This window comes from Thunnus maccoyii, chromosome 1 (genome assembly GCF_910596095.1).
Source record: "Thunnus maccoyii chromosome 1, fThuMac1.1, whole genome shotgun sequence".
Classification (NCBI taxonomy): domain Eukaryota; kingdom Metazoa; phylum Chordata; class Actinopteri; order Scombriformes; family Scombridae; genus Thunnus; species Thunnus maccoyii.
In genome coordinates, this window is record NC_056533.1 from 40,356,348 (window position 1) to 40,427,824 (window position 71,477).

Consider the following 71,477-nt stretch of genomic DNA (forward strand, 5'->3'; position numbering starts at 1 on the left):
AATGGCCTCCTTTTAGCATCCGATGGGGGGAGAGCGCAGATTTAATTCTTTTAGATCTAAGTACAGCTTTTGACACAGTAGACACTATTTTATCACTGTTTTAATTAACCATCTTAAGACCTGGGGGGCATCAAGGACTGCACTTGGTCACCATTGGTAACTACACTTCCTCCACAGCCCACATTACCAGCGGTGTACTGCAAGGTTCAATTTTAGGTCCAATTTTATTTTCCATCCACATACTTCCACTTGGCCAAATCATTCAACAACACAACATTTCTTTTCATTGCTATGCAGACGACACACAGATATACCTTCCCCTGAGACTTGATGACCCAAGAAGCCCAGCTGCTGCTGTAGATTGTCTCAGTGATGTCAACTGCTGGATGGAAGAAAACGTCCTTCAACTCAGCAACTCAAAAACAGAAGTCATACTGTTCAGTCCCCCTAATCCGAAAAACCCCATCAGTCTTGGTCCCCCATCAACCAACACAAAGTCCACTGCCAGAAATCTAGTTTTGAGCCACACATCAAAAAACTTTGTCCAGTCCTGCTTCCTGCAAATAAGAACCACTTCCAGAATTAAGCCAGTGCTCTCCCAGTCTGACCACAGTGGTCCAGACTAGACCACTGTAACTCTCCTTTCCAGCATAAAACAAAAGTCCCTCTTTCACCTCCAACTAGTTCAGATCACAACATCTCAGCTTCTTACTGGTTTTAACAGACGACATCACCCCAATCCTGGCTTCTCTCCATTGGCTCTTCCTCAGGTGGGGCCCTAAGGTTAACAGAATCAGTAACTTCTTTTAAATCACTTCTTAAAACTCAGACTTGCTTTTATGTAATGTCGTCTTTTTATTGTCTTTCTATTGTCTTTTAATCTTTTTATCATCTCTCTATTGTTTTTCATTGTCTTCTACTGTCATCATCTTAATGTTGGACTTGTTATTGCTTTCTGTGACGTGTCTTTGCTTTTATATCACTTTATCTGTCAAAGCACTTTGTAAACTCTGTTTTTAAAGTTGCTATATAATTATTATTATTATTATTGTTATTATTATATTAAATTATCTCACTTTATTGTGTTTCACAGCCCCCACTCATCACGGTACAGAAGCTAAAGACTCCAAACCTTCAGACCTTTTATGTTATGCTGTCTGATTTGGTTTCCGCAAAAAAGTTAAATTACCTTGTTAAAAATACTTCTAGTAAGTCTCCTTAGTTCTCTTCTTGTTCCTGCAGTTGGATGTTACAGTGTTACAATTTAATTTAATTAAATTCAGTTCAATTTTATTTATATAGCGCCAAATCATAACAGGAGTTATGTCAGGGCACTTTCCACATAGAGCAGGTCTAGACCGAACTCTTTAATTTACAGAGACCCAACATTCCTCCATGAGCAGCACTTGGTGACAGCAGCAGCACAAACTCCCCTTTAACGGGAAAACCTCAAGCAGAACCGGACTCTAGGTTGGCGGCCATTTAGCAGACACTTTTATCCAAAGTGATGTACATCTGACAGTTAATACAACACAAGCAGGGATCTAGTCAGGAGAAAACAACATGAGTAAGAGCCATAAAGCTAAGTTCAAGTCTGACAGACATAGGTGCCAACAGGCAGTGCAGTTTTCAGTCCATCAGGTGTTAAAATGTTTGCAAAATAGTTGGGTCTTTGGATTTTTCTTAAAGCTTGTGAGGGCTGAGTTTACGTAACGTCGCAGTAGTCGCAGTTTGCATCACAGCCGGATGACGAGCGAAGCAGCACACTGGAAGTGTTGCTGGTTGCTCAGCAGATAAAAGTCTTTCCAGCCTTCCAGAGGACGGACGTTTACATCAGGAACGACTGAAATTCATTTCTGGAGACGATCTTCTCTCCGTTATCAGCGACCGGTTGTTTGTCTGCTGAACGACACTCAGCTGCAGGATTTTCTACTGTTTCATCTTCAGTCTGTGATGAAGTTTTAAAACATGGTTTCTTTCTGTTCCTCAGCTAAAGGAACATAATATATCTGAGCTAAAGCTAAGCTAACGTTTGAAAAACAGACTTCGACTTTGTGAGGAAACTTGGACTCGATCTCACCGTCCTGAAACTTCCTGTTGAGTCTCAGCTGAGCAGCAGCAGCTTCATAGACGCTATATACTGTCTGCAGACATTACTGCAGGTAAACATGCTGCTGCTTTCATTAGGGCCTGTTCTGATTGGCTGGGGGTGAAGGTGGGGGCCGCACCTCCAGCCAATCAGAGCAGGAGCTCATTAATAATGCAGATTTGATGTAAATATCTTCAGAAACAGTCTGCTGGAGGACAGAGAGGAATCTGGCTGTAAGGAAAGATGGATTTAGAGAAATCTAAACAACTTTTGGTGAATAAAATGTTTAAAATAGACTCGGTGTTTATAAAGGATACCAGATCTGAAAAATATATCAAACACGAATTATTATTCAAAGTAGAGTATTTTATATACAGTATAAACATATAAACATGTCTGGTGCGGATCTTTAAACATCGGCTCCTTCGTCTTCATTTAAAGATCCAGAATCTTTGAATATGTAAAGTTTTCCTGCTGGACACCAGATGTTTCCTCCTTCACTGTAAAGTCCATCTCAGTGTTTGTGCTCTGGAGGCTTCAAGTTTCAACGTCACATGTGTCAGTTGCATACTGGAACACGATTGGCTCCAAGCTGGTTGTGATGTCATAAATCCGGCAGGTACATCCGGGTGTGAATCTGAGATTTAAGGTGACCTCAGAGAAACTTTGCTCGCTGTGTCTGATTGAGTCAGATCGTTCAGTAATCCTCAGCAGGTGCGTCTGCTCTAAGAAACCACTCAAGACTACGTTTCCCTCATAATATCCACTGGTTTCCATGGAGACCAGCTGGTGTGGAGCGGCCTGCAGTGACCTGAGCTCTGTGACACACTGACCTCAATCTGCAGCTCCATTGTTCAGTGTGTCCTGCTAAGTAGACCGGAGCAGAGGCCCTGTATACAGAGCAGCTCCCACCGCTTTGTCTTCACGCTCTGCAGGATGTCACATGACCCCAGCACGCCGCTTCCTGTCCGTCCTGTACACCCTGTCTGTGTCCTCACTGTGGAATCTAACACGAAGACAAACTTGTTCTTCATTGTCCACTTTTTTTCTCTCTCAGATCCTTTAAGTCCTGCAGTCAAACCAGTGCTGTCAGAAAACAGACCGGAAAGTTCTAATAAACTCCATGAAAACTTGCAAAAACTTTTTTAATCTTAACAAGTTGTACTGTAACCTTTAAATGATTTTATTCCATTTTATAAGAACGCCTCTCTGATCTGTGGTATTCCTCAAGGCTCAGTCCTCGGCCCCCAGTCTTTAGTTTATCCTTAACCTCTAATCACAACCATGGTGTACATGAATTCACAACCTTTTCTCATTATGTTGAGAGTAAACATGGTTCGGACAGCATTATGTTTCTAGCTAAACATATTTGCTGTGTGTAAAAGTGATTTCTAGGAGACAGGGCTGTTCTCAGAAATATGATTAAAGCAAAGGCTAAATGAAAATAATAAAAAGAAATTATTGTATCTGGTCCTTTAAAGTCCACTCCATCCCTGCAGAACAGTCACAGCTCTCTGTCTGCAAATATCAAACCTGCACTTTTCAACAGTTACAAGACTTGTTCAGTCATGTTTCCTCCAACTCTGGAGCTTCTCAAAACTCAGGTCTTTCCTCTCTTGTGCTTATCTTTAGAAACTCATTCATGCTTTTATACCATCATTTATTGATTACTGTAAAAAGATGAAGAGGCCAAGTGTTGAGTCAGTTTCACGTGCAGTGAGTCCAGGAAACCTGAAGCTGTTCACAGAAAAGAAAATGTTCTTCATGCACAGAGAAGATTTCTATTAAAACCTTTATCTAGTCAGACATGAATCATTTCATCAGGGAGGAAACCTGGTTTCACAGGCAGGACCTCTCAGCTGCCTGAGTATGTGAAGCTGCAGAATCACGACCATCTTTTAAATCTCAAAACTAACACTTTTATTGATGCTATTTCTGTTTTATTTTCCACTTAAACCATGAATTATCTATTTTATTTGTTATTTTCAAACTGGTCTTTGCATGCGTTTAGCCTGATGCTAAGCTAACTGACTCATATTTGACAACTATGAACTGTGAGGACCATGTACTACTCCAGAAAGCAAACAAAAAGATCACTGACCATAAGGAGGATATTCAATGGCTTTCTGATGAATTGCAGAAGAAAGACTCTTGTCCAGCTGCATGGACGTGGCCTCTGCACAGTCCAAACTGATGACCTCTCTCAGTGCAACCATCCAGGATCTGTGGGACCCCTCCACCTGTCCACAGCTCTCCTCCTGCTTAACATCCAATCATCAGTCATCCTGGACTGAAGTGGTGGTCCACAGTCACAAGAGACACTCAGACAGATCTCACCACTCACCTACGACTCTCCAACCACTATGCAACCCTGTCTGACAACACTCCGATCCACCAGCCGATCCTCCTGTGGTTCCAACTCTTCCTGATCTGCTCTCTACAGTCAGGACCCTGCCCTGGTGTCCCAGTGTGACCCTCTACAGTCCGGACCCGGCCCTATCTAAAAAAATCAATCAGACAGCTGCAGCTGATCCAGATGCTGCTGCTCGAGTCCTCACTAAGACCAAGAAAGTGGATCATATCAGTCCAGGTCTCAGATCTTTACACTGGCTTCCTGTCTGTCAAAGAATTGATTTTAAAATACAGCTGTTGGTTCATAAAGCACTGAATGGTTTCTGATCTGCTGCTACGTTATGAATCATCTAGATCTCTCAGGTGGTCTAGATCAGGTCTGCTTTCTGTCCCCAGAGTCCAAACTAAACCTGGAGAAGCAGTGTTCAGTTTTTATGCTCCACATATCTGAACAAACTCCCAGAAAACTGTAACTGCTGCAACTCTCAGTTCTTTTAAATCACAGCTGAAGACTTTTCGGTTTGTTTCCTTTTATTAAACTAAATTTGAGGGTTAATATTTTACACTGTAACTTTTATTCTCCTGTTTTATCTCTTATTTCCTTTTTAGCTTCTGTTTATTTCCAAATTCAACACTTTTTAATTGTATTTAAATGTCTTTTGCTGTCTTGCTTTTATGTTCTGTCTTGATGCCTTTTATGCTCGATGTAAAGCACTTTGAATCCGGATCCTGCCCTGGTGTTCAGTGTGGCCCTCTACACTTAGGACCTGGCTCTGGTGTCCTGATGCGACCCTTTACAGTCCCAGTGTGGCCCTCTACAGTCCAGACCCGGCCCTGGTGTCCTGGTATGGCCCTCTACAGTCCAGACCCGGCCCTGGTGTCCTGGTTTGGCCCTCTATAGCCCAGACCTGGCCCTGGTGTCCCAGTATGACCCTTTACAGTCCCAGTGTGGCCCTCTACAGTCACAATGTGGCCCTCTACAGTCCGGACCCTGCCCTGGTGTTCAGTGTGGCCCTCTACACTTAGGACCTGGCTCTGGTGTCCCGATGTGACCCTCTACAGTCCCGGTGTGGCCCTCTACAGTCACAATGTGGCCCTCTACAGTCCGGACTCAGCGCTGGTGTCCCGGTGTGGCCCTCTACAGTCCGGACCTGGCCCTGGTGTCCTGATGCGACCCTCTACAGTCATAGTGTGGCCCCCTATAGTAAGGACTTGGCCTGGGTGTCTCCTTGTAGCCCTCTACAGTCCCAGTGTGGCCCTCTACAGTCTGGACCCTCTCCTGGTGTCCTGGCGTGGCCCTCTACAGTCCAGACCCTGCCCTGGTGTCCTGATGCGACCCTCCACAGTCATAGTGTGGCCCCCTATAGTAAGGACTTGGCCTGGGTGTCTCCTTGTAGCCCTCTACAGTCTGGACCCTCTCCTGGTGTCCTGGTGTGGCCCTCTACAGTCCTGGTGTGGCACTCTACAGTCCTGGTGTGGCCCTCTACAGTCCAGATCCTGCCCTGGTGTTCAGTGTGGCCCTCTACACTTAGGACCTGGCTCTGGTGTCCCGATGTGACCCTCTACAGTCCCAGTGTGGCCCTCTACAGTCCAGACCCGGCCCTGGTGTCCCGATGTGACCCTCCACAGTCATAGTGTGGCCCCCTATAGTAAGGACTTGGCCTGGGTGTCTCCTTGTAGCCCTCTACAGTCCCAGTGTTGCCCTCTACAGTCTGGACCCTCTCCTGGTGTCCTGGTGTGGCGCTCTACAGTCCAGACCCTGCCCTGGTGTCCTGGTGTGGCCCTCTACAGTCCCAACCCTCTCCTGGTGTCCTGGTGTGGCCCTCTACAGTCCAGACCCAGCTCTGGTGTCCTGATGCAACCCTCTGCAGTCATAGTGTGGCCCCCTATAGTAAGGACTTGGCCCTGGTGTCTCCTTGTAGCCCTCTGCAGTCCCCGTGTGGTCCTCTACAGTCCTGGAGTGGCCCTCTACAGTCCCGGTGTGGCCCTTGCCTGACCCCTGCATGGCCCCAGCTGCCCTCTGTGTGAGCCTCTGAGGTCTGAGAGAAACTGCAACCGCATCATGTGCACAGTCACAGTCTGGATCAGGGCGGTTCTCTGAAATGCGGCTCTCTGGATTCTTGGAGTGCGTCGGACTGAAGACGAGAAACTTTCTGCAGCTGCCAGCCGGCTGCTGGCTCACACAGCCGGAGGCATGTTTGGCACCAAGAGCTGCAATGACAGCGAGCTCGACTGGGCAGCCGAGAAGAGAAATGTTTCTCCGGACGGCTGTGGGACGAGAACAGAGACGCTGAACTTCATTACATAAACAACCCTTTTATAATCTGATGTTGTTCAAACCAGCAGAGCTTTATTCTAAAGAGGCCAAAGAACGCAAATCTGTCAGACTGAGGTTAGGCAGGGCAGGAAATTAATTGTTTTTTACAACGACTTCTTTGCCCTCATGAAACAGGTTTTGGGGGCATTTTGGATCATTTCCAGGGCTATTTTGTTCAAATGATGGGAAATAATTTAGTTCTACGTTGCATGACAGACCAGTATTCAATGACTCTCGTTAAAGAAAAGTGAAGATAGCAGCCGAACTTATAACGAAGAACATTTAATGAGTACTAAAACTGAGTTATAATCCCAGTTACAGATTAGAACTTTATGGGGATTTTTACCTATTTAACGCAGGTTTTATTTTCAAAAGTATGAACAATATTCACAACGTTACATAACAACGTCAGGTCAACATCTCAGCAACATTGCTGGTTGTCTGCATGTTATGTGGCACGCTGTGGTTTAGAATAACACAACAGCTGTGGAAGCTGTTTCAGGCTCAGTGACTCCACATTTCTAATCTTTCATTTCCATCTGATGGTAACTCAGCTGAAGTGAGACAGATTTGAATTAAAAAATGCAAGATTAGAGCTTCACACATGATCTAGTTACTCGACTCTAACTCAGACTGACGGAAGACTAATTATTCCCTTCAGATAATACAGAGTGAACTGTTCTGGTCTCTCGATAAAGCCAGATTCTTCTAGAGACGTCTGACACAGATCAGGCTCGAGCTGTTCTCTCAACGCTTTTCAGGAAAAGAACAAGTTTTCCAGGACTTTTGACTGAGAGTCTGCTGTGTGTTTTGGCAGCAGGATGAAGCTGCAGCAGAGGACAAAACATGGAGCCAAACTAAAGCTGATTTAATCAGATTCAGTTGGGAACAAAAAACACAGGAACACTCGGATGCTGGAAATGTTATCAATGTTCAGATTCCTACAGGGAGACAAACAGTTTTAACTAAAAAATTTAAAAAACTGGTGATATATCTGTTTTATAGATTATACACTCATTTTCTCCAGTAACTGATCATTTGGACTTCAAATGTCATAAAATACTGAAAAGTTAATATATTTATTATAAACAGTCAAAACAAATCCAAAGATTTGAGTTTTCTATCATAGAAGTTTAATAACAGCAGCAAATATTCACATTTCAAAAGTCGGAACCAAAAATGTTTTGGTGTTTGTAGTTAAAAATTGACGTTAAAGGATCCGGCTGGTAGTTTTCTACAAATCTCATGTGCAGAACCAAACCAACAATTAACTTGATCTGCTTACTTAAAGGGTTCATATTCAGCTTTTAGTGGTTTTCTCTTATTTATATCTTGTTCTGATGTCGGATGTTAAACATGGTCAAAGTACAGAAACTTGAGGTGAACGTCTGTAGAAACGATGCCTGCAAGTCAAAACTCAGGGCTTCAACCTGCCCTAAACGCTTCGTTTGAGACGGTTTTTTCTACCCTGCTGACGAGCTGACGTCGGCTCATCGCACATGCTCATAAACAGCCGTCTGTTCTGTAGCCTTGGTTACTAAGGCAGTTGCTAAGGTGGTTGCTAAGGTGTTTCGATGTGTTGTTCAGCTCCAACATGTACGGATGGATTTGAGAAGTTGACATTTGGAGTAAAGAAGGAGAAGAAGAAGTGAAATCCTGCTACTATAGTTTGTTTACGTAGCCTCCGGAGTCAGAGGAAGCTTCCTGAAAGCTGACCAATCAGAACAGAGTGGGCTCATCAGGAGGCGGGGCCTTAAAGAGACAGGAGCTAAAACGGCCTGTTTCAGACAGAGGCTGAACTGAGGGGCTGCATAAAGGACCAGTAGAAGATCAATAAGCAGTTTTTAACTGGAAACAATACAAAGATATTCCAGTAGAGCCCCAGAATACAAGTTTTAAGCCTAAAGTTACATCAGAGCTTTTTGACTGAGACCAAGATAACATTAGTCTCTCCCTCTCAACTCGTCTCTGTTTTATTTCCTCTTCTGAATCTCATCCAGCATTTCTTCCTGTGTCAGACATATTGATAAGACTCTGACCCAGAAACTATACATTTCTCAAAGAACTTACGTACGACATGATGCTGTTATTAGTCTTTGGAGCCGTTTCTAAACAAACTAACGTGACCAAACTCTTGATGATGAAGGAACATGTGACCCAGTGCAGCGGAGTGACTCACTGACGTGTTTTTAATAGTTTCTGGACAACAACGGAGGAATCAGATACATCAGCTTTGATACACACACAATAATCATTGTTGATTTGGATCCAAACATGAAGAAACATATAGAAAATCAGCAGAATGATCCTTTCAGGAAGAATCCAAACACATTATGGTGTATGTTGTCTGTCTGTCTCTCTGCACCAGTGAATAAAAAGAACATGTGATCACCATTTCATTCAGTCTTTAACACAAGGAGAGTCGTGTGTTCCACCTTTCAGGCCATCTGAAAACCTCCTCGCCTCGTCCCTGATGGAGGACATCAGATAAGACCAATAAAACTTATTTTATCATCACCTGAGACAGCTCAGAGAACATCCTGATCCCAAAACTCTGGTCATTCATCAAAATGAATACATTTTCCATCCAGCGTCCCTTTGAACTGAACATCCGGGAGAGAAAAAGACCCCGTTGAGACGCGACTACGGGAGGTTACAGGCCTCCAGGTCTATCGCAGACCAGGACCTCGTATTCCTGATGACAGCATTTCTACGAACACTCTGAAAGCGCACGCCATTAACATCAGCTGTCTGCGGTGATGAAGATGATGATGAATGCATTTTAAAGTAACTTTGCATGTTTAACTGTTTGTAAGCTGCTATATAATGAAAATAAACATATTACAAAGCTGCACAAATAAAGGTTTTATACTTCGAGAAGCAAAGTACGAAGCTTCATGTGCAGCAAACAGTCTGCAGTCTTTATAATTCATGTTACTGGGTGGAATATTCAAGTGTCATGAATATGAGTCAGTCTGTATGTAAGCATGAGACGAACATAAACACACCATAAATAACAAGAAAAGATGAAGATATGATGAGGCAGAGGAGGAGGACGATGACGACACAAACCGGCGGATCAACTGTTGAATTCATTTTGTGGTTTGTTGGTTTAGTTTCACGGCTCATTTAACATCAGTGTTCATGACTGTATAGTAAGTATAGAATCAAAAACGAACAAAAACAATGAAAAGTTGAATAAAACAAGTCGTTTTTTTTTTTTCCTCCTGCAGCTTCTTCAGATGCTCTCGAGTCTTCAGGAGTCTCTCGTTCAGTTACGATGCTTTTGGGAAACAGCTCTTGAGCTTAAGAAGGTTCTTAAGATGGATTTTACGATCATCTCAGCCTTAAGATGCTTTTAGGAACCACGAGTTCAGTCACTGACGAGCGCAGACAACATGTCATCCTGCGGCAGGTTAACAATCAATCACTTTGGTTTCACATGAACAGACGAAGAGTCTTTGAGGATTCTGCTAAATGTTGTTAAAGGAGCTTCGGGGTCTTCAGAGCTTGTTTATCTTCCAGGAACTGTGTGACTGGACTGTAAAGAAGCAGATGCAGCTTCATGAAGGTGACCTGACGGCGTCCTCCGGCCTCTCGCTCAGGGTTCCCGCAGTGTAATCTGCAGGTTGTGGGACTTCCTGCGAGGCCGGGGGTCACTGTGTGATCGGTAAAGCTGATCTGGGACACGTGCGGGACGTGATGCATGTCAAAGCGGCCGGATTAAGGGAACGAGGTTAGAGGTAATCATGTCAGACAGGTGAGGTTGCTGACCTGATCCTGATCTCTGCTCACGTCAAAGTCACAGAGGAGGTCAGGAGTGAAACAACAATAAAAGCAAGATGATCAGCAGCAGAAACGCTGAAACACAACATGACGCTCTAAACTGTTTAAGATCCGTCACTGCTGGTGGAAATAAAGAATTCCTCTTGTGGTCAAAGTTTAAAATATTGTGTCTCATATGAGAACTTTTCTGTGTGAGGTTTGTTTATACGACTGATCCAACAAACTCTTTGTAAATCTCTGGTTTCAGCCTGATAAACGTCACCTGAACGTTCCTGACGTTTCATCATCAGCATCATATGAGGCTCCTGTTCCGCTGCGTTTGTGGTTCCAAATAATAACCTTCAACAGATTCATCGTATTTCTGAAGTCGTCGCTCTCGACTCGACTCAACGTTCAGTTCACGTCTGAGAAAAAAGCCTGAAACCAAGAAAACTGGTGAATGCAGGAGGTGCAGGAGTCAGCAGGAGTCAGTAGGAGTCAGCAGGAGTCAGCAGGAGTCAGCAGGAGGTGAAGGAGTCAGCAGGAGGTGAAGTAGTCAGTAGGAGTCAACAGGAGTCAGCAGGAGGTGAAGTAGTCAGCAGGAGTCAACAGGAGTCAGCAGGAGGTGCAGGAGTCAGCAGGAGGTGCAGGAGGTGAAGGAGTCAGTAGGAGGTGCAGGAGTCAGCAGGAGGTGCAGGAGTCAGCAGGAGGTGCAGGAGGTGAAGTAGTCAGTAGGAGTCAACAGGAGTCAGCAGGAGGTGAAGGAGTCAGCAGGAGTCAGTAGGAGGTGAAGGAGTCAGCAGGAGGTGAAGTAGTCAGTAGGAGTCAACAGGAGTCAGCAGGAGGTGAAGTAGTCAGCAGGAGTCAACAGGAGTCAGCAGGAGGTGCAGGAGTCAGCAGGAGGTGCAGGAGGTGAAGGAGTCAGTAGGAGGTGCAGGAGTCAGCAGGAGGTGCAGGAGTCAGCAGGAGGTGCAGGAGGTGAAGTAGTCAGTAGGAGTCAACAGGAGTCAGCAGGAGGTGAAGGAGTCAGCAGGAGTCAACAGGAGTCAGCAGGAGGTGAAGGAGTCAGCAGGAGGTGAAGGAGTCAGCAGGAGTCAGCAGGAGGTGCAGGAGTCAGCAGGAGTCAGCAGGAGGTGCAGGAGTCAGCAGGAGGTGCAGGAGGTGAAGTAGTCAGTAGGAGGTGCAGGAGTCAGCAGGAGGTGAAGGAGTCAGTAGGAGGTGCAGGAGTCAGCAGGAGGTGCAGGAGTCAGCAGGAGGTGCAGGAGGTGAAGTAGTCAGTAGGAGTCAACAGGAGTCAGCAGGAGGTGAAGGAGTCAGCAGGAGGTGCAGGAGTCAGCAGGAGGTGCAGGAGGTGAAGGAGTCAGTAGGAGGTGCAGGAGTCAGCAGGAGGTGAAGGAGTCAGTAGAAGGTGCAGGAGGTGAAGTAGTCAGTAGGAGTCAAGAGGAGTCAGCAGGAGGTGAAGGAGTCAGCAGGAGGTGCAGGAGTCAGCAGGAGGTGCAGGAGGTGAAGGAGTCAGTAGGAGGTGCAGGAGTCAGCAGGAGGTGAAGGAGTCAGTAGGAGGTGCAGGAGTCAGCAGGAGGTGCAGGAGTCAGCAGGAGGTGCAGGAGGTGAAGTAGTCAGTAGGAGTCAACAGGAGTCAGCAGGAGGTGAAGGAGTCAGCAGGAGTCAACAGGAGTCAGCAGGAGGTGAAGGAGTCAGCAGGAGGTGAAGTAGTCAGTAGGAGTCAACAGGAGTCAGCAGGAGGTGAAGGAGTCAGCAGGAGGTGAAGTAGTCAGTAGGAGTCAACAGGAGTCAGCAGGAGGTGAAGGAGTCAGCAGGAGGTGAAGTAGTCAGTAGGAGTCAACAGGAGTCAGCAGGAGGTGAAGTAGTCAGCAGGAGTCAACAGGAGTCAGCAGGAGGTGCAGGAGTCAGCAGGAGGTGCAGGAGGTGAAGGAGTCAGTAGGAGGTGCAGGAGTCAGCAGGAGGTGCAGGAGTCAGCAGGAGGTGCAGGAGGTGAAGTAGTCAGCAGGAGGTGAAGGAGTCAGCAGGAGGTGAAGGAGTCAGCAGGAGTCAGCAGGAGGTGCAGGAGTCAGCAGGAGTCAGCAGGAGGTGCAGGAGTCAGCAGGAGTCAGCAGGAGGTGAAGTAGTCAGTAGGAGGTGCAGGAGTCAGCAGGAGGTGAAGGAGTCAGTAGGAGGTGCAGGAGTCAGCAGGAGGTGCAGGAGTCAGCAGGAGGTGCAGGAGGTGAAGTAGTCAGTAGGAGTCAACAGGAGTCAGCAGGAGGTGAAGGAGTCAGCAGGAGGTGCAGGAGTCAGCAGGAGGTGCAGGAGGTGAAGGAGTCAGTAGGAGGTGCAGGAGTCAGCAGGAGGTGAAGGAGTCAGTAGAAGGTGCAGGAGGTGAAGTAGTCAGTAGGAGTCAAGAGGAGTCAGCAGGAGGTGAAGGAGTCAGCAGGAGGTGCAGGAGTCAGCAGGAGGTGCAGGAGGTGAAGGAGTCAGTAGGAGGTGCAGGAGTCAGCAGGAGGTGAAGGAGTCAGTAGGAGGTGCAGGAGTCAGCAGGAGGTGCAGGAGGTGAAGTAGTCAGTAGGAGTCAACAGGAGTCAGCAGGAGGTGAAGGAGTCAGCAGGAGGTGAAGGAGTCAGCAGGAGTCAACAGGAGTCAGCAGGAGGTGAAGGAGTCAGTAGGAGGTGAAGTAGTCAGTAGGAGTCAGCAGGAGTCAACAGGAGTCAGCAGGAGGTGCAGGAGTCAGCAGGAGGTGCAGGAGGTGAAGTAGTCAGTAGGAGTCAACAGGAGTCAGCAGGAGGTGAAGGAGTCAGCAGGAGGTGAAGTAGTCAGCAGGAGTCAACAGGAGTCAGCAGGAGGTGAAGGAGTCAGCAGGAGGTGAGGGAGTCAGCAGGAGTCAGCAGGAGTCAGCAGGAGGTGAGGGAGTCAGTAGGAGGTGAAGTAGTCAGTAGGAGTCAGCAGGAGTCAACAGGAGTCAGTAGGAGGTGCAGGAGTCAGCAGGAGGTGAAGTAGTCAGTAGGAGTCAACATGAGTCAGCAGGAGGTGAAGGAGTCAGCAGGAGGTGAAGGAGTCAGCAGGAGGTGAAGTAGTCAGCAGGAGTCAACAGGAGTCAGCAGGAGGTGAAGGAGTCAGCAGGAGGTGCAGGAGTCAGCAGGAGTCAGCAGGAGGTGAAGGAGTCAGCAGGAGGTGAAGGAGGTGAAGGAGTCAGCAGGAGTCAGCAGGAGGTGCAGGAGTCAGCAGGAGGTGAAGGAGTCAGCAGGAGGTGCAGGAGTCAGCAGGAGTCAGCAGGAGGTGCAGGAGTCAGCAGGAGGTGAAGGAGTCAGCAGGAGATGCAGGAGTCAGCAGGAGGTGAAGGAGTCAGCAGGAGTCAGCAGGAGGTGAAGTAGTCAGTAGGAGTCAGCAGGAGTCAACAGGAGTCAGCAGGAGGTGCAGGAGTCAGCAGTAGGTGCAGGAGGTGAAGGAGTCAGTAGGAGGTGCAGGAGTCAGCAGGAGGTGAAGTAGTCAGTAGGAGTCAACAGGAGTCAGCAGGAGGTGCAGGAGTCAGCAGGAGGTGCAGGAGTCAGCAGGAGGTGCAGGAGGTGAAGGAGTCAGTAGGAGGTGCAGGAGTCAGCAGGAGGTGAAGGAGTCAGTAGGAGGTGCAGGAGTCAGCAGGAGGTGCAGGAGTCAGCAGGAGGTGCAGGAGGTGAAGTAGTCAGTAGGAGTCAACAGGAGTCAGCAGGAGGTGAAGGAGTCAGCAGGAGGTGCAGGAGTCAGCAGGAGGTGAAGGAGTCAGCAGGAGGTGCAGGAGTCAGCAGGAGTCAGCAGGATGTGCAGGAGTCAGCAGGAGTCAGCAGGAGGTGAAGGAGTCAGTAGGAGGTGCAGGATTCAGCAGGAGTCAGTAGGAGGTGAATGAGTCAGCAGGAGTCAGCAGGAGTCAACAGGAGTCAGCAGGAGGTGCAGGAGTCAGCAGGAGGTGCAGGAGGTGAAGTAGTCAGTAGGAGTCAACAGGAGTCAGCAGGAGGTGAAGGAGTCAGCAGGAGGTGAAGTAGTCAGCAGGAGTCAACAGGAGTCAGCAGGAGGTGAAGGAGTCAGCAGGAGGTTCAGGAGTCAGCAGGAGTCAGCAGGAGTCAGCAGGAGGTGAGGGAGTCAGTAGGAGGTGAAGTAGTCAGTAGGAGTCAGCAGGAGTCAACAGGAGTCAGTAGGAGGTGCAGGAGTCAGCAGGAGGTGAAGTAGTCAGTAGGAGTCAACATGAGTCAGCAGGAGGTGAAGGAGTCAGCAGGAGGTGAAGTAGTCAGCAGGAGGTGAAGTAGTCAGCAGGAGTCAACAGGAGTCAGCAGGAGGTGAAGGAGTCAGCAGGAGGTGAAGTAGTCAGCAGGAGTCAACAGGAGTCAGCAGGAGGTGAAGGAGTCAGCAGGAGGTGCAGGAGTCAGCAGGAGTCAGCAGGAGGTGAAGGAGTCAGCAGGAGGTGAAGGAGTCAGCAGGAGTCAGCAGGAGGTGCAGGAGTCAGCAGGAGGTGAAGGAGTCAGCAGGAGGTGCAGGAGTCAGCAGGAGGTGCAGGAGTCAGCAGGAGGTGAAGGAGTCAGCAGGAGATGCAGGAGTCAGCAGGAGGTGAAGGAGTCAGCAGGAGTCAGCAGGAGTCAGCAGGAGGTGAAGTAGTCAGTAGGAGTCAGCAGGAGTCAACAGGAGTCAGCAGGAGGTGCAGGAGTCAGCAGTAGGTGCAGGAGGTGAAGGAGTCAGTAGGAGGTGCAGGAGTCAGCAGGAGGTGAAGTAGTCAGTAGGAGTCAACAGGAGTCAGCAGGAGGTGCAGGAGTCAGCAGGAGGTGCAGGAGTCAGCAGGAGGTGCAGGAGGTGAAGGAGTCAGCAGGAGGTGAAGTAGTCAGCAGGAGTCAACAGGAGTCAGCAGGAGGTGAAGGAGTCAGCAGGAGGTGAAGTAGTCAGCAGGAGTCAACAGGAGTCAGCAGGAGGTGAAGGAGTCAGCAGGAGGTTCAGGAGTCAGCAGGAGTCAGCAGGAGGTGAGGGAGTCAGTAGGAGGTGAAGTAGTCAGTAGGAGTCAGCAGGAGTCAACAGGAGTCAGTAGGAGGTGCAGGAGTCAGCAGGAGGTGAAGTAGTCAGTAGGAGTCAACATGAGTCAGCAGGAGGTGAAGGAGTCAGCAGGAGGTGAAGTAGTCAGCAGGAGGTGAAGTAGTCAGCAGGAGTCAACAGGAGTCAGCAGGAGGTGAAGGAGTCAGCAGGAGGTGCAGGAGTCAGCAGGAGGTGAAGGAGTCAGTAGGAGGTGCAGGAGTCAGCAGGAGGTGCAGGAGTCAGCAGGAGGTGCAGGAGGTGAAGTAGTCAGTAGGAGTCAACAGGAGTCAGCAGGAGGTGAAGGAGTCAGCAGGAGGTGCAGGAGTCAGCAGGAGGTGAAGGAGTCAGCAGGAGGTGCAGGAGTCAGCAGGAGTCAGCAGGATGTGCAGGAGTCAGCAGGAGTCAGCAGGAGGTGAAGGAGTCAGTAGGAGGTGCAGGATTCAGCAGGAGTCAGTAGGAGGTGAATGAGTCAGCAGGAGTCAGCAGGAGTCAACAGGAGTCAGCAGGAGGTGCAGGAGTTAGCAGGAGGTGAAGTAGTCAGCAGGAGTCAACAGGAGTCAGCAGGAGGTGAAGGAGTCAGCAGGAGGTGCAGGAGTCAGCAGGAGGTGCAGGAGTCGACAGGAGGTGCAGGAGGTGAAGGAGTCAGCAGGAGGTGCAGGAGGTGCAGGAGTCAGCAGGAGGTGCAGGAGGTGAAGGAGTCAGCAGGAGTCAGCAGGAGGTGAGGGAGTCAGTAGGAGGTGAAGTAGTCAGTAGGAGTCAGCAGGAGTCAACAGGAGTCAGCAGGAGGTGCAGAAGTCAGCAGGAGGTGCAGGAGTCAGCAGGAGGTGAAGTAGTCAGTAGAAGTCAGCAGGAGTCAACAGGAGTCAGCAGGAGGTGAAGGAGTCAGCAGGAGGTGCAGGAGTCAGCAGGAGGTGCAGGAGGTGAAGGAGTCAGTAGGAGGTGCAGGAGTCAGCAGGAGGTGAAGGAGTCAGTAGGAGGTGCAGGAGTCAGCAGGAGGTGCAGGAGTCAGCAGGAGGTGCAGGAGGTGAAGTAGTCAGTAGGAGTCAACAGGAGTCAGCAGGAGGTGAAGGAGTCAGCAGGAGGTGCAGGAGTCAGCAGGAGGTGCAGGAGGTGAAGGAGTCAGTAGGAGGTGCAGGAGTCAGCAGGAGGTGCAGGAGTCAGCAGGAGGTGCAGGAGGTGAAGTAGTCAGTAGGAGTCAACAGGAGTCAGCAGGAGGTGAAGGAGTCAGCAGGAGGTGAAGTAGTCAGCAGGAGTCAACAGGAGTCAGCAGGAGGTGAAGGAGTCAGCAGGAGGTTCAGGAGTCAGCAGGAGTCAGCAGGAGTCAGCAGGAGGTGAGGGAGTCAGTAGGAGGTGAAGTAGTCAGTAGGAGTCAGCAGGAGTCAACAGGAGTCAGTAGGAGGTGCAGGAGTCAGCAGGAGGTGAAGTAGTCAGTAGGAGTCAACATGAGTCAGCAGGAGGTGAAGGAGTCAGCAGGAGGTGAAGTAGTCAGCAGGAGGTGAAGTAGTCAGCAGGAGTCAACAGGAGTCAGCAGGAGGTGAAGGAGTCAGCAGGAGGTGAAGTAGTCAGCAGGAGTCAACAGGAGTCAGCAGGAGGTGAAGGAGTCAGCAGGAGGTGCAGGAGTCAGCAGGAGTCAGCAGGAGGTGAAGGAGTCAGCAGGAGGTGAAGGAGTCAGCAGGAGTCAGCAGGAGGTGCAGGAGTCAGCAGGAGGTGAAGGAGTCAGCAGGAGGTGCAGGAGTCAGCAGGAGTCAGCAGGAGGTGCAGGAGTCAGCAGGAGGTGAAGGAGTCAGCAGGAGATGCAGGAGTCAGCAGGAGGTGAAGGAGTCAGCAGGAGTCAGCAGGAGTCAGCAGGAGGTGAAGTAGTCAGTAGGAGTCAGCAGGAGTCAACAGGAGTCAGCAGGAGGTGCAGGAGTCAGCAGTAGGTGCAGGAGGTGAAGGAGTCAGTAGGAGGTGCAGGAGTCAGCAGGAGGTGAAGTAGTCAGTAGGAGTCAACAGGAGTCAGCAGGAGGTGCAGGAGTCAGCAGGAGGTGCAGGAGTCAGCAGGAGGTGCAGGAGGTGAAGGAGTCAGTAGGAGGTGCAGGAGTCAGCAGGAGGTGAAGGAGTCAGTAGGAGGTGCAGGAGTCAGCAGGAGGTGCAGGAGTCAGCAGGAGGTGCAGGAGGTGAAGTAGTCAGTAGGAGTCAACAGGAGTCAGCAGGAGGTGAAGGAGTCAGCAGGAGGTGCAGGAGTCAGCAGGAGGTGAAGGAGTCAGCAGGAGGTGCAGGAGTCAGCAGGAGTCAGCAGGATGTGCAGGAGTCAGCAGGAGTCAGCAGGAGGTGAAGGAGTCAGTAGGAGGTGCAGGATTCAGCAGGAGTCAGTAGGAGGTGAATGAGTCAGCAGGAGTCAGCAGGAGTCAACAGGAGTCAGCAGGAGGTGCAGGAGTTAGCAGGAGGTGAAGTAGTCAGCAGGAGTCAACAGGAGTCAGCAGGAGGTGAAGGAGTCAGCAGGAGGTGCAGGAGTCAGCAGGAGGTGCAGGAGTCGACAGGAGGTGCAGGAGGTGAAGGAGTCAGCAGGAGGTGCAGGAGGTGCAGGAGTCAGCAGGAGGTGCAGGAGGTGAAGGAGTCAGCAGGAGTCAGCAGGAGGTGAGGGAGTCAGTAGGAGGTGAAGTAGTCAGTAGGAGTCAGCAGGAGTCAACAGGAGTCAGCAGGAGGTGCAGAAGTCAGCAGGAGGTGCAGGAGTCAGCAGGAGGTGAAGTAGTCAGTAGAAGTCAGCAGGAGTCAACAGGAGTCAGCAGGAGGTGAAGGAGTCAGCAGGAGGTGCAGGAGTCAGCAGGAGGTGCAGGAGGTGAAGGAGTCAGTAGGAGGTGCAGGAGTCAGCAGGAGGTGAAGGAGTCAGTAGGAGGTGCAGGAGTCAGCAGGAGGTGCAGGAGTCAGCAGGAGGTGCAGGAGGTGAAGTAGTCAGTAGGAGTCAACAGGAGTCAGCAGGAGGTGAAGGAGTCAGCAGGAGGTGCAGGAGTCAGCAGGAGGTGCAGGAGGTGAAGGAGTCAGTAGGAGGTGCAGGAGTCAGCAGGAGGTGCAGGAGTCAGCAGGAGGTGCAGGAGGTGAAGTAGTCAGTAGGAGTCAAGAGGAGTCAGCAGGAGGTGAAGGAGTCAGCAGGAGGTGCAGGAGTCAGCAGGAGGTGCAGGAGGTGAAGGAGTCAGTAGGAGGTGCAGGAGTCAGCAGGAGGTGAAGGAGTCAGTAGGAGGTGCAGGAGTCAGCAGGAGGTGCAGGAGTCAGCAGGAGGTGCAGGAGGTGAAGTAGTCAGTAGGAGTCAACAGGAGTCAGCAGGAGGTGAAGGAGTCAGTAGGAGGTGAAGTAGTCAGTAGGAGTCAGCAGGAGTCAACAGGAGTCAGCAGGAGGTGAAGTAGTCAGCAGGAGTCAACAGGAGTCAGCAGGAGGTGAAGGAGGTGAAGGAGTCAGTAGGAGTCAACAGGAGTCAGCAGGAGGTGAAGGAGTCAGCAGGAGGTGCAGGAGTCAGCAGGAGTCAGCAGGAGGTGCAGGAGTCAGCAGGAGGTGAACGAGTCAGCAGGAGTCAGCAGGAGTCAGCAGGAGGTGAAGGAGTCAGCAGGAGTCAGCAGGAGGTGAGGGAGTCAGTAGGAGGTGAAGTAGTCAGTAGGAGTCAGCAGGAGTCAACAGGAGTCAGCAGGAGGTGCAGAAGTCAGCAGGAGGTGCAGGAGGTGAAGGAGTCAGCAGGAGGTGAAGTAGTCAGTAGGAGTCAACAGGAGTCAGCAGGAGGTGAAGGAGTCAGCAGGAGGTGAAGTAGTCAGTAGGAGTCAACAGGAGTCAGCAGGAGGTGAAGGAGTCAGTAGGAGTCAGCAGGAGTCAACAGGAGTCAGCAGGAGGTGCAGGAGTCAGCAGGAGGTGCAGGAGGTGAAGGAGTCAGTAGTGGGGGCAGGAGTCAGCAGGAGGTGAAGTAGTCAGTAGGAGTCAACAGGAGTCAGCAGGAGGTGAAGGAGTCAGCAGGAGGTGAAGTAGTCAGCAGGAGTCAACAGGAGTCAGCAGGAGGTGAAGGAGGTGAAGGAGTCAGTAGGAGTCAACAGGAGTCAGCAGGAGGTGAAGGAGTCAGCAGGAGGTGCAGGAGTCAGCAGGAGGTGAAGGAGTCAGCAGGAGGTGCAGGAGTCAGCAGGAGTCAGCAGGATGTGCAGGAGTCAGCAGGAGTCAGCAGGAGGTGAAGGAGTCAGTAGGAGGTGCAGGATTCAGCAGGAGTCAGTAGGAGGTGAATGAGTCAGCAGGAGTCAGCAGGAGTCAACAGGAGTCAGCAGGAGGTGCAGGAGTTAGCAGGAGGTGAAGTAGTCAGCAGGAGTCAACAGGAGTCAGCAGGAGGTGAAGGAGTCAGCAGGAGGTGCAGGAGTCAGCAGGAGGTGCAGGAGTCGACAGGAGGTGCAGGAGGTGAAGGAGTCAGCAGGAGGTGCAGGAGGTGCAGGAGTCAGCAGGAGGTGCAGGAGGTGAAGGAGTCAGCAGGAGTCAGCAGGAGGTGAGGGAGTCAGTAGGAGGTGAAGTAGTCAGTAGGAGTCAGCAGGAGTCAACAGGAGTCAGCAGGAGGTGCAGAAGTCAGCAGGAGGTGCAGGAGTCAGCAGGAGGTGAAGTAGTCAGTAGAAGTCAGCAGGAGTCAACAGGAGTCAGCAGGAGGTGAAGGAGTCAGCAGGAGGTGCAGGAGTCAGCAGGAGGTGCAGGAGGTGAAGGAGTCAGTAGGAGGTGCAGGAGTCAGCAGGAGGTGAAGGAGTCAGTAGGAGGTGCAGGAGTCAGCAGGAGGTGCAGGAGTCAGCAGGAGGTGCAGGAGGTGAAGTAGTCAGTAGGAGTCAACAGGAGTCAGCAGGAGGTGAAGGAGTCAGCAGGAGGTGCAGGAGTCAGCAGGAGGTGCAGGAGGTGAAGGAGTCAGTAGGAGGTGCAGGAGTCAGCAGGAGGTGCAGGAGTCAGCAGGAGGTGCAGGAGGTGAAGTAGTCAGTAGGAGTCAAGAGGAGTCAGCAGGAGGTGAAGGAGTCAGCAGGAGGTGCAGGAGTCAGCAGGAGGTGCAGGAGGTGAAGGAGTCAGTAGGAGGTGCAGGAGTCAGCAGGAGGTGAAGGAGTCAGTAGGAGGTGCAGGAGTCAGCAGGAGGTGCAGGAGTCAGCAGGAGGTGCAGGAGGTGAAGTAGTCAGTAGGAGTCAACAGGAGTCAGCAGGAGGTGAAGGAGTCAGTAGGAGGTGAAGTAGTCAGTAGGAGTCAGCAGGAGTCAACAGGAGTCAGCAGGAGGTGAAGTAGTCAGCAGGAGTCAACAGGAGTCAGCAGGAGGTGAAGGAGGTGAAGGAGTCAGTAGGAGTCAACAGGAGTCAGCAGGAGGTGAAGGAGTCAGCAGGAGGTGCAGGAGTCAGCAGGAGTCAGCAGGAGGTGCAGGAGTCAGCAGGAGGTGAACGAGTCAGCAGGAGTCAGCAGGAGTCAGCAGGAGGTGAAGGAGTCAGCAGGAGTCAGCAGGAGGTGAGGGAGTCAGTAGGAGGTGAAGTAGTCAGTAGGAGTCAGCAGGAGTCAACAGGAGTCAGCAGGAGGTGCAGAAGTCAGCAGGAGGTGCAGGAGGTGAAGGAGTCAGCAGGAGGTGAAGTAGTCAGTAGGAGTCAACAGGAGTCAGCAGGAGGTGAAGGAGTCAGCAGGAGGTGAAGTAGTCAGTAGGAGTCAACAGGAGTCAGCAGGAGGTGAAGGAGTCAGTAGGAGTCAGCAGGAGTCAACAGGAGTCAGCAGGAGGTGCAGGAGTCAGCAGGAGGTGCAGGAGGTGAAGGAGTCAGTAGTGGGGGCAGGAGTCAGCAGGAGGTGAAGTAGTCAGTAGGAGTCAACAGGAGTCAGCAGGAGGTGAAGGAGTCAGCAGGAGGTGAAGTAGTCAGCAGGAGTCAACAGGAGTCAGCAGGAGGTGAAGGAGGTGAAGGAGTCAGTAGGAGTCAACAGGAGTCAGCAGGAGGTGAAGGAGTCAGCAGGAGGTGCAGGAGTCAGCAGGAGTCAGCAGGAGGTGCAGGAGTCAGCAGGAGGTGAACGAGTCAGCAGGAGTCAGCAGGAGTCAGCAGGAGTCAGCAGGAGGTGAAGGAGTCAGCAGGAGTCAGCAGGAGGTGAGGGAGTCAGTAGGAGGTGAAGTAGTCAGTAGGAGTCAGCAGGAGTCAACAGGAGTCAGCAGGAGGTGCAGAAGTCAGCAGGAGGTGCAGGAGGTGAAGGAGTCAGCAGGAGGTGAAGTAGTCAGTAGGAGTCAACAGGAGTCAGCAGGAGGTGAAGGAGTCAGCAGGAGGTGAAGTAGTCAGTAGGAGTCAACAGGAGTCAGCAGGAGGTGAAGGACACAGCAGGAGGTGAAGTAGTCAGCAGGAGTCAACAGGAGTCAGCAGGAGGTGAAGGAGTCAGCAGGAGGTGCAGGAGTCAGCAGGAGGTGCAGGAGGTGAAGGAGTCAGTAGGAGGTGCAGGAGTCAGCAGGAGGTGCAGGAGTCAGCAGGAGGTGCAGGAGGTGAAGTAGTCAGTAGGAGTCAACAGGAGTCAGCAGGAGGTGAAGGAGTCAGCAGGAGTCAACAGGAGTCAGCAGGAGGTGAAGGAGTCAGCAGGAGGTGCAGGAGTCAGCAGGAGGTGCAGGAGGTGAAGGAGTCAGTAGGAGGTGCAGGAGTCAGTAGGAGGTGCAGGAGTCAGCAGGAGGTGCAGGAGTCAGCAGGAGGTGCAGGAGGTGAAGTAGTCAGTAGGAGTCAACAGGAGTCAGCAGGAGGTGAAGGAGTCAGCAGGAGGTGCAGGAGTCAGCAGGAGGTGCAGGAGGTGAAGGAGTCAGTAGGAGGTGCAGGAGTCAGCAGGAGGTGCAGGAGTCAGCAGCAGGTGCAGGAGGTGAAGTAGTCAGTAGGAGTCAAGAGGAGTCAGCAGGAGGTGAAGGAGTCAGCAGGAGGTGCAGGAGTCAGCAGGAGGTGCAGGAGGTGAAGGAGTCAGTAGGAGGTGCAGGAGTCAGCAGGAGGTGAAGGAGTCAGTAGGAGGTGCAGGAGTCAGCAGGAGGTGCAGGAGGTGAAGTAGTCAGTAGGAGTCAACAGGAGTCAGCAGGAGGTGAAGGAGTCAGCAGGAGGTGAAGGAGTCAGCAGGAGTCAACAGGAGTCAGCAGGAGGTGAAGGAGTCAGTAGGAGGTGAAGTAGTCAGTAGGAGTCAGCAGGAGTCAACAGGAGTCAGCAGGAGGTGCAGGAGTCAGCAGGAGGTGCAGGAGGTGAAGTAGTCAGTAGGAGTCAACAGGAGTCAGCAGGAGGTGAAGGAGTCAGCAGGAGGTGAAGTAGTCAGTAGGAGTCAGCAGGAGTCAGCAGGAGGTGAAGGAGTCAGCAGGAGGTTCAGGAGTCAGCAGGAGTCAGCAGGAGTCAGCAGGAGGTGAGGGAGTCAGTAGGAGGTGAAGTAGTCAGTAGGAGTCAGCAGGAGTCAACAGGAGTCAGTAGGAGGTGCAGGAGTCAGCAGGAGGTGAAGTAGTCAGCAGGAGGTGAAGTAGTCAGCAGGAGTCAACAGGAGTCAGCAGGAGGTGAAGGAGTCAGCAGGAGGTGAAGTAGTCAGCAGGAGTCAACAGGAGTCAGCAGGAGGTGAAGGAGTCAGCAGGAGGTGCAGGAGTCAGCAGGAGTCAGCAGGAGGTGAAGGAGTCAGCAGGAGGTGAAGGAGGTGAAGGAGTCAGCAGGAGTCAGCAGGAGTCAGCAGGAGGTGCAGGAGTCAGCAGGAGGTGAAGGAGTCAGCAGGAGGTGAAGGAGTCAGCAGGAGTCAGCAGGAGGTGCAGGAGTCAGCAGGAGGTGCAGGAGTCAGCAGGAGGTGAAGGAGTCAGCAGGAGATGCAGGAGTCAGTAGGAGGTGAAGTAGTCAGTAGGAGTCAGCAGGAGTCAGCAGGAGGTGCAGGAGTCAGCAGGAGGTGCAGGAGTCAGCAGGAGGTGCAGGAGGTGAAGGAGTCAGTAGGAGGTGCAGGAGTCAGCAGGAGGTGAAGTAGTCAGTAGGAGTCAACAGGAGTCAGCAGGAGGTGCAGGAGTCAGCAGGAGGTGCAGGAGGTGAAGGAGTCAGTAGGAGGTGCAGGAGTCAGCAGGAGGTGAAGGAGTCAGTAGGAGGTGCAGGAGTCAGCAGGAGGTGCAGGAGGTGAAGTAGTCAGTAGGAGTCAACAGGAGTCAGCAGGAGGTGAAGGAGTCAGCAGGAGGTGCAGGAGTCAGCAGGAGGTGAAGGAGTCAGCAGGAGGTGCAGGAGTCAGCAGGAGTCAGCAGGATGTGCAGGAGTCAGCAGGAGTCAGCAGGAGGTGCAGGAGTCAGCAAGAGGTGCAGGATTCAGCAGGAGTCAGTAGGAGGTGAATGAGTCAGCAGGAGTCAGCAGGAGTCAACAGGAGTCAGCAGGAGGTGCAGGAGTCAGCAGGAGGTGAAGTAGTCAGCAGGAGTCAACAGGAGTCAGCAGGAGGTGCAGGAGTCAGCAGGAGGTGCAGGAGTCGACAGGAGGTGCAGGAGGTGAAGGAGTCAGCAGGAGGTGCAGGAGTCAGCAGGAGGTGCAGGAGGTGAAGGAGTCAGCAGGAGGTGCAGGAGGTGAAGGAGTCAGGAGGAGGTGATGGCAGAAGAACTCTGCAGTTTGACGCAGCTGCAGGATTTATGACATCACCAGCTTGTAGCCAATCACGGTCCAGTGTGTGACAGCAGGGTGGAAGTGAAACAGTGAGATGAACGTTACAGTGAAGGAGGAGCTGCTCCTCCAGCAGGAAACTTTACAAACCAATATTTACAGATTCTGGAGTTTTAATGAAGGAGACGACGGTTTAACGAGGTTTAACGAGGTCATAAAAACATATCAGACACAAATTATTATTCAAATCTGTTTTTATACGTGTGAAAACACGCGTGACGATCTGTAAGTAACAGATCTAATAAGACATTAGCATCACATCGTACCTAAAGTACTAATCATGCAGAATAATACACATTATATGATATATTGATTATAATTATTGATGCTTTAACAATAATCAGTCATGTTGCAGCTGGTAAAAGGTTCATTTAAACTTTATATTCTGCAGAGAAGCTTCGTCTGAATCTGCAGCTACAGTAACGAATGTCTCAGCTGTGATCACACGTATCATCACGTTCACTGTTTTATCTCAACAGCTGTTCAGTCATCTCCAGGACAATATTCGATATGATGTCATATTCGATATGATGTCATATTTGATATGATGTCATATTTGATATGAACAGACTGCACCTCTGTTCACCTGAAAGATCTCACTGTTAAAGAAGTGGACGTCGTCCAACCGAAGAAGAAGAAGAAGAAGAAGAAGAAGAAGAAGAAGAAGAAGAAGGTCACGGTGAGGACAGGAAGTCGAGGAAAGGAGAGTGAAGTTCATGAGGTCACTGAGGAACGAAATGAGGTTGAGTTCATGTATTTTTATTTTCTGTCTGTAGACGCAGAACGAAGCTTCGTCTTCTAAACAGATTTTTCTTACAAGTGTTTAAAGACGTAAAAACAGAGAAGTTGATGAAGATCTGAGTTAAAGTTCAACACAGTGAATTCTGTTGAACGTATGAAGAGTTAAGAAGTGAGACGTTAATCCTGCTGCTGTAAACGTTCAGTCAGCTGTTTGTTTGTTTGTTTGTTTGTCTTCTTCATTATTTTGGTTTTCAGCAAAACGTCTTCAAACATCTACAAACGAGTCCAGATGATCTGATTCAAACTCCTTTAACTTTATTTAACTTTAATTAACTTTATTTATCTTTAATTAAAGACGTTAAAGCTTTAATTTCCTGATCATAAAAGGTTTTAGTTTTGTTTATTTTTTTGATGATTTAAGTCTGATCAGGAAAAAAAAGACACCAAAGTGAAATTTTGACCTTCTGAAATGAAAAAACATCCCAACCTAAATTCCACTTACTGTTTTTTTGCAGAGCTTTCAGCCACATCACACTGTATTCCTCAGTGTCGGAGTTAAACTGACAAATTAAATCAATCAACAACCGCTGAGACGCCGACACATCCGTCTCCGTGACAACCGAGCAAACTCCATCCACTGATGAAGACCATGTGATGTGGATGAAAGCTCTGGCAAATGCTTTGCACGGACTTTTTTTTTTTTTTTTACAAATATAAAAAAAAATAACGTAATAAAATCATTTACTGAAGCGAACTCAGTAAATCATAAGAACGACTGAGCTGTACAGATCCGTCTCCACGACAACCGCGCAAACACACACCACCCCCCCCCCCCGATGATGAAGACCATGTGATAACGGTGGAAAGCTCCGGAGCCCTTTAGAATTTGACGCGTTTCTTGACCTCAGGAAGTTTCAAGTCTTTTAATTGTCACATGAGTTTGCTTGTATCTCCAGACCGTCAACAGTAAACAAACAAACAATCATCCAGCTGACACAACAAACAGCGCCGGCTCCTCCGGAGATACAAGCTGATCACATTCTGCCGGTTTGAGACACTTTTGATAAGTTTCCCTGATTTAAAAACTCTGATAATCCATAGTGATGATTATTCATGAGGCAGGCTGTGTGTGTGTGTGTGTGTGTGTGTGTGTGTGTGTGTGTGTGTGGGCTGCAGATTAGATGCAGGGCTGCAGCCTGTAGTCCCTCCTCCCCTGCAGCTCAGCTCTATATATACTCAGAGAGATCTGGAGAGAGAGGAGCTGCACCGGTTTCACTCCAGCGACCAGTCAGAGAGTCAGAGAGTGTCGAGCAGAGAGACACACAGTGACACAGTCAGAGAGAAGCAGACACACACACACACACACACACACACACACACACAGGTAAACTTCTCCTCTGATGATGGAGGATTTCACTCTTCCCTTCTGGATTTACCTCTGCATTCTCACCATGTTGGTCGGTGGGCTCATGAAGAAGATTTTGGCGTCCCACCTGAGCGCCGCCCCCACCCTGGTGGCGTGGTTGGGGGCCACCGTGCTGGTGGAGCGTCTGTGGGCGTTCTGCCTGCCGGCAGCGCTGCTGCTGGCGCTGCTCGGCCTCGCCTGCTGCCTCTACTCCGCTGCCAAGACCGGCGCGCTGCCCGCCGCCCTGCCCGCCCAGGACAAAGCCGTCCTCATCACAGGTAAGAGGAGGCTCCTCCCACTCATAGGTGTCTTTTTGCTTTTTGCACGCTTATTTCCACCACACACACCTTTAAATGTGTCCCTGCTGAAATATTAAGATGTGAAGAGGTTGAAGGGAGAAGCAGCCTCGTGTCAGCAGGATGATTCTTGTCTTCATGTTTTGAGTGTGAAAGTGGTTTGAACTGCTGCTTCGGCTGCTCTGACGGTGGAGATACGAGGTTTAAACATAATGTGACTCCTGAGATTAAACTTAAGCACATTATTTGTGAGACATGTTTGCTTTGTCCCTGAGCAAAGTTCACATTCTTCCTAAAACTGGAAAACATCTTCAGCCCTTCACTAAGTTATTTAAAACTCATGTTTATTTTTCTGGTGGAGATTTTTTTTTTTTCCAAAGTTTCCAAATCTGTCAGGAGGAGTCGTGTGTTTGAAATGCTGCAGCTGTGAGACTCGATGTTTCACACAGACGCAGTTCGGCTGATCTGCGAGTCTTTAACTGAGCGAAGGACTCGAGGGGGAAAACCAGGCTGGAGGAGGTCAAGAGGAAGAGTGTCGTAATCTGCTGCTGTGTGAACGTAAATGATCTCAGACGAGCCTCTGATCACTGGTGACAGAGTGTGAGTGTGTGTGTGTGAGTGTGTGTGTGTGTGTGTGAACAATAGCTGGCTGCCGGGGGGGGGGGGGGGGGGGGGGGGGGGTGCAGCAGGTTACAGTGTTCACAGGTTACTGACGACTGTTTTTGTCCCACTTTCTGTTATCAGAGCAGATGATAAGAAACCTGATCGGTTTATGGATCTGTGTGTGTGTGTGTGTGTGTGTGTGTAGTAGTGTGTGTGTGTATTAGTGTGTGTGTATTAGTGTGTTTGTGTATGTGTGTGTGTGTGTTAGTGTGTGTGCATATGTGTGTGTGTGTGTATTAGTGTGTGTGTGTGTAATAATGTGTATGTGTGTGTGTTAGAGTGCGTATTATTGTGTGTGTTTGTGAGTGTATATGTGTGTGTGTATTAGTGTGTGTTAGTGTGTGTGTTAGTGAGTGTATATGTGTGTGTGTGTGTGTTAGTGAGTGTGTGTGTGTGTGTGTGTGTAATAGTGTGTGTGTTAGTGAGTGTATATGTGTGTGTTAGTGTGTGTGTGTGTGTATTAGTGAGTGTGTTAGTGTGTGTGTGTGTGTGTGTGTGTGTGTGTGTGTGTGTGTATTAGTGTGTGTGTGTGTGTGTGTGTGAGAGTGTGTAATAGTGTGTGTGTGTGTGTGTGTGTGTGTGTGTGTGTGTGTGTGTGTGTATTAGTGAGTGTGTGTGTGTTTGGATTGGCCTCCGTCTCCGTTAATCACGTCGTGCTGTCTGGGTCCAGCTGGCTTTGGCTCTTTGTGTCGTAGTTAACGAGATAATCAGATCTGCAGATTTATGTGAGTGTTTAATAACAGCAACACTCTGCCTTTGTGTAACTGTTCTCTGCTGTAATCTGCATATAAACACACTTTCAGTGGAAACTTTCCCAGACCGCTCCTCTGGTCCTCTACAGGTAGAGCGGCCGCCAGCATAGCGAGCGACGGACGCTCTGCTCGCTCTGCTGTTGTGTTTTTACGTCTGTTCATGTAGAACATCCAGGACTGTGCTGCTGCTGATTCCAGCTGTCGTAGAACAAAGTGTCTGAACTCTGAACTTCACCCGAGAGTCTCATTTGCTGCTTCAGTCTTGCTGACGTGGTTTCTGCTCACAGAGCGAGCTGGAGAACAACTGCAGCTGCTGTCAGTCGCAACCACCGTAAAAAAAAAATACGGAGGCGGTCGCCATGACGTCACACAACGGTTTGTAAATTACTGTTTTGAAGCCTCGACTTCATCTCGGATTTGACCGTCATCATCAGTGATTTTTGGAGCCAGAAGTGACCATATTTGGACGAGAGGGTGGAGCTGACCGTAGCGCTAGCTGCTAGCTTGGTTAGCACTGTGCATTTACAGCACGGATGTAACTGTGATAATGCTAATGCTAAATTTCGTTAGCGAAAACAGGCCTAAAACCATTAAAAGAAAATGAACTTACCAGAAAAACTGAACATCCGACTCCTTCGAGGGTCCGTTAGTTCAACCAAACACTGAACATGACTTTTATAGGCAAATAAAATGTTACAATTAACTTTCATAAACTGAAAACACACTGAAATAGTGACGTTACTGCTACCACTATACTCTGTGAATCTGGGGGTTACGCCATAGTTATGTTGTGTAATCAACGTTGTTGCCATGGTAGCGGCTTGTCAATCACAACGTAGCCCCGCCCTAAAGCATACGCTGCTTTATTGTCTATTTTACTGTAAACGGGACCATAATTTAAAGAATGAACATCGTGTTGTATTGAAAAAGACTTTGTACTAGTGACTGAGACCATAAACTCATTAGGAAACTGTTTACTGAGGTAATAAATCAAGTGAGAAGTAGGGTCATTTTCTTATAGACTTCCATACATCAGACTTGTTTTGGCGTCGCCCCCTGCTGGCCGTTAGAGAGAACGCAGGTTTAAGTCACTTCTGCGTTGGCTTCACTTGTCAGACCCGGAGTTTCCTGCTCGGTCACAACGTCTCTGAGCGTTTTCTCCTCGCTGATCATCGCTTGGTGTCTTCTGCCCTCTAGTGGCCTGAGAGAAAGTCAAGGTTTATGGTGACATTTAGCGATGAGTGAAGCGAACGTCCTGGTTGTGTTTTGATGTGGGCGATATTTAATATTTTCATTTAATTTGTAGTGATGTGATTTTGGATTTGAGGATTTTATTTGGTTTTGTGTTGAATGTTTGTCTTTTAATTCTCGGAGCGTGTTGGGAGGGAGACGGTGTAACAGAAGCGTCTGTAGCCTTGGACAGAAATGCTTTGATGCAACTCAGTGTCACAAATATACACATTGAACACTACGTTTCACCACCTGACGGCCACGAACAGCAAACGTCATCAGTTTCAGTCCAGCTGTGGACATTTGTTGAATCTCTCCGTCACTTCCTGTCATCTCTAAAATAAAGTTAGCCTCTGTGCTGTTAGCCTCAAACACCTATTGTCTTCTGACAGTTTCTTAAAACATAGATGCATGTTTAAACAGCATACAGCAGTTCTCTGACTCTTTACTGTGGATCTCGTGTATTTGCAGCTGTATTTTCTCTGTCCAGCAGCAGTTTTCATGTCTCAAACAGCTTGTGTGCAAACATTAGACTTCACTTAGACTTTGAACAAAGGTGTGGTCCACGTCTCCTCCACTCACCTCCCACACAGGAAGGAGTGCTTGTTTGATCAGGAGGAAAGAAATCTAGGTTACACAAATATCACTCAACTGTTCAGACAATAAAGCCAGAGGTGCACTCTGAGGGCAGAACTGTCACTGAGTGCATCACCTTTGGTAAAACTTCGATTCGGTTAATCACAGGAGCATGTTGTTCAGAAACAGAGGACGTGGAACTGCGTCAAAGAGGTTTAACTCCAACTATATTTAACTGTCTTAATGTCCTGACAGTCTCCTGCAACCTCTCAGTGGCTTCATATACTGTAAAAACATGTGATTCATCACCATGTGAACAGTTGCCGCCTGACCTCATCTGACCTCATCTGACCTCATCTGACAACTAACAAAGCAAACATCCAGACATCATAAAAAAAAAAAGAAGTTGTTTTTATTCATGTTAGCTTCACAGCTCTGTGGATGGAAATATGATGGGGGACAAAATCCACAGTCCTCCTTCTGTGCAAAAATGTATTTCAAAGTTTATCTGAAGCTAATATGAAGCTTCAGCGTCCAAATGAGTCAAATCAAGTAGATATCTTTCAACGTTACAGTCTTTTTAGTGCCAAAGTTCCTCTTTTTGTTACTATACTTCCACCTGCAGCTCAACAGGGAAACACTGTCTGAGGAAACACAAAGAGGGAATTTGATGCTAAAAAGACTGTAAATGTGTCAGATATCCACTTGATATGACTAACTCAGACTGCTGAAGCTGAATAGAAGCTTCACACAGACTTTTAAATGACTGTGTGGACACACTGTGAACTCGTCCTTTGATCCACTGAGTTTTAATAATCAAGTGTGAAACTATCAGTTTTAAAATGTCTCTTACGATGATTCAAATTGGGGATTTTCATGATGATGTAAACTGCAGAAGAAGAAGAACTGTGAGTCACCGACTTTGTCTACGACTTCAACCACAGGAACCTTTGAATATTTCCAGAGAGAAGTGCGTCACTTTATATTAATTATGGGGAAGTTTTGAATTTCAGTGAAACAACTGCTCCATTTTAACTAAATATGTATTAATTATTTTCATATAATTGCAATTTGTATTCCCCACATACAGTACGATTCACATGTGTGACTGTTCAACTGAACAAAAGACTCGATTCAGTTGGTATCAATCCAATATTACCTGTAAATTTAGTTCCAAATTACTCAGGTGTTCCTGGGGAAATTACAAACCATAAAATAAAGCGTTACCCAGGAAAAATAAAGTCAGCACCTACGTTATAAATACTGATGGACTAAATAAACGCAGGAGGAACCCGGAGAGGAGTGTTGACTGCAGACTAAGCCGTCTATGTTTCAGCCCATGAGCTTCAGGAGGTCGTCTAGTGTCATGGCAACACGGTTCAAAAATCCCCGAGACCCGCAGACGACCGTGTCCGAACGTCACCTCTCTCTCCATCACGAGCTGCAGCCTTTCACCTTCACATGTATGCAAACAGGAAGCCACAAACAGCAGAGACAGAAGAGTTATGCAACAGCTCGTTCCTGCTGCCATGAATTCATGTTTCAGTCAGCAGGAAACAAAAAAAAGTTCTTACTTGAGGTCTGATTACAGTCTGGAGGCCGTCCCGCCCTCGTGGCCCAGCGAGCGTTGGCTTCGATGCAGCAAAACCTCGCAGGCGATTTTCGAAGAGATTTACAGTGGTCCAATGCTGAGCTCTCAATCAACAGCACCGTCTTAATTGGCTCTTCTGAAAGCCGCTAAAGGTCACTGTGGGGTCACTCTGGAAATAAGAGCAGAAGATGGAAAAAAAAAAGGCCCCAGTAAACCTCTTAGAAAGCTAATTGAAGTGTTGTACAAAGAGGCACATTCTTCAAAGGATGAGGGTTGAAGTCACAGGGCTCGCTGACCGGGCAGCGCCGCAGGCTGGCGTCCTGCCGCCTCGCAGCTTTCTGCTGACATGAACACGACCGACGTTATTAACCTGAGCAGACGAATCATCACACGACGTAAGAGAGGTCAATCTCTAATGTCTTTATAGTCACCAGAGATGGGAAGTGACTGAGTACATTTACTCAAGTAGTAACTGTTTTAAGGTACTTGTACTGTACTTGAGTATTTCCATGTGATGCTACTTTATACTTTATACCACTCCACTACATTTATTTGACAACATTAGTTACCAGTTACTACGTATTCAGATTTACTGCAGTAAAAATACCAATACATCCATGTAAAAATACTCCATTACAAGTAAAAGTCCTGCATAAAAAATCCTACTGCAGTAAAAGTACATAAGTATTATGAGCTTGATGTAGTTAAAGTATTGCAGTAAAAGTACATAAGTATTATGAGCTTGATGTAGTTAAAGTATTGCAGTAAAAGTAGTGGTTTGGTCCCTCTGACTGATATATTATTATATATGACATCATTAGATTATTAATAGTGAAGCATCAGTGTTAGAGCAGCATGTTACTGTTGTAGCTGCTGGAGGTGGAGCTAGTTTACACTACTTTATATACACTTAGCTAGTTTAGTCCAGTGGTTCCCAACCTAGGGGTCGGTCCCCTCCAAAGGGTCAGCAGATAAATCTGAGGGGTGGTGAGATGATTAATGGGGAAAGAAGGAAAAGCAATGAGACCTGATGGGACTTTGACAGTCAGAGGACGATAATGTTGACGGAAATGTTACAGACAGTAAAAGTTTATTGTCGTCTGTATCGTTGCTGCATTTCGTTGGTTTTCTCTTCCGTTCAGTTTCGTTTAGTTCTTTGTAAATCTCTCAGTTGTCCCTTGAAGGAGATGATCTCTGGCCGGCAGCCAGGACTCTGGTCCAAAGGTTTCAGCTCCACAGCTGCAGGAAAACTGGTCCAACAGAAACAAGACGAGAACAGCGTTTCTACGGCTGCAGCATGTTTAAACCTCCCGTCTCTGCTGGCTCCTTGTGCCGTCGTTTTCCTTTTCTTCCTCTCATCCTCTCTTCCTTTTACCTTTTATTTCCTCCCTTTCTGTTTTCTCCTTTCCTTATTTTCTTCCTTTCGTTATCTCTGTTTATTATGTTTCTTTCCTGCCTTTTTCCGTCTTTGCTTCCCATTTTTTGTCTCCTTTTTATTCTTTTCTCCCTCTTCATACTGTTTTTCATACATTACTTTTATACTTCCATCCTCTCCCTTTTTACATTTTCTTCTCAACTCTCTTTTCTTTCTTTTTCATACTTTTCTCCTTTCTGTTTCTTCCTTCCATCCTTGCCTTTCTCTCTGTTTTTATCTTCTTTTTCTTATTTATTTACCCTTTTTTCTTCCCTCCTTCATTCTGTGATACCCTTTCTTATTCCTCTCCTCCGTTCTTCCTCTCGTTCCTCCTCTTCTCTTCTGTCTCACTTGGCATCGGCAGAAAGTTCATCAGAGTTCATCTTTATGCAGATGAGTTCACTCCAGTGCCTGATTAAACAATGATAAGCACCATCGCAGAGTCCAGTCCTACAATCACACAGTTACACAACAAACCTTCACATCATGTTTGCTGAAGAGTTCTTGATGATCGCTGTCAGCCTCTTTACTCAAAGCTTTGACTCTCACGTCACATGACCCCCGCTCACAGTTGGATGACAGTTTGTCAGCGGAGAGTTTCCAAGAGATGAAGCAATGACGGCCTTCAGCATGAGGCCATGTTGTGTTCACACACAGAACATTGTTTTACTTTCATGCAACAGGACAAACAAACACAGCAGGAGAACGCTGAGGACCAAATGTCGCAGGATTTATGACTTTATGATACAGATACTGAAATAATCATGTTTTATAATATATATTTAGTGTTTTCCCTTTTAATTTTAATTCTGAAATCTCTTCAGGGAATCTTATAGTCTATCCAAGAACCCATTGAAACCTAATCAAGGATCCTAAAAACATCAAGGATTGTGAGAACCTCAACAACGATCTCAAGAAGCTCTCGAGGGATCTGTGGAACCTCATTAAAGATTCCTAAAGGCTGAGCTGTGATTGATGATATCGGGCTGTATAGGTTTTAGTTTTATTTCTGTGTCATGCCAAACATCTGGCTCATATAACACATTAACACATATAACACATAACACATTAACACATATACAAACACGTAGAGACGCATGTGAGACACAAGCAAAATAAAACTAAAATGAAGTGTGTGAACTCTACGTAAACCGCGGCTCACGTTACATTCCTCCATGTGTTTTCCTGCAGATGATGAAGTTTTTCCTCTGACAGCGGTGATTAAGATAAGCGTGACGACTTGCAGGTGTGTCTGATTGGACCTTTCAACAGGCAGATATACAGAAACACCTTCTGTCAGGTTTTTAATAAAATGCCTCACGTGCACGAACCGCAGCACTGAGACCTTCATTCTGTTTAAACATAAACATCTGGAGAGGCCTGTTTCTGTAAACCTCCAGTCAGACATGAAATGCTTCATATATCATATAAATATAACTACTTTAATACTAAAAACTTTCAATTTGAAATGGTTGGTTTGACTTATTGATCACCAAATTTCTACTTTTATCTCATAATGATAATTTCTATCATAATATTCACCTTTGGCTCTTCATCTCATTACGTTGGGTTAATTTCTCATCTTTTGACTTTTTATTTAATCTTTTAGAAATTATCTCATCTCATTGTGACTTTTTATCACATTTTTCTCAATGTGAATTCTCTGAATGTTTACTTCTTTGTCATAAATTTGAACTTTTCTCTTCATTTTGACTCACAGAAAGTATTTTTAACTTTTCATCTATTTTGGGTTTTTTTTCTTGGTTTCCATAGTAACCAGGCACACCTGATGGTAATATAATCAGTATCACTTTACTTCATGATGCAAACAGCTCACTGTTACACTGATGCACATTAAACTCTCATCAAATGTTCATCAGAGTCAAGAAAGAGTCCAGCTCATAAAATGGTTCAAAAGGTTTTTGTTACAGATTAAACAAACAAAAATCTGACGTGCTTATCAGTGAGTGTTGCAGGTGCTGGTCAGTGAGTGTTGCAGGTGCTGGTCAGTGAGTGTTGCAGGTGCTGATCAGTGGGTGTTGCAGGTGCTGGTAGGTGAGTGTTGCAGGTGCTGGTCAGTGAGTGTTGCAGGTGCTGGTAGGTGAGTGTTGCAGGTGCTGGTCAGTGAGTGTTGCAGGTGCTGGTAGGTGGGTGTTGCAGGTGCTGGTCAGTGAGTGTTGCAGGTGCTGGTCAGTGAGTGTTGCAGGTGCTGGTCAGTGAGTGTTGCAGGTGCTGGTCAGTGAGTGTTGCAGGTGCTGATCAGTGAGTGTTGCAGGTGCTGATCAGTGGGTGTTGCAGGTGCTGGTAGGTGAGTGTTGCAGGTGCTGGTCAGTGAGTGCTGCAGGTGCTGGTCAGTGAGTGTTGCAGGTGCTGGTCAGTGAGTGTTGCAGGCGCTGGTAGGTGAGTGTTGCAGGTGCTGGTCAGTGAGTGTTGCAGGTGCTGGTCAGTGAGTGTTGCAGGTGCTGGTAGGTGAGTGTTGCAGGTGCTGGTCAGTGAGTGTTGCAGGTACTGGTCAGTGAGTGTTGCAGGTGCTGGTAGGTGAGTGTTGCAGGTGCTGGTCAGTGAGTGTTGCAGGTGCTGGTCAGTGAGTGTTGCAGGTGCTGGTAGGTGATTGTTGCAGGTGCTGGTCAGTGAGTGTTGCAGGTGCTGGTCAGTGAGTGTTGCAGGTGCTGGTAGGTGATTGTTGCAGGTGCTGGTCAGTGAGTGTTGCAGGTGCTGGTCAGTGAGTGTTGCAGGTGCTGGTAGGTGGATTATGTTACCTCAGGCAGCTGTGATTCCAGTCGTATCAGTGCAGACGATATTCAGCTTTTCATGCTTCATAACAAAAAAGAAGAAAGTTTTGCTCGACTCTGCAAGCTTTTTGAGCAACTGACTGTCATCATTTCTTAGAATCTGTTGTTTCCTGTTTCTGTCCCTCACCTTTACCTGACGAGACCTCAGTCCGAGCTGATGACTCACATCATTCATCAAATAACGTGTGGACGCAACAAAGACAAACTCATCATCATCATCTCATCGAACAAACACAGATTTCAGCTTTAGTTTGCAAGAAGAAACACAAGCAGCTTTTGAGTCTGCTGCGCCAACACTAGTTCAGTCTTGGCACGACGTACCTGAAGAGCTTCACAATCACTGGAGTGGGTTAGAAGTGGACAGAGATGTGATGTATGATGGTAATTTACTGGTCAGGGCTTTATAGATATACAGATACCAGTGATTATTGTGTCTCTCAGTCCGAGAAGGCCAGCAGACCTTATCATAGAGGATACAGAGGAAAAATTAATAAGTGTCGTTATTACATCCTGAACAAAGCAGGAAACTGAATCTCTTCAGACCACCTGTGAATCATTTCATCTCCATATGTGAAGGTGGAGCAGCTGTGTGCAGATGTTGAGGCCTCCACCCACAGACAGATGTGTGTCTTGACCTCAGACATCACTCAGCGCTTGTCTGTCTCCGCACATATTGCACTCGGCACGTTTATTTCTTCATCTGAGGGGCCCCTCGGAGCCCCGGCCCTGTTACGTAACACAGTTCCTCCTCGGAGCCCCTCAGAGCCAAATCCATCTCCTGCCACGACAACACGGCTGCAACCCCAAACTGTCTGCTTTATGGAGATGAATATTCTGCTTTAACGATCCGTTTACACTCGGGATGTTGCTGTGAGCTCATGTTTCACACAGAAACCCCCATCTGGCCTTATAGGGACCCGACAGCCGGGTGGGGTCCATCTGAAACTTGAGTCGCCCTCAGTGGAAACATGGAGGCTCGCTGCGCGGGGTCAATGCCGGGATGAAGAATGTGGGACAGTGTGTGGTCTGAGGCAGAGGCGCTGCAGCGTTTTCCAGAGACCCAAGTACCATCTGACCCCCCCCCCCCGCCCCCACCACCACCATCACCACCGCCACATCAGTTTTAAGTTAATATGTTGAACTTGTTAGCAAACAGTTGCTCATTTCCACATCCAGAAACATCATCATGCATCTGGAGTTGTGTTTCAACAGCTACGTTGGTCCACAGCAGGAAACGTGTTAGCACAAAAAAGTGACATGCCTATGCTTTTTTTTGTTTGTTTGTTTGTTCTGATGATGTTCTTTCACAAAAAAAGGTAGATTTTAGAGCTGCAGGGATGAACTGAATTTGAAACCCAGAATGGAGGACTGAAGGTCACCGTGTTAAAGTTTCCTTTTGATGATATCTTTAACATTTCTCAACACAAGAACTAGAAAGTGTCCTGGATAACTCAACAGTACGATGGGTTAATGTTAAGGCCAGAAACAGTGCTGTTCCTGACACCAGATCAGCTTCCACTGCGGTTACCATAGACTTAACGTATGTTACCATAGAAACCACTCTGAGATCAGTTCTAACTGCAGGAAAGTTAGCTGTTAATCTACTGTAATGATTAACATATTGGTAGCATTCAGCAGGCATTTTAATACCTGCATGATGTGTCTGAACAAACATTTTGAATCCATGACAAACAAACTCCTTAAACACAGTTTGAAGTGCTGCATAAATCCCACCGACACTGAACACCAAACCAAAACCCAATTTCTACAATACTAGCTAAAATATCAGAAATAAACCAACATCTTTACTTTTTCTTAACACAGATCATCTACATGCAGTGTAATTACTAGTTCTGCTGTACTAGATATTTGATATATTCAGTAAATATATCTTTTTATGACCTTATTTACAACCTGAAGAACTACAACTGTGATGCTGATTTATATTAAGCTGCGTGATGCGGCTCCAGGGAATTGTAGTTTTTCCTGGAGTTGGAAGTTGTAAATACTGAATTGAGAGTACACTGAGGAGTTTAACAGGATGGTAAACACATTTGTGTAATCATAATTTTAAATATCTAATTGTTAAATGGGTGAAAACTAATTTTAACCATATTTTACCCATATTTATCCATAGCAATGTTCAGATTCAGAATGATGGCTCACTTTGAACGTTTTCTTTTCCTCAAAGCGTCATCATGTGACTAATATAAACAAAGTGTTGATTTGCTGTTACCTTAACATAAAGCTAGCAGGCTCCTGGGGAGGATGAGGTCCTGGCAGTTTTATCAAATTTTACCATTTGTGGCCACAGAGAAACAGAATTCTCATCAAGTTGTAAACACAAGAATGTTTGATTTTCATTCTTCACAGAATCTATAGAACATTAACATGATCTGTTGGCCGTTGATTTAGTGCAGTTTAACTCATCTCAGTCATAACTCACAGTATAGTCTATATATGTATAATCTCATGATACCAGTCATAACTCATAGTATAGTCTATATAGAGGCAGGTCTCATGATACCAGTCATATCTCACAGTATAGACTATATAAGCATAGCCTCATGATACCAGTCATAATTCACAGTAGAGACTATATAGGGTCTCATGATACCAGTCATAATTCACAGTATAGTCTATATAGGCATAGTCGCATGATACCAGTCACAATTCACAGTATAGATTATATAGGCATAGTCTCATGATACCAGTCATAATTCACAGTATAGTCTATATAGGCATAGTCGCATGATACCAGTCACAATTCACAGTATAGATTATATAGGCATAGTCTCATGATACCAGTCATAATTCACAGTATAGTCTATATAGGCATAGTCTCATGATACCAGTCATAATTCACAGTATAGTCTATATAGGCATAGACTCATGATACCAGTCATAATTCACAGTATAGTCTATATAGGCATAGACTCATGATACCAGTCATAATTCACAGTATAGACTATATAAGCATAGTCTCATGATACCAGTTATAATTCACAGCATAGACTATATAGGTATAGTCTCATGATACCAGTAATAATTCACAGTATAGACTATATAGACCTAGTCTCATGATACCAGTCATAATTCACAGTATAGACTATATAGGCATAGTCTCATGATACCAGTCATAATTCACAGTAGAGACTCTATAGGCATAGTCTCATGATATCAGTCATATCTCACAGTATAGACTATATAGGCATAGTCTCATGATACCAGTCATAATTCACAGTATAGACTATATAGGCATAGTCTCATGATACCAGTCATAATTCACAGTAGAGACTCTATAGGGTCTCATGATACCAGCCATAATTCACAGTATAGTCTATATAGGCATAGACTCATGATACCAGTCATAATTCACAGTATAGACTATATAGGCATAGTCTCATGATACCAGTCATAATTCACAGTATAGACTATATAGGCATAGTCTCATGATACCAGTCAATGCAATGCAGGTTTTTTTTTAACTCTCTAATTGTTTCCAGCCAGTTTAACAATGAAAGCTGGGAGATTGTTATCAGTCTGTATGAGTGAAGCGTTCAGAGACCTGTGAGTCTATAAGTCACATGTGACCATTTACACGTCACACACACTCATTCAGTCCAGTCAGGTGTCTCAGGTGTGTCAGTTTTAAATCTGGAAACAGAAAAAGTTCAAAGGAATAAAAAGTCCAGATGTGAGTTAAAAAACATTTTCTTCTGTTGACAGAATCTGCTCCAGTAACCTGTTTCAGTTTAGTTTGAAATATCAGAGTGAGAATGAAGAGGCCTGACAGCATGAAACTGGATCCACACACACACACACACCTAAACACACACACCTAAACACACACACGCACACACACACACACGCACACACACACACGCACACAGACACCTAAACACACACATACACACACAGACACCAAAACACACACACGCACACACACACACACACACGCACACAGACACCTAAACACACACACACACACACACACACACACACAGACACCTAAACACACACATACACACACACACGCACACATGTGTGCGTGTGTGTGTGTATGTGTGTGTTTAGGTGTCTGTGTGTGTGTGTGTGTGTGTGTGTAACCTGCAGTAGTGTGCTGGTATTTATTTCTGGAGCCAGCGTTCGCTCCATCTTTCTTCTCGGGACGTGACTCTGGAAATTCTCCAAGGACACGGAGTGACGGAGCGTGCCAACGCCCCGACGCTCTCGCCAACAGAGCACTTTCAGACACCCGCCGCACAAAAGAACAGACAGAACAGCGAGTCCCACCGCGGATCAGGTTGTAGGAGCCGGGACTTCTGGGAAACTGGGGTGCTGCAGGGGAGGAGTTTCCCTTCTGGGAAAACATATGTGGCTGTGATGTGAGCTGTGGCTGCAGGAGGGTTTCTCAGGATGTGTCCACGTTTAAATCAAAGCTCAAACGATGGAAAAACATGGAAAGCATGATGGAAATATCATGTTTTACTCTTTATTTTCTACTTGTGTCCTAATTTTGACTCTTTTTCTCATAAATTTGACTTCACAATTTTTATTTTTTTAAACATTTTTCTCATAATTGAGTTTCATACAAATTTAGCTCAAATTTTAACCAGAAATTCCAGAAAATGATTAAAAAGCAAAATGTAGTGAATGCTACTGTTGTGTTAATATCAGCAGATAAACAGTCACTGCCATTAAATCATTGCAGAAGAAGAAACAACAAGATGACGTCATTCAAAGAGCGACAGTCAAAGCTCAAACTCATTTCAAGTCATATAGACAATAATTTCACTTGTCTGAGACTGACAGAATGAATTTTTATTCTTGCGTCATGCAGCCATCATAATCCATAAAAAGCCACATCAGAGCGCTGAATGTACGTTTTCAAACATTATAAAAACCTTCAGAAACAGAAAACCAGCCTGAACTTTCACAATCACATCTTTATTGTCTAATGTGTAAATCACAGTAAATACTAATTAAATAATCAGTTTTTTCTTGTTTTCTAGAACTTTGAAGAACTTTCTAGAAGTTATGAAAGTTATCAGTATCAAGTGTTTCTGTCTGGTGATGTGTAAAGTCACCATCATGTTACTTTTGTGTGAGCATACCATATTTGACAACAACAAAAAAACAACCAGAGAATTTTTGTTTTTTCAACGTGAAAAGTTGTATTTAGGTGTTTTGATGTGAAGTTTGGTGAGTTACAGACATTTATTTGCATATATTGTTTCAGGCGTTTTATTTAGTAGACAATATATACATTTTGGTGCTGTCTTTATATTTTGGTCAATATCACCTCTGAGAGTAAATATCAACGTGTTATATATGACTGGAAAATAGAAAAGCTAATCTCTTGCTAAATGGAAGACTGCAGTTGTTTACTTTTTGCTCAGTGAGTTCACACAGTGTATAGCTGCAATCCAGCAAGCTTCTGTTCCCGTATCACATGACTGCACGCACAGTAAATCCACCCCGATGGTCATAAAGGCACCATTCAAGATGCCTCGGAAAGCTGAGAATCTCACAGTTCTGACAGGAAAAAAGCTTGTTGATATAAAAGATCCCGAAGTTATTTAATGTTTTGTAGAACATGGTCTAGTGACGTGTCGACGCTACGCTTGGTTTCAGAGGATTTAAGGACTCTGAGAAGCATTCTAGTGTTTGATCGTCAGATTTTTGTTGAGTCGTTTCATGTTGAATTAAGACTCTTAAATAATCATAATTTGTACATTACACAATGAAATGTGTGTTTATAATCTGTCAACTTCGACAGTCAGAAGAAGAGCAGCAGCTCATGCTTTGATATTCAGATGTCTGACGATTCTTCTGAAGCTCCAACTTCATAATTTCATGTTTTTAGTCTGAGATTCAAACAAACTCTCAGAAACTTTATTTCAAATTCTAGTTTCCAAAGTTTCAAAGAGTTTCTGCGGTTTGAACATTTCCCTAAGCAGAAACATGATGTCCTGACAGGAGGCGGACCTGCTCAGACATGTTCGTGTCTGTAAGAAAGCAGCTCGTTGAGGGAAACTTGGTTCACCACAAAAATCTAATTACAACTCTTAAATACTTAATACTGCAGGGAGATTCAAGGAGATTAAAGCTTAAGAACTTGTAACTTTTGACAAAAGAGAAAACACAATCTTCCTCTTACAAATGTTGAACTCATAAGCAATGAAACACGTTTGTTCAGGTGAGCTCACTCAGAGCTTTTACTGCTACAGCCTCACATTCACATTCACATTCACATTCACATTTATATTTATATTTACATTTACATTCACATTTATATTCACATTTATATTTATATTTACATTTACATTCACATTTACATTCACATTTATATTTATATTTACATTTACATTCACATTTATATTCATATTTACATTTACATTTACATTCACATTCACATTCACATTCACATTTATATTTATATTTACATTTACATTCACATTTACATTCACATTTATATTTATATTTACATTTACATTCACATTTATATTCATATTTACATTTACATTTACATTCACATTCACATTCACATTTACATTTATATTTATATTTACATTATTAACATTGACATTCACATTTATATTTATATTTACATTATTAACATTCACATTTACATTTATATTTATATTTACATTTATATTTACATTTATTTTCACATTTACATTTATATTTACATTTACATTCACATTCACATTTACATTTACATTTACATTCACATTCACATTCACATTTACATTTATATTTATATTTACATTATTAACATTGACATTCACATTTATATTTATATTTACATTATTAACATTCACATTTATATTCACATTCACATTCACATTTACATTTATATTTATATTTACATTATTAACATTCACATTTACATTTATATTTATATTTACATTATTAACATTCACATTTACATTTATATTTATATTTACATTTATATTTACATTTATTTTCACATTTACATTTATATTTACATTTACATTCACATTCACATTCACATTCACATTTATATTTATATTTACATTATTAACATTCACATTTATATTTACATTCACATTCACATTTATATTTACATTCACATTCACATTTACATTTACATTTATATTTACATTGACATTTACATTCACATTCACATTTATATTTACATTAACATTTACATTTATTTTCACATTCGCATTTACATTCACATTTACATTTATATTTACATTCATATTTACATTCACATTCAAATTTACATTTACATTTACATTTACATTTACTTTTATATTTACTTTTATATTTTAGTCATTTGACAGATGCTTTCATCCAAATTTACAAGTGAGGCAAAATAATCAAGCATTTAGAGGACAGAGACTCAGAAAGAGCTCAAGTAGCCGATCAGGTACAAGTGCAGAGACAAAGAGCACCAGAGAGGTTTTTCTTTTGTTTTTTAATTAAAGTAAGAAACTGGAAGAAGACAAGTGCATAAGAAGTACCATTAACGACAAGAGAGTAGAGGAACAATCAACAAAGGGGCTCATAACAGACCTCACATGGTAATAGTTTATTGTGGATAATGTTAGCTAACGTTGCATGAATGTTTCTGTATAAATGTCATAACTGAATCAGTTCTCTGACTCGTAACAGCAGCTACACAGCAGCTGTAAATCTTGTTTGGTGGTTTAACTTCTCACATCGCTGCATTAAACTGGAATCAGCTTCACGCTTCAACACATTGATCCAATCTGTTCCTCCGTTCCTGCCAACCGTACAGATCACACAATAATCTGCTGCTGTTGCACTGTAAAACTACACAATAATCTGCTGCTGTTACACTGTAAAACTACACAATAATCTGCTGCTATTACACTGTAAAACTACACAATAATCTGCTGCTGTTACACTGTCAAACTACACAATAATCTGCTGCTGTTACACTGTAAAACTACACAATAATCTGCTGCTGTTACACTGTCAAACTACACAATAATCTGCTGCTGTTACACTGTAAAACTACACAATAATCTGCTGCTATTACACTGTAAAACTACACAATAATCTGCTGCTGTTACACTGTCAAACTACACAATAATCTGCTGCTGTTACACTGCAAAACTACACAATAATCTGCTGCTATTACACTGTAAAACTACACAATAATCTGCTGCTGTTACACTGTAAAACTACACAATAATCTGCTGCTATTACACTGCAAAACTACACAATAATCTGCTGCTGTTACACTGTAAAACTACACAATAATCTGCTGTTGTTACACTGCAAAACTACACAATAATCTGCTGCTGTTGCACTGTAAAACTACACGGTAATCTGCTGTTGTTACACTGTAAAACTACACAATAATCTGCTGCTGTTACACTGTAAAACTACACAGTAATCTGCTGTTGTTACACTGTAAAACTACACAATAATCTGCTGTTGTTACACTGTAAAACTACACGGTAATCTGCTGCTGTTGCACTGTAAAACTACACAATAATCTGCTGCTGTTACACTGTAAAACTACACAATAATCTGCTGCTGTTGCACTGTAAAACTACACAAGAATCTGCTGCTGTTACACTGTAAAACTACACAATAATCTGCTGCTGTTACACTGTAAAACTACACAATAATCTGCTGCTGCTGCACTGTAAAACTACACAATAATCTGCTGCTGTTACACTGCAAAACTACACAATAATCTGCTGCTGTTGCACTGTAAAACTACACAATAATCTGCTGCTGTTACACTGCAAAACTACACAGTAATCTGCTGTTGTTACACTGTAAAACTACACAATAATCTGCTGTTGTTACACTGTAAAACTACACAATAATCTGCTGTTGTTACACTGTAAAACTACACGGTAATCTGCTGCTGTTACACTGTAAAACTACACAATAATCTGCTGCTGTTACACTGTAAAACTACACAGTAATATGCTGTTGTTACACTGTAAAACTACACAATTATCTGCTGCTGTTACACTGTAAAACTACACAATAATCTGCTGCTGTTACACTGTAAAATTACACAGTAATCTGCTGTTGTTGTACACTCTAAAACACACAAGTGTTTTTACAAGCAACTTTCAAACTCTCAGCAGTTTTTCTTCTTCTAATGAAAACACAGAATACAAAAACATTCCAACAGTCAAACTAACATTTTGTTTTACCTGAACTCAACTTTCTACAGGAAATGTAGGGATTTGATGGCGTTACAAAAATGGAGCTAAATTTTTGGAAGAGAATAACACCAGTGCAATTTATGGTTTTCTGCCATTAAAGAGTCAGTAAATGTCATGTTTACTCGTGTGCTGATGCAGCCTGATATTAGCAGTGAAGTAAAGGTTCTCCAGGATGTTAAGTTTCTACCTATTAAACAACAAACTCTATGTCTAATTTTAGCATTAAGAATGAATCCTGATGACGTTTTTGAAGCGTGTAAACATGTGGTGATAATCCCATCGCTGTATCCCTGCAGGCTGTGACTCCGGCTTCGGGAAGGCGACGGCGAAGCGTCTGGATGCTCTGGGCTTTGAGGTGTTCGCCACGGTGCTGGACCTGACAGGAGACGGAGCCCGCGAGCTGCAGAGGACCTGTTCAGCTCGTCTCACCCTCCTGCAGGTGGACATCACCCAGCCACAGCAGGTCCAACAGGCCCTGCTGGACATCACGGCGAGGGTGGGCCTCAGAGGTACGATCATCATGTTCAAGTCACCTAAACTCATCAGACATCCGTGGGGTTGTTAGTCGTTATTTTCCCGTGCTTCCAGTCTGTGTGCTAAGCTAAGCTAACCATGTCTCAGTGATGATGCTAAAGCGAAACGAGGACTAAAACCAACTTTCCCTCAGAGAAAGACAGAGATCCGTTATGTTTAGATTCATTATTGATGAAGTTTCCTGACTTTCAGCAGCAGCAGGACGATTCCTGGCGAGAGTGAGACGTCACTGTTTTTACAAACTTTCAGACAGCGATGAATGTAATGATTAGAATAATGAACCAGTCACTGATCAATGACGTGTTGTTGTTTAATGACAGTACGAAGAGCAGAAAAATGTATAATTTTAATGTGTACAGACAAACATTACAGGTGACTGAGTTATCTACATGTTATATATAAAATATATACATAATAATATAAATATGCTTTATATTATTATTATTATTATTATTATTAAATACAAGGCAAGTTTATTTATACAGAACATTGCAGCAAAAAGGCAATTCAAAGTGCTTTGCAAGCATTGAGACAAAGTGCAAAAGAAACAAACTGTAAATAAAATGAAATACAATTAAAAACAGTCATTAAAGAGCTGAGAGTAATAAACAAAAGCAAGTTAAAATAGAATTAGATAAAAACAGGAGAATAAAAGTTACAGTGCAGTGTAAAATATTAACCCTCTAATTAGAAAAGTCTTCAGCTGTGATGTAAAGAACTGAGAGTTGCAGCAGTTGCTGTTTTCTGAGTTTGTTCACATATGAGGAGCATAAAAACTGAACTCTGCTTCTCCAGGTTTAGTTTGGACTCTGGGGACAGAAAGCAGACCTGATCCAGACCACCTGAGAGTCTGGATGCTTCATAACGTAGCAGCAGATCAGAAACCATCCAGTGCTTTATAAACCAACAGCAGTATTTTAAAATCAGTTCTCTGACAGACAGGAAGTCAGTGTAAAGATCTGAGAACTGGACTGATATGATCCACTTTCCTTGTCTTAGTGAGGACTCGAGCAGCAGCAGCGTCTGGATCAGCTGCAGCTGTCTGATGGATTTTTTAGGGAGACCTGTGAAGACGGCGTTACAGTAGTCGAGTCTAGTGAAGATAAATGCAGGACTAGTTTTTCCAAATCCTGCTGAGACATAAGTCCTTTAATTCTTGATCTGTTCTTCAGGTGATAGTAGGCTGACTTTGTAATTGTCTTAATTTCAACTCTCTGGTCTCACTCCTTTGGTCACTGCTGTAATCTACCACCACCCCCCCCCAAACCAAACCCTTCCTTTCTCTCTGACCTCTCTGATTTTCTGATTCAGCTATGTGCCATTTCACCTTCTGTTCTCCTACCGGGTGGCTTTAATATCCACATTGCTGATACTGACTGTAAATCTGCCACAGAATTCCTGGCACCGCTACAATACTTCAGCTTTACACAACATATCAACTGCCCCACTCACAGTCCTGGATCTGGTCTGCTCCATTGGTCTTAAAATACATCAACTATCATCCCTATCCCAAAACACAAACTCAAAATATCCTTCAGAAATCTCAGATCTATCTCCCTCTTAACTCTCTCAGCCTCTCTTGCCAGTAAAATGTCTGCCTCCCCTCCCCCGTTGCCTGATGATCCCACACATCTTGTCAGCGATTATAATAACACACACTCCTCCTGTCTTGATCATCTGGCTCCCATTAAAACCAAAACCATCTCATTCACACACTCAGCTCCCTTGAATACTCCTTAACTCCACCACATGAAATCCCCTAAGCACCAGTTTGAAAGACTCAGCAAGTGAGTGGTTGAACAGTGACTCTCCAAGATAGTCCTACACGGACCATCTATTACTAACAATACAGAGACAAAACACAGCCCGGCTCCATCCACTACTAACACCTCATACAGCCCGGTCCACCTACTACTCACACCTCATACAGCCTGATCTACCTACTGCTCACACCTCATACAGCCTGGCTCCACCTACTACTAACACCTCATACAGCCCGGTCCACCTACTGCTCACACCTCATACAGCCCGATCCACCTACTACTAACACCTCATACAGCCCAGTCCACCTACTACTAACACCTCATACAGCCCAGTCCACCTACTGCTCACACCTCATACAGCCCGATCCACCCACTACTCACACTTCATACAGCCTGATTTACCTACCACTAACACCTCATACAGCCCGGTCCACCTACTACTCACACCTCATACAGCCTGATCTACCTACTACTAACACCTCATACAGCCCGGCTCCACCTACTACTAACACCTCATACAGCCCGGTCCACCTACTACTCACACCTCATACAGCCCGATCCACCCACTACTCACACTTCATACAGCCTGATTTACCTACCACTAACACCTCATACAGCCCTGTCCACCTACTACTCACACCTCATACAGCCTGATCTACCTACTACTAACACCTCATACAGCCTGGCTCCACCCACTACTAACACCTCATACAGCCCAGCTCCACGTACTCACACCTCATACAGCCCGGTCCACCTACAACTCACACCTCATACAGCCCGGTCCACCTACTACTCACACCTCATACAGCCCGATCCACCTACTACTCACACCTCATACAGCCTGGCTCCACCCACTACTAACACCTCATACAGCCCAGCTCCACGTACTCACACCTCATACAGCCCGGTCCACCTACAACTCACACCTCATACAGCCCGGTCCACCTACTACTCACACCTCATACAGCCCGATCCACCTACTACTCACACCTCATACAGCCTGGCTCCACCTACTACTCACACCTCACACAGCCCAGCTCCACGTACTCACACCTCATACAGCCCGGTCCACCTACAACTCACACCTCATACAGCCCGGTCCACCTACTACTCACACCTCATACAGCCCGATCCACCTACTACTCACACCTCATACAGCCCGGCTCCAAGTACTCACACTTCATACAGCCCGGTTCACCTACTACTCACACCTCATACAGCCCGGTCCACCTACTACTCACACCTCATACAGCCCGGCTCCAAGTACTCACACCTCATACAGCCCGGTCCACCTACTACTCACACCTCATACAGCCCGGTCCACCTACTACTCACACCTCATACAGTCCGGTCCACCTACTACTCATACCTCATACAGCCCGGTTCACCTACTACTCACACCTCATACCTCATACACCCGGTCCACATACTACTCACACCTCATACAGCCTGGTCCACCTACTACTAACGCCTCATACAGCCCGGTCCACCTACTAATCACACCTCATATACTCTGGCTCCACCAATCCTTAGGCTCTCTTTTCCATGATAAACAAACTTCTCAAAGCCAGTGACAATAGTTCCAAATCATTTACAGTTAGCAAGTGCAACTCTTCTTTTCAATTTTTCAATCAAAAACTGTCCAACCTCATGGCGGGAATGAGAAGCTCCACTAGTGCTCTTGATCCCATCCCATCCAATCTTGTCAAGGACTCCCAGATGTCTCTACCGTCATCATCACTGACTCCTCCGCCAGCTCTGGTTCAGTTCTCCAAACACTCAGACTGGCTGCTGTAGCCCCCATCCCCTGGACTCAACCCAGATATCTTGTGCAATTTCGGCCCATCTCCAATCTCCCCTTTCTGTCAAAAATACTGGAACATGTTGTCACCTCTGAACTTAAAGCCCACATCACAGCACAGAAACAGCCCTCCTCAAAGTCACCAACGACCTCCTCCTCTCCTCACACCGTTCTCATCCTCCTCGACCTCACTGCAGCTTTCGACATCATCTCCCGCCTTGAATCCTCCTTTAACATCGGCGGTGCTGGCGTCTCCTGGCTAAAGTCATATCTCACAAACAGACAACAGTTCATCAACATCAACGACTGCACCTCCTCCACCGCCTCTCTGTCTCAAGGTGTCCCCCAGGGCTCGGTGCTTGGTCCTCTCCTCTTCATCTCTACATGCTCCCTCTTGGTAACATCATACATTGTCATGGTCTCCACTTCCACTGCTACGCTGACGACGTCCAGCTCTACATCTCCACTAAATCTTTCACTGCTGCAACTCGCTCCACCCTGACCAACCACCTCACTGACATGAAACCACGGACGCAAGCCAACTTCCTCAAACTTCCAACTTCCTGTGTAATCTGTCTCCACTCAGTGATGTTGTGATGTATCAGATCAGTCCAATCAGCTGCAGCATCCAATCAATAACTGATATCCAGTAAGGGGGCAGCCTGCTCTCATGTATCCTCGCTTACGGCTCCTCAGAGCAGAAATGAGAGCTTTGAGACAACCTCCAAAATGGCGGACCAGAATGACTTCCGGTTCAAGCGAGGAGCGAGGAAATATCGATACGTTCTGTATCCATCTGTATCATGTGACTCCGCAGTCGAACACGAGGATGTAAAGAAATGTTGGACTGTTCCTTTTAATGCTGATGTGACACTTAATCCTCCGTCCGTCTATTCAAGTGTTTAAAGTGCTGCAGATACAGAGGAGGATGTGAGGAGAGAAAGTCAAACCTGCAGCTTCGTAACCAGACTTCACCCCGAATCACTCTCCACTCTGTGTGTGTGAGTGTGTGTGTGTGAGTGTGTGTGTGAGTGTGTGTGTGTGAGTGTGTGTGTGAGTGTGTGTGAGTGTGTGTGTGAGTGAGTGTGAGTGTGTGTGTGAGTGTGTGTGTGTGTGTGAGTGTGTGTGTGAGTGTGAGTGTGTGTGAGTGTGAGTGTGTGTGTGTGTGTGTGTGTGTGTGTGTGTGTGTGTGTGTGAGTGTGTGTGTGAGTGTGAGTGTGTGTGTGAGTGTGTGTATGAGTGTGTGTGTGTGTGTGTGTTTTCTGCTGGAGCCTGTGATTGGAGTTTTCAGGTGGTTTCCATGGAGACGTCCGCTCACAACAGCTCAACAGCTAAATTTCTTCTTTCCTCTTCCTCCTTTTTTCAGTTTGCAACAAAAAAACTGTATCAGAAAGGACGCACCGACAGCCGGCAACAGTCATCATTTTATAATAAATATATAATGAATATAAAATAAACACAGACTGACGTCAGTCTCCTTTAAACATGCAGCTGATTCTGGAGACTTTCTACACGACAGCAGCTGAAGTCAGAAGATGAAACCTTTCTGATTTTAATAAAAATAAACAATGATTATTTTATGAGCACAGAAAAAACTGCAGCTGTCATGAAAACTGACTCTGATCATTGAATCTGAAGGGGAATAATAAAACTTTTTCCCTGCTCCCAGTCTTTATGCTAAGCTAGGCTAACTACTTCCTGTCTCCAACTGTGAACTTAGAAGAGTCCCGCCCACATTTATAATTTCACTCCTGTTACATCATCAGACTCATGATTGACAGGTTTTTTTGTTTGTTTGTTTTGTTTTGTGAAAATACATCTGGTAACCTCACACGCCCAGATTTTTTACATTGGCCGAATAATAATAATAATAATAATAATAATAATAATAATAATAATAATAATAATAATAATAATAATAATATATTTTATGTATATAGTAGGTTTTATGCATGAAATACAGCTCAAAGTGTTAACAAATTAAAAGGTAAGAGAGATCATTTAAACAACTTAATGATAATGTTTCTTTTCATTGGACACATCTGTAAACACGTCAAGTCTGACTGACATCTAATAATCCTCAACTCAGTGAAACAATACTGTTTGGGTTGTTAAACGTATCGCAATTTTTCGCTGAAGTCATCGATGACCTCTTCCCTACGTGGACTTTGTGGCTCTATAACAAAGTCACCTTACTCCGTCCTTTGCTCCGCTAGAGGGCGCCGTCACTCAGACGTAAAGACATGAAACAACTGATTCTGTCGTTTCTCTTGAGAGGAAAGTCTCAGGCGTTTTCTGAATGAAACAACTGTTCTGAAACTTCTGCAGCGTTGGCTTTCTTTATTCATTTAGAAAGTCAACGTTTCATTTTACTGTATCAGGTACAAGACGCTGATGAATCTGAAATATTATTAAGGGAACATTTTACAGAATCAAAGAAATGTTTTGGACTCAGCAGCTGGACATGAAAGATGTGTGTGAGCTTCAAATATGGACTCATATCATATCAGACTTTTGTGGAATCAGCTTTGTTTTCAGACGCTGGTTTCTACTGATTGTAGCTGATCACTAAATTAACACGACAGCCTCTGATCTCTCTTTGTGTGTGTGTGTGTGTGTGTGGCAGGTCTGTGGGGTTTAGTGAACAACGCCGGAGTGTGTGTGAACTTCGGAGACGCCGAGCTGTCGCTGATGTCCAACTTCCGTGGCTGCATGGAGGTCAACTTCTTTGGCACACTGAACGTCACCAAGAGCTTCCTGCCGCTGCTTCGACAGGCCAAAGGACGCATCGTCACCATCTCCAGCCCTGCTGGTGTGTATCACACACACACACACACACACACACACACACACACACACACACACACACACACACACACACACTCTGATGCTGCCATTAATCTAAATCAAATGTTCCAGCTGAACCTCAGATGAACTGACTGCTGCTTTCAAACTGCCAAAGTACACAAACTCTGCCGCTGCTCGACTCTCTGCCATCTGTTGGTTCACATGAACTGTTCTGCCAAAACATCCGAGTACAACCACATCCATCGAAAAAGTTCATCCTGCGACAGAAAGAGCGCGTTCAGCACTTTTCAGGCTCATCAGCCGTTTCAGGACATTTTTACTGTGGTGTGGCCACGTCTCCAGGGCCACACTGAAGAAAAAACTGAGAGTTCAAGAATGACATTGTACTTTTTAGAAAAAGTTTTAATATTACAGGAAAAAATCAATATTACAAAATATTACAGGAAGTGATTAAAGTTCAGTGAGGTTTGTGTAAATGATGTGAGTCTACCTGTCACACTGCTGATATTGAAGTTTCACATTCAGAGCAACAGTGACACCATCTGACAGCCAAACACACAAGTTCAAATACCTGCAGGAGCCAATCGACTGTCAGGAAATATACAACATGCACCTGTCCTCCAAAGCAGAACATGTGACACTTTTCACTGCAAGCAACATATTTTATTATGACTGTTTTTCTTGAAATATTACAACTTTTTTTCTCAAATATTTAAAAAAAAAATCTAACATGAATGACTTGCTGTATTGGTCACCGGTCTGTCTATGTGTTGTCATGACGATGCTCTACCTGTGTTGTCAGGTGACCAGCCGTTTCCCTGCCTGGCAGCGTACGGAGCATCTAAAGCAGCTCTCAACCTCTTCATCAACACACTGCGACACGAGCTGGAGCCCTGGGGCATCCGAGTCTCCACCATCCTGCCCTCCTCCTATAAGACAGGTACAAACACTGCAACACGCCGCTCTGTAACACAACACGCCGCTCTGTAACACAACATGCCGCTCTGTAACACAACACGCCGCTCTATAACACAACATGCCACTCTATAACACAACATGCCGCTCTATAACACAACACGCCGCTCTGTAACACAACACGCCGCTCTATAACACAACACGCCGCTCTATAACACAACACACCACTCTATAACACAACACGCCGCTCTATAACACAACACGCCGCTCTATAACACAACACGCCGCTCTATAACACAACACGCCGCTCTATAACACAACACGCCGCTCTATAACACAACATGCCGCTCTATAACACAACACGCCGCTCTATAACACAACATACTGCTCTGTAACACAACATACTGCTCTGTAACACAACATGCCGCTCTATAACACAACATGCCTCTCTGTAACACAACACACCGCTCTATAACACAACATGCCACTCTATAACACAACACGCCGCTCTATAACACAACATGCCGCTCTATAACACAACATGCCGCTCTAAAACAACACCATAAAAACAACACTGCTGTGTAACGCAACGTACATACATTTGTAAAAGTGACATGAGGCCGATGTGTTAAACTGACATCAGATTAAGTTTAAGGGTTGAAGGTGTGAAAGAGGCTTTACAGAGAACTGCTGTGTGTTACAGTCTCGCTGACTTTTGCTCAACGGCACATCAGCAGTAGTGAAAGAAGCAGCAAATATGTGGAACTGAACACCATCCACAGTGCAGCAGAGTGGGCGGAGGAGATGAGGATCCTGACTGAACATCCTCTCTCTGCTGCAGTCAGTCAGTCAGTCCTCTGAACATTTCTGTGGCTATTGTTTCCACCATGCAGACCTTGTATATTGTGGTTTGGCCTCATGTTGAACATGATGACAAGCCTCCCGCTGAGGAAAATACTCATAATGAGGACCACATGGAGGATGGACCATCTGCTTTCACACACAGTTTCTGCAAAGTGCTGACTTATGATTTTGCAACTGGTGCAGAATGGATGGATGTGATTAGAGGGTTGGAGCTGAGAGGAGAACAAACAGCTTGTTGGCCAATAACATCACAAAGTTTCTCAGTCCTGTTGCTCCTCCGCTTCCTAAATACAGACTGTAAATACACTGAGTGCCGTAAATGCATCAAAAACAGTTTGATTTCCTGGAAATGTGAAGGATTAAAACTTTAAAAGAGAAACATGATGACACCATGCTGTTTTCTTACACATCAGCTAATGAAGTTAACTCCCTGCTGCATATCTGGCAGTTATCCTGCTTCTCAAAAAAAAAAACCAAAAGTAATTACAAACCTTTCAGCCTCAAAACTGTCTTTGTCTTACTTGAAGTCTGAGCAGAGCCATGTGGATCAGCAGAACATGTTTCCTGTTTCTGTCAGTGTGAGGTTTATGAGACCGAGTCTGTTCAACATGGAGTCTGCACAAAGTTCAGCCAACAAACCGGCCATCAGCCAGAACGAGTAACTGCAGGATTAGAGCTGAAATACAAACCTGTTTCTTCAGGATTAAAGTGTGAACAGCGGGATAAAGTGTGCTGAGCTCGCTGTTTACATCATCACTGCTGCGTCCAATCAGTCGTCAGACGGCTTTTATTTAAAAAAATACCTGAATATTTCAGCACCACCTAGCCAGCAGGTACATCACTGCTGTTATATAAGAGAGAGAGATGAAGTGTTTGCCCGTCAGGTTTGAAGAGAACACGACACAGTTCAGAAAACATCATACCTGATCTCACAACATGTTTCATTCTGTCAACACTGAACTGTAGCTGTAAAACCAGTTGGTTGGATATAAGCTCCTCTGTAGTTTTAACAGTATTCTTCAACCGCTGTCGGAGGTACAAGTGATGGTGTTCAGACTTTTCATTCTGTTGTATTTTATAACAAACATGACCTGTTAGTTTCCTAAATAACCAAAAACACTCAAACTGCTCGTTAAAGCTCCCGGTAGAGATTACGACGTTAAAGTTAAACTAAACTATAAAAACTGTCGCAATTAATCAGGATTAGGTTCGGATTTATCAGGATTAAGTCGTGATTCATCAGGATTTATCAGGATTTAGTCCAGACTTGGTCATAAATGAAGAATATGATTTGGGCATGAAGGAACTTCCAGGTGCTACTAAAAGCGACGGGACCTTAGTCACATGACCTCCAGAGAGAGAAGTTTAAATAATAATTATGATAATAATTATACATATGAATTTATACACATAAAGGGCAAGAGAGGGTTAGTTGGTTGTTTTCAGCTTTATCCCAACAGTTGCATTGTGTTGATTGTTGCCGTGGTAACAATGAGCTGTTGTCTCCACAGGTCAGTCCAGTAACCATGGCTACTGGGAGCAGCAGCACAAGCAGCTGCTGCAGAGTCTGCCCCCGGCGCTGCTAGAGGATTACGGCGAGGACTACGTGGCCGAAACCAAGGAGCTGTTCCAGAGTTACGCCCTTCAGGCCAACCCCGACCTCAGCCCCGTCGTCAACACCATCGTCCAAGCGCTGCTGTCGCCGCAGCCGCAGGTGCGTTACTTTGCGGGGCCCGGCGTCGGCCTCATGTACTTCATCCACACCTACTGCCCCTTCAGCATCAGCAACCGCTTCCTCCAGAAACTGTTCGTGAAGAAGAAGCTGATGCCGCGTGCTCTGAGGAAGCAGTCGGGCTTTGAGCTCAGCCTCCACAACAACAACAACAACAACAACAACAACAACAACAAGGAGGAGGAGAAGCTGCTGCAGTTGTGAGACAGTAGGGTGTCATCCAGCGGCGATAGAGGACCACATCTGTAATGCACTCATAGAGCTCTAATCTGTCCTTTTGTATGTGCTGTTTTTAACTGTTGAAGGGATCATGGAGACGCACCAAAATGGTTTTCTGTTTTGTTTCTGTTTTGTCCGGCCCGGCCACGCCCCCCTGCAGACGGACAAGACACACCCAAAGGTCAGGGGGCGGGGTTTGGTAGAGGGAGCGGTGCAGCCACAGGTCAATCATCAGCAAACACTTCACTTCCATCAGCGAGATCAGCTGTACTGTACACACACCGAGTCACACATGTGCCTTCATCACAAACCCAAAAAACCAACAGAGGAGAAGCAACAAGGTCAAAGGTCAGCAGAGCGACACGGACGCTGCAGCAGCTCAATTTAAAAATGTTAAAGTTTAACACATATAAAAACCGACGGGATGAATCAGGATTAACTCATCACATCAGACTCTGGAAACTAAAGATGAGGTCTGTCTTTGCTTTGGACAGTTTATAATTGGTTTGATTAATCAATCAAATGACTGATAGATTACCTGATCAGGATGATCATTTTTAGCTGTTATCCAGACATGCAGATGGGTTTTGAATCTTTATTTTGATACCTGGACCAATGAATTGTTGTGTTGTCATTGGAGCTAACTCCACCCGTGTGGCCCACCGGGAGCCTCGAATGGAGCGCACCCAGTGAAACGAGCTGCTGTAGTGAAACCCTGCAGACGCATCACGTCTCCGTCCACCAGAGCACATATTTCACGCGTCGAAAAACAACATATTTAAAGATGTACATCTGTGAGCTCTGGATTCTGTGAACTTTTTTAACTCTTTGTTTTCTGCATCAGAGCGACGGAAACCAACGAGAATCATTTCAGAAAGTTCTTCTCAGTTTTAATCTCACGAAACCTTCTTCGTGCAGCTCTGCGACATCTGAGTTTGTTTATTCATGAATGAAAAACACATTTGAAGAAAAGATTCTTTCATGATTTCGTTTCGTTTATGATCCATAAAATAATTTCTCTGCTTTTCCATCTCATTTAAATTTAACTGTTGTTTTTCTTGTAAATATCTCCAGTAGTTGGTCAAGATTATACAGAAGCGTCATGCATTCACTTAAGAAAAATAATTCTGCTCTGTTTTTCTGAATTAATGAGACACATCAGTCCTGACTGCGGTAACGTAGCGTCATTACGGGAAGGACGGCGAAAGTCCTGAAAGATACATACACACGTTTTCTGTAATGTTCTTTCTGTGTTCTTTTATGAACATAAAGCATTTTACTTTTTCTCATGTTTGACCTGTTGTAAGTTTTATTTTAGGTTATCAGATGAATCCTACAGACTGCTGGTCCAGATGTTGAGCGTAACGGTATTAAAGTCGAGTCGTCCCACCTGAAGACGCGAGTGTCTCCCAACATTTCAAACCAAAACCAGAATAACACCGGATTAAACTAAACAGGCGGGACGTGTTTGCTTCTCTTTGGATGTTGAAGTCTTGTTAATTCAGAAAAACAGAGCAGAATCTTTTTTTCACATTACGCTTCTGTAAGATTACACGTTTAAAACACCAGATCATTTTCATTCATATTACTACTTCAAATTTGAGCCGTTGTGTTTCAGTTTACTGCAAACGAGATAATGTGAAAGTAATTTATCCACCAACACGTTTATTTTCTGCTTTCAGGACAAAAAACTCTGACAGAAAATCAGATAATGAGGTTATATTTTAGTTATATTTTAGTTCAGACAGTGATGCACAGGAACATTTCTCTAATTGTTTCTGCGTCTGGATGAAAATGAAAAACTCTGTCAGTCTGCTGCAGAAACACTCACAGGCCGCTCTGATGGTTTCTCTTATAAACACTGAGTTTATCTTCATATTCAGGATCTTTGAATGTTTCTTCATCTTGTGCTGCGTGTTTTTAAAAACCTTCAGTAACACTTTCTATGACGCCCATGTCTATAATACGTTATATTCACTGTTATAATGTGTTATAATACCTGTTATAATACATTATATTCACTGTTATAATACGTTATATTCACTGTTATAATACATTATATTCACTGTTATAATACGTTATAATACCTGTTATAATACATTATATTCACTGTTATAATACGTTATATTCACTGTTATAATACATTATATTCACTGTTATATAATGTGTTATAATACCTGTTATAATACATTATATTCACTGTTATAATGTGTTATAATACCTGTTATAATACATTATATTCACTGTTATAATACGTTATATTCACTGTTATAATGTGTTATAATACCTGTTATAATACGTTATATTCACTGTTATAATATGTTATATTCACTGTTATAATGTGTTATAACGGTGAATATAACGTATTATAACAGTGAGTATAACATGTTATAACAGTGAGTATAACATGTTATAACAGTGAGTATACAGTGTTATAACAGTGAGTATAGAGTGTTATAACAGTGAGTATACCGTGTTATAACAGTGAGTATAGAGTGTTATAACAGTGAGTATAACATGTTATAACAGTGAGTATAGAGTGTTATAACAGTGAGTATACCGTGTTATAACAGTGAGTATAGAGTGTTATAACAGTGAGTATACAGTGTTATAACAGTGAGTATAGAGTGTTATAACAGTGAGTATACAGTGTTATAACAGTGAGTATAGAGTGTTATAACAGTGAGTATAACATGTTATAACAGTGAGTATAACATGTTATAACAGTGAGTATAGAGTGTTATAACAGTGAGTATACCGTGTTATAACAGTGAGTATACCATGTTATAACAGTGAGTATAGAGTGTTATAACAGTGAGTATACCGTGTTATAACAGTGAGTATACCATGTTATAACAGTGAGTATAGAGTATTATAACAGTGAGTATAGAGTGTTATAACAGTGAGTATACCATGTTATAACAGTGAGTATAGAGTGTTATAACAGTGAGTATACCGTGTTATAACAGTGAGTATAGAGTGTTATAACAGTGAGTATACCATGTTATAACAGTGAGTATAGAGTGTTATAACAGTGAGTATACCGTGTTATAACAGTGAGTATAACATGTTATAACAGTGAGTATAGAGTGTTATAACATTGAGTATACCATGTTATAACAGTGAGTATAGAGTGTTATAACAGTGAGTATACCATGTTATAACAGTGAGTATAGAGTGTTATAACAGTGAGTATAGAGTGTTATAACAGTGAGTATACCATGTTATAACAGTGAGTATACCATGTTATAACAGTGAGTATAGAGTGTTATAACAGTGAGTATAGAGTGTTATAACAGTGAGTATACCATGTTATAACAGTGAGTATAGAGTGTTATAACAGTGAGTATACCGTGTTATAACAGTGAGTATACCATGTTATAACAGTGAGTATAGAGTATTATAACAGTGAGTATAGAGTGTTATAACAGTGAGTATACCATGTTATAACAGTGAGTATAGAGTGTTATAACAGTGAGTATACCGTGTTATAACAGTGAGTATAGAGTGTTATAACAGTGAGTATACCGTGTTATAACAGTGAGTATACCGTGTTATAACAGTGAGTATACAGTGTTATAACAGTGAGTATAGAGTGTTATAACAGTGAGTATAGAGTGTTATAACAGTGAGTATACCGTGTTATAACAGTGAGTATACCGTGTTATAACAGTGAGTATAGAGTGTTATAACAGTGAGTATACCGTGTTATAACAGTGAGTATAGAGTGTTATAACAGTGAGTATACCGTGTTATAACAGTGAGTATAGAGTGTTATAACAGTGAGTATACAGTGTTATAACAGTGAGTATAGAGTGTTATAACAGTGAGTATAGAGTGTTATAACAGTGAGTATACAGTGTTATAACAGTGAGTATAGAGTGTTATAACAGTGAGTATAGAGTGTTATAACAGTGAGTATACAGTGTTATAACAGTGAGTATACCGTGTTATAACAGTGAGTATACCGTGTTATAACAGTGAGTATAGTTTGTTATAGACATGGGCGCCATAGAAAGTGTTACCAAACTTTTTATGATTAAATGTATGAAATAAATAAAACATGTAGCAACAACAACTCTGAAAGAAAATTCAAACCTCATCCTCACAAGTATATTCCAAATGAACCGTATATATTTACAGAACAAATCTATTTATAAATATGAGTCATGAATAAACAACAGTGTTAAAAAGGTGAATATTTTTGGAATATATTTGCACATATAAGCACATGTTGAGTGAGTGTGATGTATTCTGAGGTCTGTGGAAACACTGTCTGTCTCTCTTCAGATCACCTCCAGCTTCACTTCTTCTTCCTCTTGTGTTGGAATCAACTATTTATGGCGTCTTTTTCTTTTATTATCACTTAAACTGTGAATTTTGTAAAAAAAAAAAAATATATAAAAATCAAAAGAAACAAAAACAATATGATGTAAAATGTTCACTTGGTTTGTTCTTTGATAGAATTAAAGTCGACTTTTTCAGACGCTGTTTCCTCTGATGTTTGTTCTTTGTAGTAGATGGTTAATAAATCACTGTAATCTACTTATAAACAGATATTTTAGGTGTTTGTATTTATAATAACTTCTGCTATGAAAACATTTACAGACGGTTCATTACAGCATCATGTGTTTGGATGAAATGATGCGTTTCCTCTGATCAGTGATTCCTGCTGCTTTAATGAGCAACTTCACACAAACACTTTCACTGAAGCTGCGTTCATGTTCCACACTGAATAATAACAATAACAATACTCACGTTATGATAATAAGCACTTCACTTGTTTATCACCTTTCATGCAGAGATGCAACCCAAAACCAGATTAAAAACTAAATTGAAGATAAACAACAAATAAAACCTTTGAAAACACATTAAAGCAATATTATGAAGCTTAAAAACTTTATTAGTAATAACACTGATAACCACTCCCTCCAGGATTTCAGAGTTTTTTGTGATTATTGAGGCAAAAAGTGTTTTATTTTGCAGCAGCTTTTCTCAAAACTTGTGATACAGTTTGTGATGTTTTGTCTCTTTTTGTAGTAAAATTGCAGGAAATTTCATTGGGAAACATTGCAAGCAAAAAAATAAAGTGAAGTAAAATAATGTGATTTATTTAAACTGCTGCCAGTGAAGAGTCATATATAACGACTTCCTGGATAAAAAGCATCCTGCAGATCACAGAAACAACTATATTTCAGCTCTAATGATTAATGTGTTTTCTGAACATGAGAACCATGAGGACTCAACGTTCTATAAACAGAAAATACTGTACTTGAGTTCCATTTATAACCTTTATTAAATAAACTTTCAGCTCAACATCAGCAGCAAATAAAATCATCAATAATGTTATTAAAATAAATTTAGTTTGATGTTTGTGTTTGAGGCAGATTATGTCTCCTGACTCACTGAATCAAACCTCATCTGGGAACATTTGGGAACATTTGGGAATTGTTTTGCTTTGATCAAGCAGACCCTAACAACAGACCCTAACGACAGACCCTAACAGCAGACTACAATACATATAAATACATTCGGATGAAAACCTGCAGCTACAGAAAATACAGATTCTAATTAGTAAAATAAACTAAAAAGTAAAAATAAAATAGAATAAGAAGAAAAAGAAAAGAGACTAAAGATAAATAAAAGTTTCTCTCCATTTCTGAAACATAATTGGCCAATAAATGAAGAGAAAAAAGCAGTTTGTTCTCCTATTGGTCAACTATTATAAATAAACAACAGCTGTGATTGGTTTATTGATAGAAGTGATTGGTTTATTGATGGATGTGATTGGTTTATTGATAGATGTGATTGGTTTATTGATGGATGTGAATGGTTTATTGATGGATGTGAATGGTTTATTGATAGATGTGATTGGTTTATTGATGGATGTGATTGGTTTATTGATGGATGTGAATGGTTTATTGATAGATGTGATTGGTTTATTGATGGATGTGATTGGTTTATTGATAGATGTGATTGGTTTATTGATGGATGTGAATGGTTTATTGATGGATGTGATTGGTTTCAGCTCTTTTCCGGCTCTGCTGGAGGAAACTGTTTTTTTCATCATCATCATCATCAGGATGGTGATGGTGGTGTAACGAGACAGAATCTGACATTTTGGCATTTTTGCTGAAAAAATGACTGAAATGATTCATTGATTATTAAAACGGCTGCAGATTAATTTGTCAGTCAATTAGCTGATTAATTGTTTCACCTCAAATCTGAGTTTTAACAGCATTTTATACTCAAAACATGATCAATCAATAGTTTTTTAGGATCCTCCAGACTGACTGAGGATCAGTTTGATGGATGACCTTCATCATCCTCATCATCACAGCAGCACAGTCAGCTGACTGACAGGAAGCAGCAGGATGGAGACGCATATATGTAGTAATCTGACGGTTGATGATGTCATCACAGTAATCTGACGGTTGATGATGTCATCACAGTAATCTGACGGTTGATGATGTCATCACAGTAATCCGACGGTTGATGATGTCATCACAGTAATCTGACAGCTGATGATGTCATCACAGTAATCTGACGGTTGATGATGACATCACAGTAATCTGACAGTTGATGATGACATCACAGTAATCTGACAGCTGATGATGTCATCACAGTAATCTGACGGTTGATGATGACATCACAGTAATCTGACAGTTGATGATGACATCACAGTAATCTGACAGCTGATGATGTCATCACAGTAATCTGACGGTTGATGATGACATCACAGTAATCTGACAGCTGATGATGTCATCACAGTAATCTGACAGTTGATGATGACATCACAGTAATCTGACAGCTGATGATGTCATCACAGTAATCTGACGGTTGATGATGTCATCACAGTAATCTGACGGCTGATGATGTCATCACAGTAATCTGACAGCTGATGATGTCATCACAGTAATCTGACGGTTGATGATGACATCACAGTAATCTGACGGTTGATGATGACATCACAGTAATCTGACAGCTGATGATGTCATCACAGTAATCTGACGGTTGATGATGACATCACAGTAATCTGACAGTTGATGATGACATCACAGTAATCTGACAGCTGATGATGTCATCACAGTAATCTGACGGTTGATGATGACATCACAGTAATCTGACAGCTGATGATGTCATCACAGTAATCTGACGGTTGATGATGACATCACAGTAATCTGACAGCTGATGATGTCATCACAGTAATCTGACATCATGGCGGCAGCAGAGTCACAGATTTCAGATCAATCACTGTCTGTTTTGGCTGTGAAGGGAACGAATGCAGCTGATCAGGTTTCAAAGGGTCATTTAGGGTTTTAATCCTGTAATCTGAGCCGGTTTATAGTCGGGCCCCACCGGAGGCCCCTGAAGGACCCTCATCTGTCAGCTGACTCAGACTTCAGGACCAAACCTCAAACTGTAGCGACTCGTTCAGCTTCAGTCAGTTAGATTCAGTTTTTATGTGGATGAAACGCTGAACGTCTTCAGCTCCAGCAGACGAGATGATGAAGATCATCACCATCAAGTAACTTGTAATATAATAATATATAATACAATATATATTATCATATAATATAAAAAATATAATAATGTGTTTCATAAAGCTGAACTCCTTTCAGATATAACATGATTATAACATCGCGTTTCTCATCTTTAAACCTCTTCAGCTTTGATTCATTTTATTGTGTTCAAGTTTTAAAATGATTTTATTCCCTCTCAATCCATCTTTTATCTGTTTTATATAGTTTTATTTTAACTCCATGTTATTGATTTTATTACATTTTCATCCTTTTCTCTCGTGTTTGTCTAAATATATTTTATTGTTTGCATGAAATTTGCTGCTCTGATGAAGTTTGATTGGTTGATTAAAATGAATCCAAGTGAAACTTGGTCTTTTCATATTTTCTGACGTGTTCATTTGATAAAAATCACCTGTATTTCTTTCTGTCTCAGTCAAAATCGCTCAAGGCCCACTTACTACCTTTCAGGTGGAGCTTTCAGCCACATCTCATGGTTGAGATGCAGTTTATTGTAGTTCAGCTGTCGTTCATTTAACTGTTACGCAAAGTAGCTTCAATGCTGAAGATTAAGACACGTTGTGAGATGTTTTGTTAGAGTTGTAGAAAAAGGTTATTTTCATTATCAATTAATTTGTCAATTATTTTCTCCATTTATCGATTAGTTGTTTGGTCCATAAAAAGTCAGAAAATGGTGAAAAATGTGGATCAATGTTTCCCAAAGACGACATCATCGAATGTGAACAAAACAAAGATATTCAGTTTACTCTCATAGAGACTAAAGAAACCAGAAAATATTCAAATTCAAGAAGCTGCAATCACAGAATTTGGACATGTTCTTCATAAAAAATGATTAATTGATCATCAGAATAGTTGGTGATTGATTCAATTGTTGGCAACTGATCGATTAATTGACTAATCGTTGCAGCTCTAGTATATGTTTTCTGCTGTGTGCTACGTTGAGTATTAGTTGTAGTATTTCATGTGTCAGAGCTTCCCCTGCTGGTCTAACAGGTGTCTCTACGCAGGTGTGTGACAGACTGATCATAGTTTGGGTTCATCGTGAGTGAACAGAGAAGCTTCCACTTCATTACCTGGACGTTATTTTCAAGCCACAGATGAAGGTCGACTGTTTTCCCTCCATCAGCTGATTAAGATAAGACTTTATTGATCTCTGAGGGGGGAGACACATGTTACAGCAGCAACAGATAAAGAACTCTTTACATTAAATAAATAAAAATCAGAGATTATAGAATTAGAGAAGTGACATTAAAAATATCTACAGCACTGTTCAAAGAAACAAAAGACACCTGTAATGGTGGAACTTAGTAGAAATGTGAAGCTGAAAATAAACTCAGAGATGTAAGATGGTTGTTAATGATGGTTGTTTTGGATAAAATGAATCACAGCTGAGTGATGTTGTTGGTCAGAGACACTAACAGCTGATCTTTAGCTCATTAGATGTTCAGTTGGCTCCATCTAGTGGACAGATAGTAGAACTATATCATGTGATGTGTAATTTCTCTGACACTGACTGGGTTTCTGCCACTGGTTAGACTGGTTTTGATGTTACTCTGATGTTTTTAAGACGTGGACTCTGAAGTTATGAGGATGTGACGGCGTCCTCAGATCAAATGCACACAGACAGCAGGACTGTGGAGGGAAATGGCTTTGCCTCAGCCGTGTTGGTGTAAACACGGTCTAAAGTCTTGTCCTTGCTAGTGGGGTAGAGTATTCAGGTTGGAGTGGTTGAAATCACCTGCAAGGCTGCCTCCAGGTGTGTAGCCTGTTGTTTGCTAGTGGCAGCATGCAATACTTTCATTGCAAGCTTAGCATTAGCATCCTGATGTTTGCTGCAGTCACAACAGTAGATGTAAACTCCCTGGGCAGATGAGATATGAGATATTTTAGGTTAGCAGAGCAGTGGTTATTGGTTATTGTCTGTGCACCAAGCTTTGTTAATATAAATGCAAACTGGGGAGGAAATCAACCAACAGCGTTGTGTTATTTTACACCAGTTGGCTACTTATCTCTACTTTCTTATATTCTTAAGTTATATTATGTTCTAATGTTCAATGCAGGCTGTGCAGAGACCTTTACAGAGGCAGGTGGTCAAAGTTAAAAAGGGGCACATGGAACATTTTAAAACACCACATACACCAACATAAAATATAGCATAACCTGTTGAATTATAGAAACCCTTATTAAACCAGAATGTAACATGGAATCTTACAACAAACCACATCATGTATATCACCACTGATGAAATCAGAGGGAGACAAATTTATATGCCAATAAAACAATTTGCTTTCAAAAACAAAAAAAATGGTGAAAAAGCTGCTTCTTTAAAGACATTTATACATATTGTTTCTAAACAGAGAAGTGCTCTTTTTAATCCTGCAGTGGTTCACGTGTGTCATTTTACCAACAAAGTTAAACAAAGTTAACTTCAAATTTATAGTATTGTTCTATTGTGACAACAGATTTATGTTCTTATCAAAAATAGACAACATATCACACGTGATTTTCTTAGTATACAGAAATACATAAAGTACCACAAAGCTTATAATGTGATACAGGAACAGATCAGTGCTGAATACTAGAAAGACTGAACACTAAAAACATTCACAGATCTAAAAGTGTAGGTTCACATCAGAAAGTATTAATGCATGTATCAAATACATGATTTACACACTCTCATCTATATGCACGATATACAAAATATAGTCTACAAAGCTGACATGTTAATACTTGTTATTCTATTATTTAAAAAGTCTTAATGTTAGTTGCTTTAAGCTTATTACTCAATATATGGCTCAGCTTAAAAACAAACTGAAGAAATTGTCACAAGCAAGCAGCCAGACCTCCTGCACTCATTCACTAATTCAACTCATTCTTGTTAAGGAGATAAATTCACACAACAGCCACATTTAATCAGCAGAGAACAAATTAGACCAAAGAGACAGAGAGAGAAGCTGTATCTGACTCATGGAGATGAAGTAATTTAAGCTCCACCATATTCTTGCCATGTGTCCAGCCCAGACAGCTGAGGCAGCATTTTACATGTTTTGGCCAATAACAGATTCACATGAAAGAAAATGAAGTACATTAGATTGATATAAGAGACCCCACCCTGAGGAGGCCAGCAGGAGCCCGTCCTCCTCTGCTCTCCTCTCACTGCTTCACACAGACGGCCCTTTCTCCTCCTGCCCTGCAGGTGTCGCTGTTAAAGCATTTTAATCAGAATCAGAGGACAGAAAAATGATTTTTATAAATGACATTGAGATTTGGTAATGGTTTATTTCAACCAATTACTCTTTTTTGTGTTTTGATCGTCTCCCTCTGGTCTCTCAAAAATAGAAGATCAATCTCCTGCCTGTTGGACGAGCCTCCTCTGATTCAGACACTTCTGGCTGTGAGGAGAAGCTCTGCTCTGTCTGTGTGTCTCTCACTGCACTGTGAGAAGCTCTGCTCTGTCTGAGTGTCTCACTGCACTGTGAGAAGCTCTGCTCTGTGTGTGTGTCTCACTGCACTGTGAGAAGCTCTGCTCTGTGTGTGTGTCTCACTGCGCTGTGAGAAGCTCTGCTCTGTGTGTCTCTCACTGCACTGTGAGAAGCTCTGCTCTGTGTGTGTGTCTCACTGCGCTGTGAGAAGCTCTGCTCTGTGTGTCTTACTGCGCTGTGAGGAGAAGCTCTGCTCTGTGTGTGTGTCTCACTGTGTTGTCAGTCTGCTCCGATCCATCAGTGACGGGTTCAACTGAACCAATCAAAGGGTGGTCCAAAATTTTTGATTTATTATTACTTGTTTTTGTCAGTTGCTGAAAATAGTAAAATGATCATTGATATAGGCTGCTTAAATATAATCACCTGATTGCGGGGACTGTATGATGATAAGTTTATTTTTAAAAAGACAAAAAAATGGGGTAGAAGAACAATAACTTTGCACCCCCTAAATGAATAATGGGGGATGCATTTGCTCCACTTGCTCCATTGGCGCCTAGATGCTCATGACCCCAACAAACGCAGCAGACCTCTGACTTAACAGAAACACACAAACAGCTCAGCTGGACGGACTTTTAATTTCATTAAATCATTTTAAAACAGATGATTTTTATCTTTTATAAATAAAAACAATAAATAAACTGCAGTCAGTGTCGGTGCGTTTGAGGACTTTGGGATGTCACGGTGTCGGTGCGTTTGAGGGTTTCGGGACATCACAGTGTCAGTGCTTTTCAAGACTTTAGGAAATCACAGTGTTGGTGCTTTTGAGCACTTCAAGACGTCACAGTATTAGCAGCAGTCAGCAGAGTGGTGAACAGTGAGTTGGGTCTTTGTTTCAACACATCTGGATGATCAAACTCCACAACCTGTCAGACAACAGAGAGGCAGCATTCACACAGAGAACCTGGAACATTACTGATTTCTGTTAAAGACATAAATATTCCAGAAGGACTCTGTTGATGTATACAGTGTGTGTGTGTGTGTGTGTTACCTCTCCGTGGTCCAGCACCAGGATGCGGTCGGCCTGCAGCACTGTGTTGATGCGGTGAGCAATGGTCAGCATGGTGCAGTGCTGAAACGCCTCTCTGATGGTGATCTGGATCAGAGCGTCTGTCTCTGCATCCACAGACGCTGTCGCCTCGTCCAACAGGATGATCTGATGGACAGACAGACAGACAGACAGACAGAGAGAGAGAGAGAGTGCTGAAAGTTGTAGTTTTGACTTTTACAGTTTTGTCATAGACATCATGTTCATCATGTTCACAGATCTGCTGCAGATAACAGAATAAATCAGTAAATATCAGCTTGTTCCAGCAGTAAACTCTGGTGTCAGCGAGCTGTTTGAACTCTGATGCTGCTGACATGAAATCTAATAAACCACCACACATGAATGTTTTAATTCTTCAGCCTGTTGGACCAGAACTCATCAGGTCTTCACAAACAGAAACACAAATAATATGTTGATGACATTTTGTTCTTTCAATCCTCCGTAAATTAAGCTGTTTAAGTTCATCTCTAGTCTCTTAGTGATACACACAAAACATACTTTATACATGTAGGAGTCATTTTTAGACAAAACAACTGTTGTGACTGATGTGAAACATGACATCAGATACAATCCTGAACACTGCTGGAAATTTTATTCTTACATGAATTAAATGCAGTAAACTGAACATACAGGCCTAAGTTACTGAAACATCCTGACAGCACAGCTGGAGGCCTACCTTACTGTTTCGTAGCAGCGCTCTGCTCAGACACATCAGCTGTCTTTGTCCTACAGAGAAGTTTCCTCCGTTCTCCGTCAGCTCAGCCTGCAGCTTCCCGTCCAGACGGCAGATCTGACAACACAAGTTCAGTCCATCAGAGAGCAGCACATCACTCATCTGCACTGACAACAATCAATAATAATAATGATAACAGTGACACTAATAATAATAACAGCAGTAGTGACAGTATAGATGAGGAAACGTACTGTCTCCTTCATGTAGGTCTTCTCCAGCGCCGCCCAGATCTCCTCATCACTGTAGCTGTTGAACGGGTCCAGATTGTACCTACAGACAAACAAATACTGAGACACCTGTCGGTAACGACATGTTGCCTGCAGCTGTTCTCATGGAAACGGGTGTTGTTTGAAACATGTTCCCATGGAGATGGGTGTTGACTGAATTTAAAATCTCAACTTATTGAGGACTGCGAACTGGAGCTGTGCTCAGGTTGTGACTGATGACGAGAACTCAAGGACGGTCTGTCTGGCGGCAGGAAGCAGCTGAGGTTACCTGACAGTCCCGGTGAACAGCACAGGGTCCTGAGGGATGATGGACAGGTTCCTACGCAGGTCGAACAGGCTTATGGATGTGATGTCCACTCCGTCTATCAAGATGCTTCCTGCAGCCGGTTCAACCAGCCGGAACAGAGCCACAGCCAGAGACGATTTCCCTGAACACACAGGTAAAACAGTTTTACCTGATGGTCTAAGGACCAAAACATTGTATTTTTAATAAAGTTTATTGAAAGTAAAAGGACAATGTGCTGGAATTCTCTCTTCTCTTGCCTATGGACATTTCCCTCTATGCACCTGTCTACAAGAAACTGAAGGTGTGAACGAGCCTTTACAGTTAATTGTAAGACCGCATTCACACAAAATCCGGCAATGCCAGAAATTACGAGTCCTCCGATTAATTTGAATGGGGGCAGTGTGTTTAGACTGCAAGAGTGGAGACCCCATGAGGTTCAGCAAGAAACGAATATTCTGTCTGAACCAGAATCAACTTCAATCCAACATCACGCTGCAGTGGCCAATCACATCTAAAGACGCCCACAGGAAGAAGAACCTTGTTTACTTGTTGACTTTGTTGTCGGCCCTTCCGACTCTGGATTTGATGTGAATGCAGCCTAACAGCTGACAACACCTGTAACACCTGACAACAACTGACAACAGCTGACCCAATCTCCATCATCTCACTGCTGTCATCAGGTCCAGGTCACAGTGTCTGCAGGGTAAACAAAGAAGCCCAGACGTCTTTCTTCCCAACCTCGTCCTCCTGCAGGACGGGACTGCTGCCGCTGTGACGTGGACCCGAGTAAGAGACAGAAGCTGGACGGATGAACACTGAATGCCAGAACATTGGACACTCTTCAGGTTCCTTCCATAACCTGCATGGTTTTACCAGAGCCCGTCCTTCCAACGATGCCCAGCTTCTCCCTGGCTCTGATGTGGAGCTGGAGGCCATTGAGGACGACGGGTGAGTTGTCCTTGTACCTCATCTTATAGTCCAGGAAGGTGATGGCTCCGTGCTGAGGCCAGTTCTCCTGGACCTGATCCACCTGCAGCTGCCCCGAGGCCTCGGCCTCACAACCCTGAAACACAACAAGCACTCACTAAGACTGTAGTCAGCGGAGACCAGACCAGACCAGCAGGCAGCAGCATTTATCTCAGTCTGACCGTGATGTAATCCAGCAGCCGCTCCACAGACAGGAACCTCACCACCACCTCCATCAGAGCCTGGATCATGCACTGAGAGTTGCTTGTCAGCTGGGAAACAAACAGAAATATTATACCAGACTAGTATATAAAACTAGAATTTAAGTTATTGGAAACTCACACAATCACTGATTGGTTATTGATCATTCACACTGAGTGTATTCTGGGTCATCACACATGTTAACATGTAAAATCATGTGTGATGATGTCATGAATAATGTGACATGGGCCGTATTCATAAAACATCTTCAGGTTTAAAGTTCCTCCAAACTGGTCAAGACTTCAGTGATCCTCTGACTTGTGCTCTAGTGCCACCATGAGTTTGACTTTTTAGTTCTTTAGTGTTATATCTCAACATCTATTGGATGGATTGCTGTGACATTTGGTTCAGACATTCATGATGACTCGGAATGAAGTGTAATAACTTTGATCCTCTGACATCAGAGGCGAAATCATGTCACTTGAGTGAAAACTTGTCTCTTGTCCTGCAGCTTTATGAATCTGTGCAGAAGGAGAGACTGGAGGGAAATAACTGGAGTGTGTGTGTCAGGTGACAGTCTACCTGTATGATGAAGACCAGGGCGAGGGCTTTCATGGGGGGGCTGCAAAAATCATTGGAGCTGAAGATGACCAGCAGGGAGACCGGCAGCACCATGACGGTACACAGAGCGTCCACCAGGAAACACAGCCATCGTATCCCGTAGTTAAACAGTAAGAAGTGGTTAGCGTTGATGTCAGACAGGCTCTTAAACCTGCAACACAAACAGGACCAGTCAAAGTGTTTTATTTGTCAAATGCACAGTGTAACACAGGGTCAATCTGGGCAGTGAAATTCTTCAGACATGGCAAGCAGCAATTACATAGTAGACATAAGGAAAATCAAATCATTAAGAAAATCACAAATAAGGCAAGAATAGCAAAAATATACATAATACATAACATAATATACAGACCAGCAGCAGTCTCAGAGACTGGGAGGATGGGGAATATGGACAGTAAGAATATTAAATATTATAAATATAAAGTGTAGGAGTGTCAATGAATATGTACATTAAATTGTGGTGACATACATTGAATGTACATAAAAACAGACAGACAGACTGAATCATAAACATAATGTGCCAAAAGCCACATAAACTGAAGGTACTGTAGATATAACCAGAAATAAACTGTGACACTTTACTTGACTTGGTGTTTGGACCGCAGGGAAGACCAACATGTTTCCCTGACTTCCCCACAGCTTGTAGTTTACATGAATCACTAAGAGATGTCTTTGACGTTATTAGTCAACAACTAAAACTGAGAATAACTTCAAACTTCAGCTCAGTCTAAAGTATTTGATGGATTCGCCCGACATGAACTGATGTCACTGTGTTTTAAATGCTGCTGAGAGTTTGAACTGACATGATTTGTTATGAGAAGAAGCAGCACTCTGACAGACTGAAACATTATTATTATGTTTTTGACTGGTATGAAGTGCTGTGAGACAGTGATGGAGGACAGGAGCAGTCTTACAGCTGGATGTACTCGTCAGTCTTGTTGTA

At 44.1% G+C, this 71,477-nt stretch overlaps 2 protein-coding genes and 1 long non-coding RNA gene across 6 annotated transcripts in view; 1 reads left to right on the top strand and 2 right to left on the bottom strand.

Annotated features, from left to right (window-relative positions):
- Positions 1-2,433: 2,433 nt before the first annotated feature.
- Positions 2,434-4,632, bottom strand: LOC121903949. Its single transcript, XR_006098147.1, has 2 exons — positions 4,191-4,632; positions 2,434-3,175 (listed from the first exon to the last, which is right to left on the bottom strand). It is a non-coding gene; the product is annotated as an uncharacterized LOC121903949 (long non-coding RNA).
- Positions 4,633-25,627: 20,995 nt separating this feature from the next.
- Positions 25,628-57,462, top strand: hsd11b2 (hydroxysteroid (11-beta) dehydrogenase 2). 2 transcript variants are annotated; one of them, XM_042420567.1, is made up of 5 exons: positions 25,628-26,569; positions 45,093-45,305; positions 51,521-51,706; positions 52,505-52,642; positions 54,993-57,462. In XM_042420567.1, the coding sequence occupies exons 1-5, from the start codon at positions 26,287-26,289 to the stop codon at positions 55,415-55,417; spliced, it is 1,245 nt and encodes a 414-aa protein (XP_042276501.1). In that variant the 5' UTR covers positions 25,628-26,286; the 3' UTR covers positions 55,418-57,462. The 2 variants fall into 2 exon arrangements, with proteins under 2 accessions (XP_042276501.1, XP_042276507.1); XM_042420573.1 differs by lacking the exon at positions 25,628-26,569 and adding an exon at positions 28,204-28,377.
- Positions 57,463-67,011: 9,549 nt separating this feature from the next.
- The window catches only part of LOC121903236 (ATP-binding cassette sub-family C member 11-like), a 27,948-nt gene continuing 23,482 nt past the window's right edge, over positions 67,012-71,477 (bottom strand). For 2 of the 3 annotated variants that reach the window (XM_042420084.1, XM_042420092.1), the window contains 9 exons: positions 71,449-71,477; positions 70,496-70,685; positions 69,895-69,984; positions 69,620-69,809; positions 68,729-68,888; positions 68,425-68,503; positions 68,177-68,290; positions 67,444-67,608; positions 67,012-67,318 (listed from right to left, as the gene is read on the bottom strand). The exon at positions 71,449-71,477 is cut by the window's right edge and continues 109 nt beyond it. In XM_042420084.1, the coding sequence (XP_042276018.1) occupies positions 67,226-67,318; positions 67,444-67,608; positions 68,177-68,290; positions 68,425-68,503; positions 68,729-68,888; positions 69,620-69,809; positions 69,895-69,984; positions 70,496-70,685; positions 71,449-71,477 (1,110 nt within the window). In that variant the 3' untranslated portion in view covers positions 67,012-67,225. The remainder of the gene's footprint in view (positions 67,319-67,443; positions 67,609-68,176; positions 68,291-68,424; positions 68,504-68,728; positions 68,889-69,619; positions 69,810-69,894; positions 69,985-70,495; positions 70,686-71,448) is intronic. The other variant, XM_042420075.1, reaches the window with a different exon arrangement.

Coding starts and splice junctions, on each gene's coding strand:
- hsd11b2 (XM_042420567.1), top strand. CDS start 26,287: ATGATGGAGGATTTCACTCTTCCCTTCTGGATTTACCTCTGCATTCTC. Junction 45,306..51,520: donor GGCGAGGGTGGGCCTCAGAG/GTACGATCATCA, acceptor TGTGTGTGGCAG/GTCTGTGGGGTTTAGTGAAC. Junction 52,643..54,992: donor GCCCTCCTCCTATAAGACAG/GTACAAACACTG, acceptor TTGTCTCCACAG/GTCAGTCCAGTAACCATGGC.